General features: G+C 44.1%; 1 protein-coding gene and 2 long non-coding RNA genes across 5 annotated transcripts; 1 reads left to right on the top strand and 2 right to left on the bottom strand.

Moving 5' to 3' along the window:
• Positions 1-38,306: 38,306 nt before the first annotated feature.
• Positions 38,307-50,845, bottom strand: MED30 (mediator complex subunit 30). Of its 3 annotated transcripts, none has more exons than XM_079984551.1 (5): positions 50,674-50,842; positions 49,886-50,064; positions 48,465-48,623; positions 47,599-47,709; positions 38,307-38,869 (listed from the first exon to the last, which is right to left on the bottom strand). In XM_079984551.1, exons 2-5 carry the CDS (start codon positions 50,057-50,059, stop codon positions 38,774-38,776), a joined length of 540 nt encoding a protein of 179 aa, XP_079840677.1. In that variant the 5' UTR covers positions 50,060-50,064; positions 50,674-50,842; the 3' UTR covers positions 38,307-38,773. The 3 variants fall into 3 exon arrangements, with proteins under 3 accessions (XP_079840677.1, XP_079840676.1, XP_079840678.1); XM_079984550.1 differs by having other exon boundaries at positions 49,886-50,067; positions 50,674-50,841; XM_079984552.1 differs by lacking the exon at positions 38,307-38,869 and adding an exon at positions 39,002-39,357 and having other exon boundaries at positions 49,886-50,067; positions 50,674-50,845.
• LOC307220599 lies at positions 45,425-47,592 on the bottom strand. The gene is made up of 2 exons (XR_013840970.1): positions 47,471-47,592; positions 45,425-47,163 (listed from the first exon to the last, which is right to left on the bottom strand). It is a non-coding gene; the product is annotated as an uncharacterized lncRNA (long non-coding RNA).
• Positions 50,846-60,074: 9,229 nt separating the features above from the next.
• Positions 60,075-61,893, top strand: LOC307220610. The gene is made up of 3 exons (XR_013840986.1): positions 60,075-60,457; positions 61,130-61,256; positions 61,368-61,893. It is a non-coding gene; the product is annotated as an uncharacterized lncRNA (long non-coding RNA).
• The last annotated feature ends 9,889 nt before the right edge of the window (positions 61,894-71,782 follow it).

The raw sequence follows: 71,782 nt of genomic DNA, 5'->3' as shown, positions 1-71,782 counted from the left end.
ATGAAAAGTAGGGGGGCCTTAATGAAACCTGCAAGCTCCCCATTAGACCTCCCCCCAATCTTAGCCAAAAAACACCCCCCCCATCGCATCATATCATTCAAAGTCTTCTGAAAATGACAGTGGGAAAGGGGAGCAGTACAAAAGGTTGGGGTCCCACTGAACCCTGTACAGTGGTACCTCGGGTTACAGATGCTTCAGGTTACAGACTCCGCTAACCCAGAAATAGTACCTCGGGTTAAGAACTTTGATTCAGGATGAGAACAGAAATCGCACAGCCGCGGCGTGGCTGCAGCAGGAGGCCCCATTAGCTAAACTGGTAGCTCAGGTTAAGAACAGTTTCAGGTTAAGAACGGACCCCCGGAACAAATTAAGTTCTTAACCCGAGGTACCACTGTACTTAAAGTTCTGCTGTTAAGATGGTGTAGGAATCCTCAGGCCTGCGGGCCCAGTGCTCCCCTCCAGCCAGAAACCAGAAGTCATACTGCAGTATGACCCCAACCAAGGGTCTGGGTAAACTGGAATGTCTGAGCCTGGAAGCTGCCTTCTCCTAACTAAAACAACAACAAACAGAAAAACATCCATACACATAGGAAACTAGACGCTGAGAAGAATTCTAGCCTAACCTTCTTTCTGATAGTTTTAAAATATGCAATTCCTACCCCTTCCCAACCATGATGAAATATTCAGAAATGTATCTTTTCATCTACAGCCTAAACTCATCCAGTCCAGTAACAGGTTTACCATCTTTGCTGTGCAGTATTTTGAAGACTGGGATACAAATCAGCACTATCAATAAGGCTACAAACTTTGGCTTGGTCAGTAGATTAACTAAAACCTACATTGGTTAATCAACTAAAACTTAGGCAAGTTTGTGCAATGACAGTTAAGGGCACATTTATTTGTGAAACTATTTTCTCTGTGTGTGCTACTAACCAAGGATGTAAAATAAAATATTAAAGATGCCCTTTTCATCCATCAACAAGTCACAGACTTTGCTTATTAAATTGTAAATTATCCCATACTTCCTTCCATACTTCAAAAAGGCACCAATGTATACCTAGCATATTTCAATTCAATCTATGAATTGTTTTTTTAAAAAGAGATGATTAATCAAGTAAAATGTTTTCATCAGTGGACATCCCTAGTCAGCAATCAAGGTTTTGTTCAGAGTGTATTAGTGCCGTGACTTTATTAGTGGCTAGTAAGGAAAATTTCCTCTCCACTAAATATGCTATAATATAATATTCCTAATGCAATATTCCTATGCTAAATATTCAGCCGTGATCTTGCATAGAACTGCTGATGTGGATAACTTCAGCAGAACTCAAAACAAATTTATCCTGGCATCATAAAATAAATGGCTCTCACAGCCTGCAGGCACATGCAAGGTTCACCCCCAAAATGGTCCAAAATTAGAATAAAAAGCACACACCATAAAATTCACCATAACTTTAAACCATGGAGGGCGGTGTCTAATCTGTGGCCCTCCAATGTTGCTGGACCACAACTCCCATCCCCCCTCACCCTGGACCATGATGGCTGGGGTTGATGGGAGTTGGAGTTCTGATCCTCGCGAAGGCAGCTTCCTGTCATGTTCCTGTCATGGACCCCCTGATGTCACATGCAAGTTGGCCATCAGCGTCTCGTCTTCAGGAAGGAAATGCGCAGAAAGAACTGCTTTCCTAAAAACGTAATACAAAAAGAAAAGTCCAATGTATTCTCAGCAACATTATGGACCACATTGTATTTTGTTTAACTTGCTGTTAATCTACAGGTTGTATCCTCCCAACACAATTTGTGTTGTCCAAGCTTACTTTTATATATATATATATATAGAATAAATCTGTTTCTACACCTTTTAACGGATTGTTCTCACTGTGCACTCATTTAGAAAACGTCCATCCTGCTGAATTATATTTAGTCTTTGGGAGGTGCTGAAGCCCACATATTATGCATACTGAGAAAGTTAATCTCTCTCTCTCTCTCTCTCTCTCTCTCTCTCTCTCTCACACACACACACATACACACACAACACACACACACGTATGGGGGAAAGGAAGTCTCCAATGGAAGTTGCTGCATACCCCCAAGATTCCATTTAGCACTATATGATATATGGTAAAAATGCAGTAATTTAATTTAGCAGCAGGCTGTAAGAAGATTACCCATGCTAGCAAAATTGTTCCCAAACAACAATGTTAACAGGATACTGTAAATTATTTTGCATTCAGCTGTCGTGCAGAGTGTCACAGTCGTTTTTCAATATTTAATTAAAATTAAAACTTACAACAACTTAAAATGCAAAGCCTGTCAAGGAAATTAATCGGCCACAAAGACCAGATGTTGAAGATGTTTGGGTGTGGGCTTCATAAACCAACATGACATGGTTCAGTCTATCTCTCAAAGGAACTGATCCCGAAGCGGATTATTCAAACGCTGCTACAAACTTGGGAGGGAGGATGTTCGTGAAGGATCCGCGTTTGCTTCAGAAGATGCCTGTGGGTGGAATTGAATGTTGCATTCAGCTTGCTAGATAGAATGATTCCTGCTCTCTCCATGTGCTGGCCTGGGGGTTCTCCCAATCCCCTGAGTCAATTTCAGGGGACATGCAAAGCTGGGGGAAGTCCCATTGTACAAGCAGAAGTCCTTGCACACGAATCTCACCCCATGTTTTGTGGCATTTTCAAATGTACTGCCCCTGTTTAGTTTCAGAGAGGCAGTGGCACAAAAAACAGACTAATCAGTTGTGGCAGCACCAACTAATTGATTTACTGTGGCTCAATGTTTAGTTCTCTAGGATCCATTTCAATCTGAATACTGTATTTTTCACTCTATAAGACGCAATTTTTCCCTCCTAAAAAGTAAGGGGAAATGTATGTGCGTCTAATGGAGCAAATGCAGGCTGCACAGCTATCCCAGAAGCCAGAACAGCAAGAGGGATCACTGCGCAGTGCTCCGTCTTGCTGTTCTAGCTTCTGGCTTAGCCCCTCAGTCCCTTCCCCCACCTCCCGGAAAAGCCCCCAAGAGCCATGCTCCCTTTAAAAAGCTGCGCGGAGCGTGTGTGCAGCTCTTGGGGGCTTTTCCCTGAGGAGGGAGAAGGGCAACCCGTCAGTGATGGGGAACAGCCTGCAAGTGTCGCACACACGCTCCGCGCGGCTTGTGAAAGGGAGTGCTGAGCAGAGCCTGGGATGCATACAGGCTCGGCTCAGCGCTCCCTTTAAAGAATATTTTTTTTCTTGCATCCCCCCTCTAAGAAATAGGTGCATCTTATGGAGCGAAAAATATGGTAATCATATTGTCAGAGAGAGAGAGAGAACATACTGAGTTCAGAATTCCATGAAATGCAAGGGGAAGAATAGACTCCAAAATTTTAGGCTGGCGACATTCCCAGCCCTTCTTGAAGATCCCAAGAATCAACCCTGGGACCTTCAGCACGCAAAGTAGATGCTCTACAACTTTCTTCACATGCTCTATCACCACCCCACCAATCATCATTTGCCCTTTTCTGGACTCCCCCGCCCCCCCGGCTGCACTCTGGTATTGCTGCTTTGCAATGTGCAGGAATAATATTTCGCAAATGACTGAATGTGCCAAAACAGAACGCCTGAAAAGAAAGCCAAGGCTTGAGAACGTCTAACATTTATTTTCTGAAGGGTTGGCCTATTCCCCCACCACCCCTTGATTTTGTAGCCCAAAAAGTAAAGGGACGCTGTTTCTCAAATTATCTTAAGTGAAAAGGTTTGCAGGATGCAAATCATTGGATAATGTCAAATTACAACTGGTGGAGTAGGTTGCTGAGTTACGCTGGTATTCGAAACTGTTGCCCTTCAAACGTAAAGGTCATGAGTAGTAAGGGACGGTAGAGGGTGGACTACCTGGTAGTTTTTACAGGCTAGCCAGGATGCATGCAAAATTCAATTCAGAGCTGAGCTGAAGTTTTGTTACTTTATTTTTTTAAAAAAAAAATGAATTGTGAATATTCAACAATAGAAAACTCTTACTCAAACAGCTAAGGCTATATGCACATTAGTGGCCTAAAACGCAGCAAGGTAGCTTTCCCCCAGTGTGTGTCATTTTACATTTCCATGCTGTTATACACAACAGAGAGGGGGATGGAATGTCGTCACTCGATTCACATGACCTGTCTAGTTTCTCTGCTCCTGCAACATCCTCGATACCCGCAAACACCTATTCATGAAGCTGTCATCTGCACATATGCTGTCATCTGTGCACGCACAATGTCTTCCTCAATGTACACACCTCAGCTTAACTGTGAAGAGAACGTGGCTTGAGTTTTCCTTCTGGGCTGAAGCTGTCTTTAGCGGAATACACATAACACAGCAGTGTTGCTCAGGGAACTACAGAACAGCTCTGCATTCTGGGTAATGTTGTGTGTACGTGGATTCAAACACCAGCAGTGGAAGCACACTGCAGCCAGAGTAAATGCCATTATGCACACAGCCTAAGCAAGTCCTTTGAAAATCTGAAGCGCCTCTCTGCTTTGCCTTCATGTCCCGTCCAATAAATGTGCCTCAGACAGAGCTGTGCAAAAGCCCTCAGTGGATGAGTTTCAAGGCACAGTGCAATAAAGTTTCCCGAGCCTTGAAATCAACGGAGCTGTGGAATCTCTGAGTTTTTCTAAGGCCACATTATGTGTTCAATGCAGTCTCATATCACTTTAAACCTGCTGGGACCAGGGGCGGACTTTTGTAATCTTTGATAATATGAGGCCAAAATTTGGTGCCCTCAAATGGATCTTCTCAATTATGGATCTTCTCGATTCTGTGCCTTCCCAGCTTTGCACCCTATACAGGGGAACCGCCTGCACCACCCTAAATCCGGTGCTGCTGGGACCGTAGCTTCTTAAGCAGAACTAAAATTCCCAGAGTTCCATGGGAAGAAGGACCAACTATTAAACTGCTTGGAGAAGTGTAGCTGTGCCTTGGAGAAGATGATGGGCAATGCTAGGCTGGATGGTCTAATGTAGTACAAGACAGCTTCCTCATGATGCTTGATCACTGACAGTGCGAGACAACTGTTCAGTACTGGCCCGAGGATCTCCAAGGGACCTCCCCAGCTGTACACTTCTCCGAAACCCCCCTGGAACGACATGGTAAAGCCACCAGAGCAGAAACAGGTTCAGGGCTTGGCATGAGGACTGTTAAATCGCTTCCTCCTGCACATCTGGCTCCTCTGCTAGATAGCATCACTGCTGAGTAACGCATCTCCCTCCATGTACCTTCTGCTAAATTTAATGATTTATTTAGCAGCTCTCTGCTCGTGAGCTCATGCCAGAACTGTAATAGATTTCTGCATCAGACGGCGTGTACAGCCAGATGTTCACAATTTTCGCTCCTTCGGCAGAGATTTCATGCAAATGAGAGGAAGGAGAATTAGCATAACTGAGTCCACGTTTTTCCCAAAACCAAGAGAAGGAAGAAACGTGCCAATGTCTGCTTTGCTGGGACCAGGTCTCAGGAGAAACGCTTCCTAGTCTGTCCCATGCTGGTTGTAGGGTCTCGGGCAAGGATCTTATGGCAGATTCTAAAAAATGAAGTGGCCGGGGGGCGGGGAGACACTTCTTGGTGTGAGCTGGTGCAGAATCAAGAACTGGTACAGCTACAGACATTAAATCAAGGATGGGGAACCTCCTACGTTGTTGGACAACTCCCATCATCCTTGACCATTGACTATTCTTGCTAGGGATGACGAGAGTTGGGAGTCTAACCATGGCCTGGTTCACCCATCCTGCTAAACCAAACCTAGATAGAGTCATTTCAACCTCTCTTGTTAGCCTGAGATCATTCTGAGCCTTAGGTGCCTAACGTTCACCCTGCAACTGCTGGCTACTCATGTATACTCCTCCTTGGTGATTTCCCCTTCTTCCCTTTTTTTAAATACATACCCTCCTTACCGTATTTTTCACTCCATAAGACACACTTTTTTCTTCCTAAAAAGTGAGGGGAAATGTCTGTGCGTCTTATGGAGCGAATGCGTGGTCCCTGGAGCCGAATTGCCCAGGGGCAAAAAGCAGATTATGCTTTTTAAAAAAAAAAAAAAAAAAGAGGGCAGTGAGTGTGGAAACAAAGCCACTAATCAGCAAGCGATTGAGGAGGGAGATAAGGGATGCTAGCAATAAAGGAGGCTGCCTGGGAGGGAAGAGGTAAAGACAGCAGACTTGCAAAGGGGGGAAAAGAGGAAGACTAAATCAATGAGGAGAGAAATTAGAAGAAAAGGAGGAGCAAAAAACTGCTCCAGCTAAGGAAAAGACACTAAGGCAAACAAGAGGGAAGGGAGTGTTGAAAGGAAGCAACTGATCGGTGGGATCGGGAGAGAGATAAGAGACGCTAGCGGAGGCTGCCTGGGAGGGGGGCCCATGAATCCTCAGGATTTTTACATTGGGTCACCCCAAATTCACCATCAGATCACATAGCATGTCCATGGCTACAGCCTGCACCCAAAAAAATCATACATCCACTGTTTCGTTCAGAATATTTTTTCTTGTTTTCCTCCTCTAAAAGCTAGGTGCATCTTATGGTCAGGTGCGTCTTATGGAGCGAGAAATACGGTAATTCTAAGCTCATGTATAAGCTCCTTATGCAGACACACTAGTTTCCTTAAATGCCTCCCGCTTTTTTATTTTGTTGGAATTGTCTGCATTTGGGGCTTCTTCAGTTTTTCACCTTTTAGAAGCTCCCATCCATTTTGGATTCCCTTCTCTTTGAGTATTTCTGACCATGGGATCTCACTCAGTAGCTCCTTAAGCTCTTTGAAATTGGCCTTATTAAAGTCCAGAGTGCATGTCTGACTACACTCAGCTTTTCCTTGCCTCTGTATCATGAAATCCAGGAGCACACGGTCACTTCTTCCCAAGTTTCTCAGTACTTTCATTTCATTAATCAGTTCCTCCCTGTTGGTGAGGACCAGGTCCAGATGCACCAGTGCTTTTTCTGGAAGAAACAGCTCCTGCCCAGTAAGACCATTCTGTACATCTCAAGTCCTTGGAGTTGTACAGTAGTAAAAGAAAACACTTTCTACATTCATAAGGCAGCTCTCTCCAGCATTCATAGGTTCTGGGTTGCAAAAATGGTCTAATGAGGGGGGGCACTGCAACCCACTTGGCTGAAGCCCTACAAAACTGTGGAGTCTGCTGCCTTTCCTACTTTATTCTAGACCATTTGACCTCTCCACACTCTTTTCTTCCAGGGGTTCAATATCTGGCAGATTTTTTGCTTTTGAAGAACAGTAAAATCTAATGAAGTCTGAAGGCTCATTTTGGCAGCGATGGTGGGAAGAACCTTAAAGAAGTGGATTTGCCCAACATATAAAATGCCTTTCAGATGAGATAATGTGTTTGCACAACATTTTGCTTTTCCTAAATGATGGATCAGAGGTGGGCAGGGGGGGCAGGCAGCCTTCGCAGGGCTAAGCAGGGTGGGTGGGTGGAGAGGTCAAGTCTTTGCTCCTTTATGATGGGAAAATAAACAGTAATTGGTTAAATTCCTTTCTGCTTCTACTGAGTGACCGGACAAAAATCCCCCAAGTGTCTTGCAAGCACAGACTGATTAATAATAAACAGAATCTGTCACATTAGCAAAAATATATAAACCCCAGCTGCATAGTTTACTCAGCACACGGAAGATGTTGTCAGCATATTAGTAATCATATTTTACAGCTTAAATAACTAAAGGAGAGAGAGAGAGAGATTTCCACCCTTTTAGAAAGCTTAGAAACTAGAAGTTAGGTCTTAAGAGGAAACAAAGCAGCCATCTTTCAAGTCCTTCAGTAATACAGTCTATATAAGTAAAAATTATGGGCTGGTTCATGTCTCCTATTCACTACCAACTTCCAGCACGATTGGGCTTCCATTGGGCAGGGAAGAATCAGAAGTGGGACAAAATAGCACCTGGTTATTCCTTTCTATTGTATTTATTGTTATAGGCTTGGTGGGGGATCAGTCTAGGTGATACCTGCAGGTCTCTTCCAAACCTGTGGTCCTGTGTATGTAAAGCAACAAATCTTTAAAAAGAAACCTGCTGAACTGGTCAAATTTGTTTCTTTGTAAGAAGCTGGCCAGTTAAGTATTGCCATTTATATGTCTAAAGAAGTTGGCCACTTGCCATAGAGACAAATCGGTGGCCCTTTTCCCACCTCACCTGGCCGGATGCATCATCATCCAAGGAAGGAGACAAATAGGCCAAGAGGAATATGTATACGTGAGCTTGGCTGATGCTGGAGACACAAAGGCTTGTCTTGCTCTGTGCTAGAATCAAAGCAATGGCTTGGAGATCTCCCTGGGAACCTAATGGGGAGACAAGATTGGTTGGCGTGAGCTCCTCCGTCCTATCCTCAGGTTTAAATATGCATAAATAAAATCATATGTGCTAAAGACACCACAGTCTCCATTGACCTTCATTTGAAAGGAAACCAAACCCTGAGGTAGCTCAGTTGGTTAGAGCATGGTGGTGATAACGCCAAGGTCACAAGTTTGATCCCCGTTTGGGACACTTGCATATTCCTGCACTGCTGTTTTGGGACTACAACTCCCATCATCCCTAGCTAACAGGACCAGTGATCAGGGATGATGGGAACTGTAGTCTCAAAACAGCTGGAGGGCCAAGTTTGGCCATGCCTGGACTAGATGATCCTCAGGGTCCCTTCCAACTCTACAGTTCTATGATTTGAAATTTGGAACCCCTGGAGTCTCTCGCCGCTCGGGAGATTGGGATGCATGTAGCATTATTTTTATAAGTCTTTCCTTCCACTAACCTTTACCATGTCGCAGGGAGAAGTTCCTGCCACTGTGGAAAGTAGGGAGGGAGCAGCAGATTGAGGAGAGGGAAGGAAAACAGCAAGACACTTAACACTCTCTGTGAGAAGAGTGAGCTCACGTATTAGGGCATGAACACACTAAAACCCTCTGCAGGCAAAGCAGATGCTCTAACCCTCATCCACAACCTTTCTCCCAAACATGGAGGGCAACACCTTGCCTTCTTGGGGAATGACCATTCCAAAATAGACACGTAATGCATATTTTCATAAAGATTACGCTCCACCACTGCCAGGCCTTCAGGGCTGCGATAGCGTAGGAGGGACATTTTGCTCGCAAGCTGCCTATCTCTTTATCTTCCCTCCTGCCCCCTTTGTGGAGTAAATAATGTGTTCGTTGACATCATAGGGTCCGATTGTCAGATGAGAAGGCAGGGCTGGCAGCCCGAGGGAAACGAACAAGCTGGCAGCCATCACTCGTGCCTCCTCCTGACACACACGCTGGCCAGCTATTATTGCATGCAGCAGCCAATGCTGATTTAAATGCTGCCTCTTGCAGCTAATAATTAGCAGCCTCCACTCAAAGGCCACCCACCCTCTCCCCCTCTGGTGTGTGGTCAATGCATCTCTGACTCATCGAGAGATGTTCCATGCTTTAGGGGGGGAATTATGTGAAAGATGAAAACAAAACAGAGAGAGAGATTGAAATGTGCCAGATGTCAATACCTACAGACAGCAACGGAGCAGCCCTCTTCTCTTTGCTTACATATTAGGGCAAACATCTCAAATATGTGTGACATGCCAGGAAGCCCCACATTCCCTTCGCATTAGCATTCTTCCAGGGGTGGAAACGTGAGATCATCGTCCCTCCCGTACCACCAAATCTGGACACAGTAATAGCAAGGAGGGAGGCAGAAGACTGCATACCTACAAGGCCCCAGAAGCTGACATTGCAATCTTTTTTTCAGTGCCGGGGCAAGACTTCCATAAGAACATAAGCAGAAGCATTTACTGTGGAATGGAGAGAAAGGCCCAGAGGCTGTGTTTGGTCTACAGACCCCAGGTTCCCCACCTCTGGTCTAATAATAAAAACGTGGGAGATATTTATCATTATTTTATTTATTAAATTTGTATACCGCCCTTTACCCGCTGGTATAGACAGGGCCAGATTTAGGTTTGATGAGGCCCTAAGCTACTGAAGGTAATGGGGCCCTTTATGGCGCTGTGGGTTAAACCACAAAGCCTAGGACTTGCCAATCGGAAGGTCGGCGGTTCGAATCCCAGCGACGGGGTGAGCTCCTGTTACTCGGTCCCTGGTCCTGCCAACCTAGCAGTTCGAAAGCACACCAAGTGCAAGTAGATAAATAGGTACCGCTCCAGTGGGAAGGTAAACGGTGTTTCCGTGTGCTGCTCTGGTTCGCCAGAAGCGGCTTAGTCATGCTGGCCACATGACCCGGAAGCTGTACGTCGGCTCCCTTGGCCAGTAAAGTGAGATGAGTGCCGCAACCCCAGAGTTGGTCACAACTGGACCTAATGGTCAGGGGTCCCTTTACCTATATGTCCAGCTGTCCTTTGTCAACAACAAATTGTCACTGTTTTTTGTGTTGAATATATGGTAATTTATGGACCTAATAGGTATCTAAAGCCATTTGCGCATGTTGCCATGCAACCAGTCCATGCAGAATGTAGGCACCCTATATATAGAAATGAGCAAAGCAGTGATATTTTAGGGAGCAGGCTAGCAGGCGGGGCCCATTACTTACATCATAAAAGGTAAAGGTACCCCTGCCCGTACGGGCCAGTCTTGACAGACTCTGGGGTTGTGCGCCCATCTCACTCAAGAGGCTGGGGGCCAGCGCTGTCCGGAGACACTTCCGGGTCACGTGGCCAGCATGACATTGCTGCTCTGGCGAGCCAGAGCCACACACGGAAACGCCGTTTACCTTCCCGCTGGTAAGCGGTCCCTATTTATCTACTTGCACCCGGGGGTGCTTTCGAACTGCTAGGTTGGCAGGCGCTGGGACCGAGCAGCGGGAGCGCACCCCGCCGCGGGGATTCGAACCGCCGACCTTTCGATCGGCAAGCCCTAGGCGCTGAGGCTTTTACCCACAGCACCACCCGCGTCCCTTACTTACATCATAGGAGCCTACATAACACAAAACACTGTTGCTGTAAGTAGGTTTTATTTTATTTGTTTTTTATCTTATATTTTGGAAATGTACATTCAGGTTTTTTTTCCTTTATTTTTTTTTTGGGGGGGGCGCCAAGAGAGTGGGGCCCTAAGCTATAGCTTGTTTAGCTTATACGTAAATCAGGTGCTGGGTATGGATGATAATCCTGGACGTAAGAGAGTCCAAAATTCCTGTCTTTGGTTTTCACCTCATCACCATCACTGCAACCACTTTTGCCCTGAGCCCCAATTCTCCTTTTCAATGAGGTTCCCTAAAGCTTGCAACCAGGGGAAGAAAGAAGCGGAGGAGGAAATACCTGTGAACATATCTCCTTCCAATATCAGATGCAGCACTTGGATTGTTACGAAATACACACTTTTAAAACTGTGTCCATGTACATAAACAGCAGCTACTGGTTTAAGATGAGATGATGTAGCGACGGCCATAAATCAGCATAAGGAACCCCCAGCGAGGGTACTTCTCCTTGCCCTTTCCCTGCTTGCACAAAAACATCACAGCGCTATGTCGGCGCAGTTCGGAATGAAAACACCCGCGTCTGACATTTTCTTAACAGCAGGCTGTGAGCCCAACAATGCAAAATGTTAATTGAAATTACTGATTCACGTGGCTTTATAACAAGCCTCGTCATTTGAGTGAGGCCCACATGGGGAGGGCATGGGGAACCTCCGGGGTGTGAGTCACATTAGGCCCATCAAGGGTCCTAGTTTAGACCACTTTCCCCAGCCCGTGCCCACCTGCCCCCTCTGATGCCATGGCAGAGAAAGTGCATTGAAAGGCACTTCCAATCGTTCCTCAGCAAGCAGAGCTCGCTGTCTGCACCATCAGCAATCCCAGCTGGGACTGGATGCACCAAGGAGCTTTTGATAGCAGTCAAGTCCTTCCATAAGCAGGACTTGCCGTCAGGTAGAGACAAGAGCCCCCTGTACATGTACTGGTTTTAACATAGGTAATGCTTGAATGGGTGTGTGGGGGGAGTGAATATTATTATTATTATTATTATTATTATTATTATTATTATTATGAACCAGGCAGAGGGCCTTCTCGGTATTCTCGGTATTGGCACCCTCCCTGTGGAACGCTCTCCCAGCACATGTCAAGGAAATAAATAACTATCTGACTTTTAGAAGACGTCTGAAGGCAGCCCTGTTTAGGGAAGTTTTTAATGTTTGATGTTTTATCCTGTTCTTACTATTCTACTGGGAGCTGCTCAGAGTGGCTGGGGAAACCCAGCCAGATGGGCGAGGTATAAATATACTACTACTACTACTACTACTACTACTACTAATAATAATAATAATAATAATAATAATAATTTTATAGCAGGGATGAGGAACCTTTTTTCTCTTGAGAGATTCCCTTGGCTGGTGATATGTCAGGGGCCCAATGAACCATCTTGGTTGTGAGTCCTGGAAGACCTGCACCCTGCCTTGCAGGCCTTTCCCCACCTGGCCTGGGAATGTGGGTCCTGGACTGACTCCAGCTACAAAAGCTGAGGCTGACTCTTGGCTTGGTGTATTGTTTAGGGGTTTGGGGGAGGGGGTTGCTGCTGTTACTGATATAAATTTTTTGTATTGCTATTTTTAAATCCTCTTATGATTTAAGTAGAAATTGTCCCACTTGCTTGTGTACTTTTCGATGTGTTTTATTTATTGTTTATGACTGCTTTTGCTATATTTGTAATTCTATTATTTTTCCGAAGTTGCATGGCGCCTTGAGCATGACTTTTACTATGGAAAGGCGACATACAAACAAAATGATGTATGTAATTGTGTATGAAAGTGGGGGGCGGGGGGGGGGCTTTGTCAACGGTGGGCAGTGCTAAAGCCAAAAATGGGTGGGGCACCTTGTTTCTCTCTCCCTGCCACATCCTTTCACATTTCCAACTGCTTCCATACCTCTACATGAAATTAGACCAAGATCATATTCAGCCGTAGGTTGCCCACTCTGGTTTTCTAGAAACATAGAAGACTGCCTTATATTTGTTTCATCGAGAAGGAGAAGAAGAAGAGGAGGAGGAGGAGGAGGAGAAAGAGGAGGAGGAGGAGGAGGAGTTTGGATTTGATATCCCGCTTTATCATTACCCGAAGGAGTCTCAAAGCGGCTAACATTCTCCTTTCCCTTCCTCCCCCACAACAAACACTCTGTGAGGTGAGTGAGGCTGAGAGACTTCAGGGAAGTGTGACTAGCCCAAGGTCACCCAGCAGCTGCATGTGGAGGAGCAGGGAAGCGAACCCGGTTCACCAGATTACGAGTCCACCGCTCTTAACCACTACACCACACTGGCTCTCCATTAAGCCCCCGCAATTGCCTGATCAGATTCATGTAGGCTGTGGAGGGTCTCAAGCAGAGGTCTTTTCCATTGCTCACTGCCCTTCATTTCAGGTTCTGTATGGTTCCTCCCTGCAAAGATGGTCACTGTATTTACAACAACCCCTTAAGGCAGGGATATTGCCACAATATATTGTTGGATTCCAAGTGCCATCATCCCAGACCATTGGGCATGCTGGATGTGACTGATAGGAGTTAAGAGCCCACCACCAACATCTAGGGGGGTCTAGCCTTCAGGTGAGGGCCAAGGTCACTTACAAAGCCCTCTGGTTGGCCAGAAATCTGAGTCTAAATCACTGCAGTGCATTCAACCTTTTGTTCATTATTTTGCCACGCTGGCATTGTTAATTTTTAAGAAGACTCAAATTTAGGGCAGCTGCTTATATAAGCATGCCAACCGAGTGACGTCCTTTGCAGAAATAATTTGAGCATCTCAAGGGTATCCCCCACCCCTCAATTTTTTGCGAAGAACTGGGTGTGTGTTTTGTACTGCATAGTATGAACAGTTCTGGAAATTACACTGTAGTCATAATGACCCCAGAGGCCTCTTCCAGCCACATGATTCTAAACAGAACCATTGATTGATGGTTCTTTCCAGAACACAGCTAAGACAGAAATGAACATGTCAGCAGTGCTGACCTCCTTACCAGCGTGCAGCATTCACTGCAGATGGCTATCAGTGTCAAAGAAAAAATTCCTGCAACAACTCTTAACCCTAGCAAATAAAAAGCAATTTTAATCAGAGTACTCCCAACACACTGCTCTTTTGAAAGGCATTCTCTCTCTCTCCCGCTCTGTGTCAAATTTATTTTTCCTCCCCAGCAATGTTGGGGGAAGAGACCAGCTAAACCTATGCACAGGTTGTGCTGCTTGCTCCTATGGCTGAGAATAAAGCAATTTAGTGGTAGGGGGAAGCATGGAAGTTAAGCCTAGCTCTGCAAACACACTAACCCATTTGTAATAGAAAAAATGTACTGTAGTCTTTCGCATTCAAGAATTGTTTGCGCTCCTCCTAAGCATGCCACTTTCAATCCAGAGTGAATCTAGATCCTCCCATCCCAAAGGATGGGTGTGGTTACTCCACACCCATTTGAAAACTCTTCCCTTGATTAAGTTATTCCTTTTCCTCCCTGCACATGTACCAGGTGAAGAAGGAAACTCTGGTTGCAATTTGGGTACACATCCACCAACAATGTCCTTGGGCACACTGCAGGGGTAACGCAGAATCAATCTGTTTATTTTCAGAATTAAATCAGTTTCCATACCCTCCAACATTTCTCCGATGAAAATAGGGACGTCCCATTCCATAATGATAATTTTACTATTTATACCCCACACATCTTACTGGGTTGCCCCAACCACTCTGGCCACTTTCTAAGATATGTTGTTGTTGTTGTTTAGTCGTTTAGTCGTGTCCGACTCTTCGTGACCCCATGGACCAGAGCATGCCAGGCACTTCTGTCCTCCACTGCCTCCCGCAGTTTGGTCAAACTCATGTTTGTAGCTTCGAGAACACTGTCCAACCATCTCGCCCTCTGTCGTCCCCTTCTCCTTGTGCCGTCCATCTTTCCCAACATCAGGGTCTTTTCCAGGGAGTCTTCTCTTCTCATGAGGTGGCCAAAGTACTGGAGCCTCAGCTTCACGATCTGTCCTTCCAGTGAGCATTCAGGGCTTATTTCCTTAAGAATGGAAAGGTTTGATCTTCTTGCAGTCCATAGGACTCTCAAGAGTCTCCTCCAGCACCATAATTCAAAACATCAATTCTTTGGCGATTAGCCTTCTTTTATGGTCCAGCTCTCACTTCCATACATCACTACTGGGAAAACCATAGCTTTAACTATATGGACCTTTGTTGGCAAGGTGATGTCTCTGCTTTTTAAGATGCTGTCTAGATTTGTCATTGCTTTTCTCCCAAGAAGCAGGCGTCTTTTAATTTCGTGACTGCTGTCAGCATCTGCAGTTTTCATGGAGCCCAAGAAAGTAAAATCTCTCACTGCCTCTATTTCTTCCCCTTCTATTTGCCAGGAGGTGATGGGACCAGTGGCCATGATCTTCGTTTTTTTGATGTTGAGCATCAGACCATATTTGGCGCTCTCCTCTTTCACCCTCATTAAAAGGTTCTTTAATTCCTCCTCACTTTCTGCCATCAAGGTTGTGTCATCTGCATATCTGAGGTTGTTGATATTTCTTCCGGGAATCTTAATTCCGGCTTGGGATTCATCCAGCCCAGCCTTTCGCTTGATGAATTCTGCATATAAGTTAAATAAGCAGGGAGACAATATACAGCCTTGTCATACAGAAAACCATAATAAAACATGAAATGTTTAAAAAAAAACACACTTCTCTATACAGGTTTGCCTTCAGATGGCTCAGGGGTTGGATAACTCCATACCCTCCAATATTTCTCCAATGAAAATAGGGACATTCTAAAGGACATTCTGGGATCAAATCAGAAACTGGGAAGGCTTCTCTAAATCAGGGGTGTCGCTGGAAAATAGGGACACTTGGAGGGTCTGAGTTTCTCAAAAAGCACATTTCGGGGGCAAAAGGTATGCAATACATCGAGACTGTGCATGGACTGCATAGAAAAAACAAGTACTCTCCAATATTTCTAGAATAAAATGTTGTGTGTGTGTATATATATAAAAATGACACGGAGCCATGACTTCTCCAGTTCATCATTTAGCATAATATTACACCTATCTAGGGTGTGCGCATCACAATTCCAAAGGAATTCAAGAAGTCTGGAATGGGAGTTGTGAAACTGGCAGGCTCTTGATAATCTCAGCTTTCTTTTCATTTATTTAAAAAACCACCATCATGTTTCTAGGCCTTATCGTTGTGAAGATACGTTGTGAAAGCAGGTGCAACGAATATTGAAGTTCCAGAAAGCCAGAGAGGTGGCTGAATAAAATTTTCATTGGCTCAGGAGGAAGCATCCTTGCCTCTCCCTTGATAAGGGAAAAAAACCAAGTGATGCAAATGCACTGTGTGTGTCTGTGTGCAGAATTCAACATTTCTCAGTCCAATTTTTTTAAAAGCACACACTGGTCTGACTATGCCTAATTCATTTGTAGATAGCAATCAACATGTGTCCCATTCATGGTTTTCATATAGACCCATAAAGGGAATAAAGTAGTCTTTCCTGGATGAAAATCCCAAAGAGTTGGGGCTGCCAGCTTCAAATTAAAAGCGAAGCTCACGCGCAAGGAAATCCCCAAACTGTTATGTCTGAAATAAAAGCTCTTCGTTCTGTTTAGGGAATGATAATGCTTGAAGTGCAAGTCAGTCCCGCAACATAAGGGAAATCCCTCAACCTGGCATCCTATTAGAAAGACCTGGACTGAAAGCAGTGGGTTTTATGGCAGTTCGCGACCAGCCTTTTTTTCACAGGCAAAACCACAGATCGCTCTGCTTCCCTTCTTCGGCTCCTAAAGAACGCTGGTACATCTGTTGGCTTGATGCTCATATAAACATACTGCAAAAAACTGCAGCTAAACTAAAATGAACCCCCGAGGTCTGATCAGCAGCAGATTTACTTCTTGCAGGCACTGCTGTGTTTTTGAAATTGGCGCAGGGGGCTCAGCGTGGCCGTTTTATTGATTGGATTTGGAGGGGGGAACAAGTGGGCTGATTCGAGAGACGCCATCATTGAGTTGTGTTTGCAGCTTTGACAGGAGCCAAAAATATCTCCGCCCCCCTCCACAATTGGGTTATTGGGGAAGAGGAGGCAACGCAGAGGTGAGCTGCTCATCTGTGGGTTTGTGTTTGGAACTGGCAGCCTGAGGAACAAATGACCCGACCCTCAGTGCTGTGCACATGTTGAAAACAGCAATGCTAAACACACATTAAAATAATTAAATTCAAATGAAGATGGCAGCAACTGCTAACAAACCTAAACGGCAGCAGAAAGGTCCTTAACATATACTTGACGGCTGTTTCAAATGAAATGACATGCTTGCCGCATGAATGGCATGAGGTAGCTTAGGTGCCACCACCAACCAGGCCCTGCTGCTGATAGCCATCCGATAATAATACAGTGGTACCTCAGGTTACAGACGCTTCAGGTTACAGACTCTGCTAACCCAGAAATAGTACCTCGGGTTAAGAACTTTACCTCAGGATGAGAACAGAAATTGCTGGCACGGCAGCAGCGGGAGGCCCCATTAGCTAAAGTGGTACCTCAGGTTAAGAACAGTTTCAGGTTAAGAACGGACCTCCGGAACGAGGTCTTAACCCGAGATACCACTGTAATCATCATCATCATCATCATCATCATCATCATCTATACCCCACATATCTGGCTGGGTTTCCACACACCCCAACATTTCTCTGATGAAAATAAGGACATCCTATTTCATAATGTTGTTGTTGTTGTTGTTGTTGTTGTTGTTGTTGTTGTTGTTACCCACCCATCTGACTGGGTTGCCTCAGCCACTCTGGGTGGCTTCCAACATTCATAAAAACATGATAAAACATTAAACATTTTTTAAAAAACTTCCCTATACAGGGCTGCCTTCAGATGTCTTCTAAAGGTTGCATAGTTACTTATCTCCTTGGCTCATGGGTCGCACAACTCCACAGCCTCCAACATTTCTCCAATGAAATTAGAGAGGTCCTATGAAAAAGAGGGATGTTCCAGGATCAAATCAGAAACTGGGATGGCTTCTGTAAATCCGGGACTGTCCCTGGAAAAAAGGGACACTCAGAGGGTTTGCCATCCATCAACCTCTATGGGGAGGGGAATCCTAAGCAGGGCTTCAGATAAAGGTCTTGGTTAGTGCTCCACCTCAGATACAGGAGAAGGAAGAGGAGGAGGAGGAGGAGAAGAAGAAGAAGAAGAGGGGGAGGAGGAGGAGGAGGAGGAGGAGGAGGAGGAGGAGGAGGAGTTTGGATTTGATATCCCGCTTTATCACTACCCAAAGGAGTCTCAAAGCGGCTAACATTCTCCTTTCCCTTCCTCCGCCACAACAAACACTCTGTGAGGTGAGTGGGGCTGAGAGACTTCAGAGAAGTGTGACTGGCCCAAGGTCACCCAGCAGCTGCATGTGGAGGAGCGGGGAAGCGAACCCAGTTCACCAGATTACGAGTCTACCGCTCTTAACTACTACACCACACTGGCTCTCAGAGAAGTGGGTGGCAGGCTCTCAGAGAGGCGAATTCTTGGTTACATTTATATCCCACTGCTTCTCCAAGTAGCTCATGACGGTGTACATCAGGTGTTGGGGAACTTTGGCCCTACAGATGTTGCTGAGCTACAGCTCCCCCAGCCAATGGCCAGGGATGATAGGAGTGGTAGTTCACTCGCATCAGGAGAGCCCAAGGTTCCCCACCCCCCAGGTGTATATGGTTTCTCCCCCCCCCCTTGGTTCTCACAACAACCCTATAAGGTAGGTTAGGCTAAGACAGAGCAACAGGTCCAGGTGAGGCTTCTTGGCCAAGTAAAGATGTGAATGGGGGTCTTCCCACTGCTAGTCACCCCGGGGCTCTGTTGGGAGGAAAGGGAATATATAAATTTAATAAAGGATACAATCGTTATCCGGTTCTAAACCAGGTGGCCTTTGGTCACCTCTACAGTGATGCTCACCTTTTAGTGGAGAAAGATAGAACTTCTCCTTATTGTGCTATTGGATGAATATTTTAGATGTTCTGTATTACGCATTGATTTAATATTTTCCAGCTCTTGTTTGCATTTCGTCTTGATACTTTATTGTCTAAAGCAATAACTGCAAATCATCATCCTGATACTCTAACCACACTAATCATATAACTGACTGACTAGTGATAGACTTTATTTATTTATTTTTTACTGCAGCTTCTGGTAGGGTATTTAATTTACTTTGGGTCATATATGTGTGTGTGTGTATATATATATGCCCTGTTATTTTATTTTGCAGCTCTTTCCCTATTGGCAGCCTCCTTAGACAGGAGCATCATCTGGAATTTTGCATGTCATGAACCAATGTGCTTTGAGTAATGATGTGCAAAATTCCAGAGTCTGTTAACAGGGAGTGACTCAGATGACCTGCTCGCCTGCCAGGAATAGGAAACAGGAGTGAGCACTTTGCATTATATAAGAATAGGAAAAAGCAGCTGCTGCACGCAATGTTAACATACAGTGGCCTTCACTGTTAAAAGAATCTCTTATAAAGCACCCAAATTCCTGCCAGTTGTGGAATAATGTGTCAGGCCCTCAGCACCACCAGGAAGACACCAACAAATTCCTCAAGGACCTCCCTACACATGAATCTGCCTGAGCCCTACACTCAGCACCAGAGATCCATCCCCATGTTTCTCTTCCAAAGGAGGTGCAAAAGGTGGCAATGACAGAACAGGCCTTTTCAGTGGTGCCTCCCTCATTATGGAACTTCCTCCTCAATGTGACGCGGCAGCTAAAAAAGCCAATGCAATTCTGGGCTGCATCAATAGGAGTATAGCATCTAGATCAAGGGAAGTAATAGTGCCACTGTATTCTGCTCTGGTCAGACCTCACCTGGAGTACTGTGTCCAGTTCTGGGCACCACAGTTCAAGAAGGACACTGACAAACTGGAATGTGTCCAGAGGAGGGCAACCAAAATGGATAGCCATGTTCAAATATATAAAAGGATGTCACATAGAGGAGGGAGAAAGGTTGTTTTCTGCTGCTCCAGAGAAGCGGACACGGAGCAATGGCTCCAAACTACAAGAAAGAAGATTCCACCTAAACATTAGGAAGAACTTCCTGACAGTAAGAGATGTTCGACAGTGGAATTTGCTGCCAAGGAGTGTGGTGGAGTCTCCTTCTTTGGAGGTCTTTAAGCAGAGGCTCTGATGATGTTTCCTGCTTGGCAGGGGGTTGGACTCGATGGCCCTTGTGGTCTCTTCCAACTCTATGATTCTATGATTCTATGATTCTATGAAACTCACTTGGCACCAACACTCCCAGCTTTTAGGCACTGGGCAAGTTTTATGCAGGTTTTAGGATCTTAATTTGATCATAAAGGCGTGTGATTCTCACCTGGAACTCAGTAAGAAACAACGATTTGAATGTGCTATAAACATGCAACACCAGATGGCACCAGAGAGCAGGAAATTTTTATACAAGTTTTTCCATAGGGTTTTGTTGTTGCTATAACAATCTAATTTCTGACTTATTTATAGTGTGGTTTTTCCCCCTCTGTGTGTAGATCCATCCCTGGTTTGGGTGTTCACCTTTTACTGGGGCAGGATTAGCTCCTTTTCTTCTTGATGATGGAAAGTGCATTATTCCGTGTTATGGTTTTAAAACGTTCTGCATTTTAATATTGTGAATTTTAACATTCTGCAAGTCGCTTTGAGAAAAGAGGTGAACAGATATAACATGCAACAGCAAAATAGAGTAAGTAAATAATAAATTGGAGCATGTCTGGAAGAGGGAAACCATGATGGTAAGGAGTCTGGAAATCAAATCTTATAGGGAATCGTTGAAAGGGCTGGGTCTGTTAGCATGGAGATTAAGGGGAGACATGATAGTGGTGAGGCAATATCTGAAAGGATCACATGCAGAAGAAGGTAAAGCAGACTTGTTTTCAAGCTCCCCCCCTCCTTCCCCCACTCCCCCTAAAACTGCTGTGGAGTTTTCCCTGTTCTTCTGAAGCAGATCTCTGGGATGTGTTGAGTGCACATGCAGGAAGAAGAAGAAGAAGATTTTGGACTTGATATCCTGCCTTTCACTCCCTTTTTAAGGAATCTCGAAGTGGCTAACATTCCCCTTTCCCTTCCTCCCCCACAACAAACACTCTGTGACGTGAGTGGGGCTGAGAGACTTCAGAGAAGTGTGACTGGCCCAAGGTCACCCAGAAACTGCATGTGGAAGAGTGGGGAATCGAACCCAGTTCACCAGATCACGAGTCCACCGCTCTTAACCACTACACCACAACATGGGGGGGGGGGGGGAGTCGTACTATGCAAACAGGAACCCTTGCACTGCTTACCACTGCATGGGACACATGCCACTTGTCTTGCCTCTGAAGCAACTGAAACCGAGTGCTCTCCATCTTCTTCTGTACGACAGCCTTTCAGATATTTGATTACCAATCTCCTGTCTCTCCTTACTTTCCGTAATGGGTGGAAAGTTGCAGGGAGGAAGGTTTCGGCAACATGTTGTTGGCATCCGTTTGTCTGGGGAGACAATGGAGGAATGCGCCATTGGGGACAAGTCAAGCCATTGGAGGGTTACTGAGCCTGCTGTAGCTCTAGAGACCGATACGGGAGAGACATGTTTTGTTGCAGCTGGGGCAGATCAAGGCGTCCAGTTGTGCTGATGCAGATGCGTGATGGCGTTTCTTCTCTCTGCGCTCCTCCCAGCCATCATTCCACCTCTGGCCACTGCTGTGGATGCACAAGCTGACTGTCTGTCCCCAGGCACTGAGGTCATCTGCAAGGGATTCCCACATGGCAGGGGTGATGTTGCCAGCCTTTATGTTTCGTCTGCAGACCTCTTTGTAACACACAGTTGGTCTGCCAACGGGCCTGGTGCCTGAAGCCAGTTCCCCACAGAGCACGCCCTTGGGGATCCTGCCCCCTTCCATTCTGTGGACATGACCAACCCAGCATAGACATCGCTGAGACAGAAGTGCAAACATGCTGAGAAGGTGGGCTTGAGAGAGCACATCCATCTTTCTTTCTTTCTTTCTTTCTTTCTTTCTTTCTTTCTTTCTTTCTTTCATAACTTTTTATTCAAAATTAAAACAAAACATATTATCCAGAAACATATCATCCTTATTTTCCCCCATTTTCCTCCCTCCCCCTCCCTCCCCCCACAGAACCCACCCACCCCCTGACTTCCCTCAGTTCCAGTCTATGATTTTTCTAAAAATGCTGTTTTCTGCATGTTACACAGTTGTATAAATCCTCAAACTATTTAGCTGATTATTATCAATAAAAAATTTGTGAATGTTTATTCAAAACCAGCCAAGGAGTCCAGTTCGCTTTGTTGTGTCTTCAAATACTCTGTATAGGGTTCCCATTCATCTTTAAAGTCACAGTTATCCTTGTCCTGTAGCTTATATGTCAGTTTTGCCAGTTCTACATAGTCCGTCAATTTTTCTTGCCATGATTCTTTAGTTGGGGTTTCTTCAGTCTTCCATCCTTGTGCTACCAGAACTCTCGCGGCCGTTGTCGCATACATGAAGATGTTTTTCAGCTTTTTTGGCAGATCTTTCCCTACAATCCCTAATAAAAATGCTTCAGGTTTTTTAACAAATGTTAAATGGAACATTTTCTTCAATTCGTTGCATATCATTTCCCAAAATTTTTAAATTACCTTACAACCCCATCACATATGATAAAATGTCCCCTCCTTTTCCTTACACTTCCAACATATATTTGAACTGGTTTTGTACATGTTCCCTAACTGCACTGGTGTTGTGTACCATCTGTACATCATCTTCATGTAATTCTCCTTCAATAGGGAACAATCTGTAAACTGCACATCTTTCTTTGAGACTCTGCCCTGCCATGGGATGCCCAAAATTGTCCTCCTGACGCAGCACATATGGAAGGCATTGAGGCATTGTTCCTGGAGGGTGCAAGTTGCCCACTATAGGAATAACAGAGATGACGGGAGGTTGAATGAGGGTGAGCTGTGCAGAAGCACGCTGGCAAGCATGCTCCAAAGAGGCCGCTGGCTAGCTCTGCCGAGGCTCCTTTTATTAGCAGAAGTCAACAATTAGAAACAGTAGTGAAACCACCCTGAACATGACGTATTTCCATCTAAGCACATTTCCAGCATTGGCAAATACACGTGTCAGCAGGTGTTTCCCTAAAATGTTCCCCGATACTTGATTACGTCTGCATCCCCGGTCATGCTCAAGCCAAGCGTTATATCTAGTAAACATATCTGTGAGAGGACAAATGGTCAGGGGGGAAGCCCTGTTTTCTAGTCAAGAAGGCAAGAGGTCAGGGAGAGAAGGTGCAACGCTCCTTGACACAGTTGCATGTCTGGTGCGAGGTTTGCCTTCGCAAAGCGGAGCGTTACCTCAGCCCATGGCTCACTTCCATAAGGCAGCGTGCTCAACATGCAAGCCTGGAGACACTCCCTAACAGGAACACTGTCTGTCATTTAGCTACTGGGCCAGGCTCAAGATGTTGGTAAGTAAAGGTAAAGGGACCCCTGACCATTAGGTCCAGTCATGACTGACTCTGGGGTTGCAGCGCTCATCTCACTTTATTGGCCAAGGGAGCTGGCGTACAGCTTCCGGGTCATGTGGCCAGCATGACTAAGCCGCTTCTGGCGAACCAGAGCAGCACAGGGAAACGCCGTTTACCTTCCCGCTGGAGTGGTACCTATTTATCTACTTGCACTTTAACGTGCTTTTGAATTGCTAGGTTGGCAGGAGCAGGGACTGAGCAACGGGAGCTCACCCCGTCGAGGGGATTCGAACTGCCGACCTTCTGATCAGCAAGTCCTAGGCTCTGTGGTTTAACCCACAGCGCCACCTGCGTCCCCAAGATGTTGGTATCAGTGTACAAAGCCCAGTATACAGCTTGGGAGCAGGATATTTAAAATATTGTCTCACTGCCCTAGATACCCAACTAGTCACTGCAGAAGAGAGCATCCAGCAGATAGCATCCTATCAGGAGGCCCATTCTTCACAATGTTGGAATCAGTCCTTTAGTGCATCAACACCAGCCCTTTAGAACTGCATCCCATTTTTCATCAGACAGATGCCCTTCCTATTTTCCTTTCATAGAATCATAAAATTGTAGAGATGGAAGGGACCCTGAGGGTCATCTAATCCAACCCTCCGCAATGCAGAAATCTCAACTAAAGCACCCATGACAGAAGGTCGTCCAACCTCTGCTTAAAAACCTATATAAAAAAAAAACTGATTGCAAACTGTATCAATCAAAAACTGATTAATTTTTTCCCTCTGGGCCAGAGGTTTATGCACCATTTTCCATGGTGCCAAATGCTGTGGTTGCTAGGCATGCAAATAGGGCTGAGAGGAGGGTGGGGATTGGTATAATGGGTGCTGCTATTGCAAAGACCTTGCTGGCTCACTAAAGAAGAAGAAAAGTGTGATATCGGGTATTGGCATTTGGGGTCTCTCTCCGACGTGAAAGGTTGAAAGCTTCCCCCAGACACAGTCTATTAGTTTTATTTTCCTCTCCGCTTCCCAGCAGTTCCTCTCCCACTCCCACACTGGCAAAGAAGTTTGGGAGTGTAAAGCAGACTCAGAAAGGTTTTGAAACATTATTAGAATACATTTGAATATACATCGGAGTTAATATAACATTTGCGTTCTTCATTGACAGATGGGCCCTTTACGCCCCCTTCCTTTTTCCAAACACCACGTTTGTGCCCCTAAGAAAAATCATTAGAGGATCAATGTTGCTATTTGAAGGATATTTTCCATTCCAGCGGAGAACAAGGAAAATTGGTGTTAGGTGACATCTACTGACTGACGGAAGGTACCATAGCTCTGCTTTCCACAGAAACCCAAAAGCCAGTCTTGTTTTTTTAGAATGCTTTCCCCTTTTCACAGGAATAAACGGATAGCCACCAGCTTGCAGATGAGGAACTATGAGTAAGTGATGATAAGCTGGGTTTTCTTTTTGTGTGCTGGGCTCTAAGACCACACGGTTCCAAACACTTTTGATTTCTTTTTGCTTGTGGTTTCAGGCAGGATGCTATCAGTAACTTCCTAGCAGCAGCATCGTTTCCTAAAGGTTACTCATCTAAAGCAGAAATGGGCAGTCTTTTTTCCACTGAGGGCCACTTTCCTGTGGAAGTAATCTGTCAGGGGCCACGTGTCAGCAATGGGCAAGATCAGAGCCAAAAACAAAGATGTCTGTGTTTTTAAAAATGTGCATGCTAAAAAATGCAAAAGCAAATTCAATGTGATGTTTAGTGTTGGTCCTTGGAGGGAATGCCTGTTCTAAGCTGGTACTTGCCATATGCGGTTTTCATTAAAAAAATATTTTTGCATGAATTTTTTTTTGGCAAGAAATTAAAGCGATTTCCCCCCAAAAATGATAAATCTGGTGCCCAATCCAATGTGGGCATATTCTTAGTCAATCAAAACATTGGAAGCAATTGATTGGCTCAATTGCCTAAGCCATGGGTAGGCAAACTAAGGCCCAGGGGCCAGATCCAGCCCAATTACCTTCTAAATCCGGCCCGCGGATGGTCTGGGAATCAGCATGTTTTTACATCAGTAGAATGTGCCCTTTTATTTAAAATGCATCTCTGGGTTATTTGTGGGGCATAGGAATTCGTTCATTTTTTTCCCTTCAAAATATAGTCCGGCCCCCCACAAGGTCTGAGGGACAGTGTACCGGTCCCCTGCTGAAAAAGTTTGCTGACCCCTGGCATTGCAGCCCACTTTTTATTTAATAACATAGTCTAATGGATTTTCTGGGGGGGAAATTTGAGCAGTTGTAATGGCTTAAGCACCCAGCTACGCCAACCCCAATGCCCTGGATTTTGTGGCTGAGGTGAGCATAGAAGCCTGTGCGCCATTGTGCACTTGAAGGGAGCTTAAAAGCCTGAAACGGAACTCCATACAGTGCTGCCCGACTGCCAAACATTACACCCACAGTATGTTAAGCGAAAAGAAGTGACTAAACACAGCTTTCTCTCTGTTTGGAGGGGTTTGGCAGACTGGCACAAATTGGAAGGCTGTGGTGGGCAGATTTGTTCCAGCTATTTTTTGATTTTATGCAAATAGCAGAATGCAGAATGCCAAACTATCTCCGGCTGTGACTGACAGCGCTGACAGTCCCACATTGCAATGACATCTGGGGAAGTGCGAGGAGAGGGGGGGAGGAGGAAAACCATTCCGTTTCCTTTAATAGAAAATATAAAGGACAATCATGGAAGACGAGATAGTGCTGTCGGGTGCTGAACATGAATAATCTCAACCTATCTGTGCAGTGTCTGCCAAATCAAAAAGACACACACCATGATGTTTCCTACTAATGAGACATTTAGGAACATAGTTTAACTTCTTCAGTTCATGAGCCTCCAGATTGTTGGGTGAGAATTCTGGGTATTGTAGTCAACCCAAGATTCCCTGTTTTAGAATTTAGGAGGCTGCCTTACACGAAGTCAGACCCATTGGTCCATCTAGCTCAATATTGTCGGCACTGACCGGCAGGTGCTCCCTAAGGTTTCAGAAAGTAGTCTATCTCCCTACCTGGATTGAACTTTGGTCCTTCTCCATGGATAGCAGATGCTCTGAACTACAACCCTTTTCTCAGTCTCACCCGCATCTCTGTGTGAACCTCTGCTTTTGGCTTGGTGTGTTAGCATCAGATTGGCAACAGTCAGTCAACCAACCAACCAACCAACCAAACTGTTGCTACTTAGGCAAAGGCCATGTCATGGACTGGTTGGACTGGAAACCATCTGGTGGGGGGAACCATCTGGAGGACCGTCAAGGGAAGAAGGATACGTCTCCCAAACTGGGCCGGATTTAGGCTTGATGAGGCCCTAAGCTAGTGAAGGTAATGGGAACCTTTATATGTCCAGCTGTTCTTTGTCAACAACAAATTGCTGCTGTTTTTTGTTGTTGTTGAATATATGCTATATGGCAATTTATGGATCTAATAGGTCCATACACAACACAAAACACTGTTGCTGTGTGTAGGTTTTATTTTATTTGTTTTTATTTTATATTTTGGAAATGTACATTCAGGTGTGTGTTTTTTTTAATGGGGAGGGGGCAAGAGAGTGGGACCCTAAGCTGTAGCTTGTTTAAAAGGTAAAGGTACCCCTGCCCGTACGGGCCAGTCTTGACAGACTCTGGGGTTGTGCGCCCATCTCACTTAAGAGGCCAGGGGCCAGCGCTGTCCGGAGACACTTCCGGGTCACGTGGCCAGCGTGACATCGCTGCTCTGGCGAGCCAGAGCCGCACACGGAAATGCCGTTTACCTTCCCGCTGGTAAGCGGTCCCTATTTATCTACTTGCACCCGGAGGTGCTTTCGAGCTGCTAGGTTGGCAGGCGCTGGGACCGAGCAGCGGGAGCGCACCCCGCCGCAGGGATTCGAACCGCCGACCTTTCGATCGGCAAGCCCTAGGCGCTGAGGCTTTAACCCACAGCGCCACCTGCGTCCCATGTTTAGCTTGTTTAGCTTACATGTAAATCCGGCACTGCTCCCAAAGACAACTCTGCTATAAATCCCAAATTGGCACGGGAGAAATTGTCCAGGGTTGAGGAGTTGGGCAGAGATGATGATGATGATGATGATGATGATGATGATGATTTCAATTTATACACTGCCCTATACCCGGAGGTCTCAGGGCAGTTCACAAACAAGACCACAACATATAAAATCAAGCCAAAAACAATAACCCAATAGAAAACACTCCGAAAAGAGCCACATTCTAAAAGGGTGTTAGATGTCAATAAGATCAACCAAAGGCCTAAAGGTGTACAGTGGTACTTCTGGTTAAGAACTTAATTCATTCTGGAGTTCCGTTCTTAACCTGAAACTGTTCTTAACCTGAGGTACCACTTTAGCTAATGGGGCCCCCCCACTGCCGCTGCGCGATTTCTGTTCTCATCCTGAAGCAAAGTTCTTAACCCGAGGTACTATTTCTGGGTTAGCGGAGTCTGTAACCTGAAGCGTCTGTAACCTGAGGTACCGCTGTATAATGAGGACGCCAGGCAAACTTCCCTGGGGAAAGCATTCCATAGATGGGGAACCACTGCCGAGAAGGCAGTGTTGCTACCCTCGGGACCTCTCGAGGAGGCAGCACATGAAGAAGAGCCTTGGAAGATGATCTCAGGGTTTGGGTAGGTCCTTGAGGTATTGCGGTCTTGAGTCGTTTGATAAGTAAGGAACTTAGAAGGAAATGCTTAGGGATGAACGTACATATTTTGGGGACAACTAAAGCCGTCCAAAAGCAAAACACAAACATAACCCTGGTGCTGGAATGTGATGAAGTGATAACAGAGGCATCTGCTTGTTCGATTTATGCCTGAGCAGCTTAGGAGGGATTTGATGTGCATTTATTATTTTTGAAATCCGTAATGTTCTTATCTCTTCCAACTCATGAACGTATGTGTGTATGTGCTGCTGCAGGAACATGTGAGAATGTGCGACAGCAATCAGTTTAAGAGCCATATACATTTGCGAAAGAGTCCAGACTTTCCAGACAGGGAAAGGCAAAGATCTCCGTCTTCTAGCAGAAGAACGCTACAAGGCATTATTAGAATCAAGTTTCGGGACCAGATCTCTAGAGGTTCACAGTTGACGTCACTGCCTTGACTTCAGGTCCTCGTGCCTTAATTAAAGCATTGCACTTCCACCATTTTCCTGCTAGGCAAGGCCCTCGATGTCACAGAGTCAATGGGCTCAGTGCCAGGAGCATGCCCTGTGCCTGCCAGCAGTGGCAAGGTCAAGACAATTCTTTAGCGCACAAGTGAAAGGCTTTGCAAGCATGGGAGAAGGCATTTCAGGTCTTTTAACATGATCATCATGTATACACTGCAAATGGCCACACATGAACAAAACACTTGCTTGTCCTTGGACACATATATTACACAAGGGACAAAAGTTCTGGCACTGGTCCAGCACAGCTCAACACAAAAAGTAGCTCTGTTCACGTGCCACCATTTGTAAATCGGAACCCCTGTTTGGTTTCCTAGTGATCTGGGCTGCTTTTTGCTCTCTCACCCCCCCGTATTCAGCATGCACATGCCTCAGAGGTATTGAGGCAGCTGACACTTCTTCAGTATAACTTTCTAGCTCTTGTGAAATGCACAGTTGTAATATCTCAACGTAGCATGGCTTTGGAAAGTCCGTACAGAGCAGCATAGCTGAGCTCCTGCTGCTTCAGGTCACGCCACCGTTCACTTCTGCTACAGCCTCCACGGGCCAACCGTCTGGATGGAATGCAAGTCAACAGAGATCCACTGATTGAATGAATGATTTGCCAACACTGGCTCGGAGATATACATTCCTGAGCAAAAGCTCAGAATATCCCCAGTGTACCAGTAAAATGCATGGCTCTGCACCTACTAAGGATGTATAGAGAGCTGGTACCAGAATTTGGGTGATGTGGAAAGGGTTCCAGAAATGACAGGGCCCAGGGAGATTAGATAGATAGATAGATAGATAGATAGATAGATAGATAGATAGATAGATATAAATAGATACCCTCCAAGTGTTCCTGTTTTCCAGGGACAGTTCTGCATTTACAAAACCTGTCCTGGTTTCTGATTTGATCCCGGAATGTCCGCTTTTCCTTAGAACGTCCCTATTTTTGTCAGAGAAATGTTGTAGGATATGGTAGGACATTCCTATTTTCATCAGAGAAATGTTGGAGGGTATGGAATAGGACATCCCTATTGTCATTGGAGAAATTTTGAAGCGGACGTCTCTATTTTCATGGGAGAAATGTTGAAGGGTATGTAGATAGAAAGATACAGATATGGATAGATTGATCGATCACCCAACTTACTTTCCCCTTCATTCTCTGTTCAGCTCCCCAATATATTTGTTTTTAATATTTTATTTTCAAATTTTATAATCAGAATAATGCATAAATTCAATACTTTCCCAAAAATACAATATAGACTCCCCCACGCCCCTCTCCTGGATTCCAATTTTCTCCCCCATAATTTCTTGCATCTCATTTTATTTCTCCAAACTCTGTTTTCTGTCTTATTTATCTTGATTTCTGATTGTATAATTACATAAACGTTGTATCAAACCTGCTAACGTTTTAATATATCTACAGTGGTATTTTAGTCTATAATTTTTTTCCATTCCTGCTCAAACTTTTTCTCATCTTGATCTCTGATCTTCACAGTCATCTTTGCCATTTCAGCATAGTCCATCATCTTAGTTATACATTCTTCTTTTGTTGGTGGTACCTTCTCCTCTTTCCAGTTCTGGGCAAGCTGCATTCTTGCGGCTGTTGTCGCATACGTAAATAGTCTTTTTAAAGTCCCTTGGAATTCTATCAATGCACCAATTTCTGGTAAACCCACCCAAGTTCCAAATGAGTTAGAAAACACACACACACACAGTGAAAACCAAAATCAAGGCAAACAAAAAGGGGTTAAATCAGTTTGACCCAACCTGAAGGCCTTTAGATGATGTGGACTGCAACTCCCATCAGCGAACGTGACTTGTGGAGTCGAGTTCCAGTCCAAAACATATGGAGGACACCAGTTTGGGGAAGACAGGGTTAAATGTTCTCCCTGCTCCTTCTCTCATTATACTTCCTTCCTTTTGTTATACTTGGTGGGTGGGTGGGGATTCCCAAGTAGAACAGCTCTTGTGAGGGAGCTATAGACTGTAACTAATTGCAATCATCTGCTCTCAAGCACCACCCCACATAACCCAAAGAAACCCTCTAGGCCCTAAAGGCCAGCAGTGTTTAAGGGAGTTCTCAAGTTATTTATTAAAATATTCTCTACCATTTATTTATATAAAATACTTGTATACTGCCATTTCATTATTAAACCCCCCCTCCATTTGCAACAATAGCAAATCCACTATAAAATCTGCATGTGTGTGTGTGTGTATATATATATATCACCAGCTGACATAAAGTATTTTTAATTGCCTGCATAAGCCTGGCAGCACAAGAAAGTTTTTCAGCCAATTCTTAAAAAGATTAATATAGAAGATGTCTGCTATTGTTATGTTATCACCATGTTTTTAAAACCTCAAACCCTTTTGCAGGGCAGGGCAATGTTTTCTTCCTTGATATTAAAATGCACCAAAGTCATTGTTAGGCAAATAATATGTAGGCGTGCCGTGAAAACGAAAAGTGGCAAGAAGCCGTCGTATGAAAGGCAGCCTACTGTCTGTCGAGTCTTCTGCCGTACCATTATTTAGTCCAAAAAGAAAGTAATTTCAAAATCTAGATGCACTAAGTGCTAAAGGCTGGCTGTATGGGGAGGGAAGGGGGAATGAATGGGGACATATTGAGACTGATGGCTTTGTTGTGATGACAGTAAAGTTAATAACACAAGAGACAAGCAGCAAAATCCATTTTAGATTTCAAAATTAAACTGCGCTGCGCTGACAGCATCCTAGTGACCATTACTGGAGCTAATTTTTATCTTGTAATGACTTTGTAGATCTGACTAGACAATGAGGCACGCTACAAAACGCTCCGGAAATGCTGTTAATTACTTTGATTTGTTATTCAATTCTCATCTCATATTATCTTCAAAGCCAATGATTCAAGGCAGCAGTGTTCAACTTTTTGAGACCCAGGGCTGCCTTTGAATCCATACCCACTTTTTATTACCGTATTTTTCGCTCTATAAGACGCACCAGACCATGAGACGCACCTACTTTTCGGAAAAGGAAAACAAGAAAAAAAATATTCTGAATCTCAGAATCCAGAACAACAATAGGGATTGCTGTGCAGCGAAAGCAGCGATCCCTCTTGCTGTTCTGGCTTCTGGGATAGCTGTGCAGCCTGCATTCGCTCCATAAGACGCACACACATTTTCTCTTACTTTTTAGGAGGGAAAAAGTGAGTCTTATAGAGCAAAAAATACGGTACATATTTGTCCTGTCGATCTGCTTCTTTTTTCCTCTCCAGGTGGGAACAGCCACAGCCCGTGCTGGAGAACATACAAGGTGGTGCCAAATCTAATCCTATGCATTTCCAGCTGAAAGGATCATGTATCAAATGCGATGGAAGACCCTCTTCCTAAGACCCTAGACAGCGGATGCCTGTTGGAATAGACAGCAGCAGCGGATGGGCCAGTGATAGGATTCCATCCCAATCTTTCTCCTTTGCACCTACCATTATCTCTTCTCTGTAAAAACAACATTGAAAACAGCCTGTTTCTGCATTGGGGGAGTCTGTAGTAGGGCTGGGAGATCTATCATCCAAAATAGGTTTGAAGTCATGGTATCAGTATGGGTGTGTGTGCGTGCACTATGCACCAATCACAATGCAGGAAAAACCATGAAGCCAGCCAGCGCCTCTACAGTGGTACCTTGGTTCCCAAACGGCTTGGCTCCCAAATCGGCTTCTGAACGCCGCAAACCTACAAGTGTTCCGGTTTGTGAACATTTTTCGGAAGCCGAATGTCCAACACTGCTTCCAATTGAGTGCAGGAAGCTCCTGCAGCCAATCAGAAGCCGCACCTTGGTTTTTGAACGGTTTCGGGAGTCAAATGGACTCCCGGAACGGATTACGTTTGACAGCCAAGGTACAACTGTAGATACCTCTATCCTTATTTCAGACACTGTGACATATCAGTATATTGCACTGTTTAGCTGGTGATACCTTGTGATGTTGAAGACCAGTTATCGAGCAGCCCTAGTCTGTACTTCAGTTGCAGAATATCTGCTTTGCTTGCAGAAGATCCCAGGATTCAGTCCCTGGCATCTCAAGGAAAGTCTGGGGAAAATTCCCTCTCTTGTAACCCTGGAGAGCTGCTGCCAGCCAGTGTAATTAATGCTGAGCTAAATGGACCAGTGGTGTCCCCATAGCTTCATACATTCCTAAAAGGCAAAATTTGATGGCGATTGTACGCATGCTGAGTGGCTGGGGGTGGAAAGCTTGTAAGTGTGGACCTGTCCTTCCATCATTTGGCCCCTGAAGCTTCAGGGAAGTGCCAGAAGACACCCGTATGGCTGGGTCCTCAACAGTCTGCTTTAAGGCTCTGTGAGAATTTGAGTCCAGGCCTTCCCACCTCCAATGCTCAGTCCACAAGTCTACATGTATCCCAAAAGCAAAGCAGGAGATTAATGCAGCTGGCATACGCAAACGGCACATTCAGAGCAGGAGATCGCTCTGAAGATTATCTCGCACAGCTCTGCACAACTTTATATTTCCCATTCTTCAGCTTCCATGTGTCTGCTTTATAATGTAGAATCACAGCAGTAAAGGAAATTGTTGTTGCCTGCGCAATTTAATGGTCTGAAATTCTTTCCATAAAGAGGCACTTTTAGGATCGGTTATAAAAATACAGAAAGGCTTATACCGTATATTGATATAGATGCCGATTCAGAATATACTGCTGAGATTTTTTACTTTGACTTGAGAATACAAACAAGCCAGAAAAATGTCTGGAACCAAGGGATTTCCCAAAAGCAGAAGAAAAGCACTTTTTAGTTGTTGTTTCACCCCCTGCCCTGAAGTAGCTTAACGAAAATAAAAAATCAAAAAATCGTGAATTTATACATTCATCCCTAATCTAATACACCAATGCATCCAAGTCAATAAATCATGCTAAATATATCAGTACACTGACTTTGCTCACGAGATCTAGAATCCTGCACTAAAGTTATGAAAACTGCTCATCAGCATGCAGGTAGGCCATACGTTATTTCTTCTGCGATTCAAGGAGGTACATATATAGGGCTCTCTGTGCACATTTATTGTGCTAACATTTAAAACACAACTTTGTGAAAATTCACTGTCCTTTGCCTGGCAAGATCTGTGCCTTATGAATAAACAAATGGATCAAATTCTGCTCTCGGTTACGTTACCATAAATCCAAAAAATTGCAGTTGACTGCAGTGGCGCTACTGTTTTATTAAAGTCCAGAATTATGCCCTAGGAGATTCTCTTTTTCACATCCCATTATTAAGCAAATGAAACACATAAGAAGTTGCTATCCGGCGTACACTTCCTTGGGAGTAAATCTCACTGAACTCAGTGAGACTTATTTCTGAGTAGGCATGCATGGGAACAAGAAATAAGTGTTATCTAATGGTAATTTTAAAAAGAGCCATCTATTTTCCTCTGCTATTTCACGACTTCCCGGGATGCTTGGGATTGCACAGAATTAACTGTCATTGGGTTTGTTTACAAATTCCCAGAGCGCTCAAAGGCAAGGCATACTAGTTAGACAGCTTGATTTGTATATACTTTAGTTGCAAATAGAAAAGGAGGGAATTTTCTAACACATTTTCTTTTTTTAAAACCTTGGCTGCTAGCTTTCCCCAGTTATGAGGAGGTGTGCCTCAATCCATTAACTGTTTTCTTACGTTTGTGACTGCACCGGCGCAAATCCATGGTTTTCCTGTGTAAGTAGACAAGACCCATCTACAAATGTGTCTAATCCGAGACCCAGTTTATCAGACATGATGCCCTAATGAAATCTCTCTTTTTTTTTTTTTATTAATTTTTTAGAAAAATTTTCTTTTACAGATTTAAATAACACATTCACATCCACTATAATGCCAAATTCTTTTGGACTTCCCCCCGCTCCCTCCACAATCCTCACAATTTTATATTTATTTCACATTTCCTTTATAATTGTATTGCCAGTTAATTAATCTTTACAGCTCTTATCCCTCCCACAATACCCTTTCTCATCACAAAGCCTCTTTGAATCCAACTAGTGTTGTCTGTTCATCACAAATATTTTCCAGATAAATCGTAAACTTTCTCCAGTCCTGTGTGAACTTGTGATCTTTCTGGTATCTAATTTTTCCTGTCAGTTTGTCTAGTTCAGCAAAGTCCATCAATTTCCGTCTCCATTCTTCCAATGTTGGTAATTCTTCTTGTTTCCATTTTTGAGCCATTAAAATTCTTGCCGCAGTCACCGCATATTGAAAAAGTTTATAATCACTTCTATTAATTTCTCTTCCTGTAATTCCTAACAAGAAAGCTTCTGGTTTCTTCACAAACGTGTATTTAAACATCTTTTTCAACTCGTTATATATCATTTCCCAGAAGCCTTTTACTTTCTTACACTCCCACCACATATGGTAAAATGTCCCTTCCCTCTCTTTGCACTTCCAACATTTGTTACATGTCTTATACATTTTTGCTAATTTTACGGGAGTGATATACCATCTGTATACCATTTTCATAATATTTTCCTTTATCGTCATGCATGCAGTGAATTTCATATTTTCCTTCCACACCTTTTCCCAGTCTGCTAACTGTATATTATAACCAAAATCCCTGGCCCAGTGTATCATAACTGATTTAACTTCTTCGTCCTTTGTTTGCCATTCCAGTAACATTTTGTACATTTTTGACAATACCTTATAGTCATTATTAATTATTTCCTTCTGAAATCTAGACTCTCCTTCAATATATTTCCTCTCTTTACAATCCTTCTTAAACATATCATTTGTTTGGAAGTAGTGCAACCAATCATATACATATTTTTTAACTTGTTCATATGGCTTCAATTTCCATTTCCCCCCTTCTTTAATTACAATATCTCCATAAGTCATCCAATCCTCTCTCATGTTTATCTTTTTAACACTCATGACCTCTAGTGGGGATAACCAATGTGGTACATTTGGTTCCAAAATGTTTTGGTACCTGTCCCATATTTCTATAAGGGCACCTCTGAAAATATGGTTGGCAAAACTTTTATGAGCTTTCTTCTTTCCTAACCATAAATAGGCATGCCAGCCAAACCTATTATCAAACCCTTCCAAGTCCAGTAGCTTATTGTCTTTTAGTGTTATCCAGTCCTTTATCCACCAGAGACAAGATGCTTCATAATAAAGTTTCAGGTCCGGCAGGGCGAAGCCACCTCTTTCTTTCGCATCAGTTAGTAGTTTAAATTGTATTCGTGGCTTTTTGCCCTGCCAGATATATTTTGAGATCGTTCTTTGCCAATCTCTGAAGATCTTTGTCCCCTTGATTATTGGGATCATTTGAAATAAAAACAACATCCTTGGAAGCACACTCATCTTGATTGAAGAAATTCTGCCCCAAAAAGATAACTTCATCCTACTCCACACTTCGAGGTCTCTCTTAATATTGTTCCAAGTTGTCACATAGTTGTTTTGGAATAAGTCAATGTTTTTTTGGGTTAACCATATTCCTAAATATTTTACCTTCTTCGCCACTTCCATCTCTGTTTCTTTTTGCACTTCTTCAATCGCGCTTTGATCCAAATTCTTCACCATAAGTTTAGTTTTCCTTTTATTTAATACAAATCCGGCCACTCTTCCAAATTGATCAATTTCTTTTATGACTTCTTTTAAACTATTTGTCGGATCTTCCATCGTAATTACCAGATCATCGGCAAAGGCTTTAACTTTATATTGGTTTTGACCTACTGTTACCCCCTTTATTAATTCATTTTGTCTAATAGAACTCAATAGGACCTCCAGAACCATGATGAATAACAGTGGTGAGAGAGGGCATCCCTGTCTTGTACCCTTCTTTATTTTCACTTCCTCTGTAATTACATTATTTACTATCAATTTAGCTCTTTGTTCTGAATATATTGCCTTTATACCATTATAAAAGTCTTCTCCCACTTCCATCATTTCCAAATTTTTCAGCATAAATTCCCATGAAACATTATCAAACGCTTTCTCTGCATCCACAAACATTAAAACAGCTTGTCTCTCATTGCTGGCAGTCAAATATTCCAAAATGTTTATTATATTTCTTACATTATCCTTCATATGTCTGCCAGGTAAGAAACCTGCTTGATCTTTATGGATATGCTGTTGCAATATCTTCTTAAATCTTGATGCTAAAATACCCGAAAAAATCTTATAATCTGTGTTTAGCAGAGATATCGGTCTATAATTCTTCACTTGTGTGAGATCAGAGTCTTGTTTAGGTATGAGTGTTATAAAGGCTTCTTTCCATGTTCCTGGTATGTCCTGTTGTTTCAAAATGTTGTTCATGACTTCTTTAAGTGGTACCGTCAAGGAGTCCCTCATTTCTTTATAATACGTTGCTGTAAATCCATCTGGTCCTGGTGCCTTTCCTTTTTTCATCTGTTTTATAATTTCTACTATCTCCTCATTCTCTATTGGGGCATTCAGTCTGTCTTTCATTTCTGTCGGGATCTTTTGCACCTTTTTTCCTTTCAAAAAATTCTCTATTTTCTTTATATTGTTTTTCTCTCGCTTTGCATATAGATGCTTGTAGAAATCCAAAAATCCTTTTCTGATACCTTTTGGGTTCTCTATTTCCTCGCCATCCACAATAATTCTGTTAATTGTACCTTGCTCTTTCCTTTTTTTTTATTTGCCATGCCAGCCATTTTCCAGGTTTATTTGCGAATTCAAAGTTCCTTTGTCTCAGCCTTTTAATGTTCCATTCAACTTCTTTATTTATAATCATGGCGAACTGTGTCTGCCCTAATGAAATCTCTGTGTTCAAAGGATGCGTGCCACTAAGCCAGCCTTCCCCAGCCTTGTGTGGTTTTCCTGGACCTCCACCCCCATCATCTCCAGCCAACATGGCCAATGGTCATGGATGGTGGGGGTTGTAGTCCAGCAATTTGCAGTGGGTCTTAGCAGATTCCCACCTGTATTGATTTAACTATCTTTAAAAAGGAATCCTTCACACAGTCAATGGAAATATAGGAATGGATGGGGAAAGTATTAGGAATTCAGAAAAAGTATTTTACTGTGAGCAGCAAAGAAGGGATGGGAAAGAAGCACCATGAAAGGAAAGTGGAAAGTCAGCTTTGAAATTAGTGGTAAATTAGAATTTGTTAAAAATTTGGAAAACTAATAAAAATTAACTGGCAAAAATAATTAAATAAAAAAGGAAGCCTTCTGTCAAGAATCCAAAAACAAAGACAGACCTGCATCAATCTACGACCCTCGCAAGAACAGAAATGGCAAGAGGTATGTAGACTGTGTATTTTCTTGATGAAGTCTCAGTTATTTTTAAATAATAGAGCCTTTTTCTCAAAGTACATTCAGAAACCAAGAGCCTGATACCATCTCAAAACTTACAGATTTATGACGGTATGTGATTTTGAGTGTGCGTCATGCATCTGATAGCATAGACTCCAGCCCATAAAAGATTAAGCAGCAATAAATCTTGTTTAAATTTAACATGTGACAGCTCCTGGTGTTTTTGTTGCAGTAGACCAACTTGACCACCCATGTGGAATTTGGTACATTCAGAAATCATGAGGGGGAGCCTTTTTCAAGAAAAAAATCTATTGAGCCATGAAAATAAAACTGGTCTCCTAAAGCAGCTTTTGATATTTTTGTCCAGCTTCTCTTAAGAGTTTTGGATCTTTTCAGTCATTAGCATTGCGTTTGTACTACAGATGAACAGGTTGCAGCTGCCTTGGGTTTAATTGCTAAGAAAAGGGAGCAATGAAAAAGGTGTGGTTGCAGTATTTTATTACATTTTTGTGCAACAAAACCTAAACTGTGTGGATGGTTTCAGCCGAGAACAAAGATCTATTCTCTTTCTACACGGCTGTTCTTTGGGTTTTACCTTGAAAAAGAGCCCCAGCCATTCAGGGTAAAATAGTGGGTTGCCAAATAATCCACACAAGCTGTCCACCCTGGCCTGAAAAATAAAGCTTAATTTTATACAGAATTCATTCATTTAGTAAAAACTCTTTCAGCATTCATAATAAAAATATTAACACACAGGTTGCAAATATTGTATAGAACACTCATTTTTATACACATTGGCTGTACAGAAGTTTGGGTATTTTGGAAATACTGTGTACTACTGGAGGGGAAAATAGCAGAGGAATAAAGGATTATGTTTTCAGAAAATACTTATTTCCCTGCCCAACAAATAGTATCAGCTGCCATAATGAGAAAGAGAGAAAGCATATTTCAGTTTCTCATTGCCAACATGGCATTTATGTCCCAAATGAGATTCCGTAATTGATCCATAATTTGCTTCAGCTGTTGATTCTTCTGTTTCAGTTTCTGCAGAAAGAAAAAGTTTGTCAACACTGGCGTCTAGTCAGGTTGCGTATTCTGAATTTAAATTGGGGGTGGGGGTGGTGGCAAGGTGTAGGGCAGCACAGAGGTCTACTACAGGAAACCCCCAATTTGCCCAATTTGGGAGGGGGGGTGGCTAATGAATGATCTGCACACAGCCAGCTGGGCAAGCCACACAGGCTAGCTATCTATAAATTGGATGGTTGTGGGCAGAGTGTTGGAGAAGCTCATGCACGGACTGATCGGCCGCGGGGCCGTGCAAACTGAGGCTACCTGGGGGAGTCACTTCGGCGCTTCTTGAGGGTTTCCAAGTGGCAGATTGAAGTGCTTGCTTGGTATGTATCTATTGCTTGCTGTCTGGAATAAAACCTTTAATCTAATCACTCACTTGTGTTTTGTATTACTTCTGAATCTCATTTTAAAAGAACCACCTTGCATTTGGCAAGACAAGAAGCACATCAAGGTGGAAGGCCCTAGATTAATGACAGATGTTGACAGAAAATAGCAGTCAGTCAGGGCACACTGCAGCGGATTCTCCCAACCTGCTGTCATCCGGATGTTTTGGATTACAACACAGTTGGCTATACTGAATGGGGCCGATGGGTGTTCTAGTCCAAGACATGTGGAGAACACCAGGTTGGGGGAGATTTCATGATAGGAACATTCTCTTTTGGCGCATCCTTCCCCATCTTCCTTCTGCGGACAAGGCCATTTCCATGAAAAGCCATTGGAAAAGGGCAACACGCACCTCATTCTTCTTGCAATATTGTATTTCCATATTAGCAAGCAGACCTGGGTCCAGATTCCAGAGGAGCAGGTCTTTCGATATGAAGCTAATGTACACTGCGTAGGAATAATGTTCAGGCATTGGGAAGATTGCTAGTGGTGGGTGGAGCCATGGAGAAAGAGCCAGCTTGCCGAATAGCTTTACCAATACACTTCAAGCTTGATTTACAGCTGAAACGAATCCCCTTGAGCGAAAACGTCTAATAGTGCTGAATTCTATTAAGCTCCGAGAGGTCCACAAATAAATCCTAGCCTTGTACTTCTATGATAATGCACTCCCAATTCTGCCCACCAGTGCCTTCACTGATAACACAAGGAACTTGCACCTGCACTTGCCTATTGTTTTAGCTGATAGCCACCAGTTTGTGCAAACCTAGCATATAACTTGGTGTTGCCATGAATTTAAAAAGTTGCTACAAAGCTGTATTTTACATGGCTGTGAAAGGCTTATCAAAGAGCTTTCAGTGTTGCCAAGAGGAGGAATTATTGCTCTGCCTATACATTCATGGTGACTGAACACCAAGTATGTACAGAGGCGTTTGCAATTTCTGTTTCACAGTGTGATGTCACTTAGGCCTTTTGACATAAAGAATTTAATCGTCACTTAGGCCTTTTGACATAAAGAATTTAATCCTCATTTTTCCCCCTCCTGGAGCCATTTTTTTTTTATTCAGCCAGAATCTAATAAAGTTCAACTTGGTTTGGCTGAATAGCATTTTGCCTCCTATGTTAGCAAGCGCAATGTGGATTTGCTGTAGAAGATAGGAGCCATGCCAACCCAGGGACATTGCGGATGATGAATGTGCTTCCCGGGGTGCAACTCTTCAGATCTGAGTGCTACATACTGCACGGCTTTGCCTCCAAAATACCTCTCTGGGATTTTCTCTGGACTGTAAAAAAGAACTCTCCACCATGCTGTGACTTTTAAACTTCCAATGCTTTTTAATTTTTTTGGAACACTCAACACAGTTCACACAGTGTGGAGAAAACACTTTTGAGCACGGCAGTGCACTCCATAGCTGCTACTGATGCTGCCAAGGCCACACTGGACGCATTTCAAGCATATTCCATATTACAAGTTACATCCAATACCACATGCTTTAAAAAGAAAAAGGAAGCTTCAAGCCCTTTGTGCAAAACTGGCTGGTTCATTATATATATGTATCTCACAGCTGCTTCTGATTTGCCAAATATACAGAATGTACCCAAAGGAAAATGGCACCTAGCTGAGTTATCATTCTCAAACCGAGCATCAGGGAAGTGGATTAGAAGACACCCCGTTGCTTGAGGATCCAAGGACAGGGGATTCTCTGCCTAGGAGGAAAGAGGCGAGCGGTTTCATCCCCCAAAGGGAGGACTATATTTAGGTGATTGGGCTAAACAGCTTTGAAGAGCCACAGTTGAATGGCAGAGCATCTGCCTTGCATGTCGAAGGTCACAGGCTCAATCCCTGTCATCTCCAGGTAGGGCTCGGAATGTCCCATGTCTGGAACCCTGGAGCGTCGCTGCCAGTCACTGTAGATAATAATGAGCTATATGGACCAACTGGTCTAAGGCAGCTTCCTATGGTCCTATGGCGCTCTGAAGTGTTCCATCAGTGATACAAAACACACGCAACACTGATGTGGCTTCTTAGAAGAGCAAAGCTGTGAGGTGAAGTTGGGGTGGGGCTGTCTAGCAAGGCTAAAGTTAGCAAGACAGACAGTCCAGTCCCTGGCATCTCTAGCTGAAAGGTTGCTGGTAAAACAGGCCTGGGAGAAACCTCTGCCTTAGTCCATGGACTACAAGTCAATAACAGAAAACACTGGGCTAGGTGACCAAAAAGTCTGATTCAGTATTATCACTATTCCACTGCACGAGAAAGCACAAAACTGCCCTTATTCACAGCACTGGAAGAAGTTCTTTACACTCATACAACGCTAAATTCTGCAAACCACACATACCAAACGCCTGGCATGGACTAGAGTCTGGATGGGCATACAAGTTGTCCCACACAAACCGCTGAACACAGTAACCTGATCAGGTACTGCCACAGAACTCAACTCACTTGCACATCCTGAAAGTACAAAAGAAAAGGGAGCAGAGAAAGGGCAAAAAGGAGGGAAACCGTTTGAAAAAGAGATCTACCATAGCACATGCCCCATCGTTACAGACCAGAGGACTGAAGGAAACCAGCTGCTTTGCACAGTTCGTCTATTTGCTTGTAGCGGTACAAGCGCTGCTATAGCAGCAAATTCTTGACAAGGCAGCACTTGCATCTGGGAAGCATGCCTCCCTTTGTAAACTGCAAGGGAATGGTGATTGATCACAGGGCAGAATGCTCCCAGCTTCTCATCCAGGCTCTTAACTAAATCATTTTAGTTGGGGATCCTGACCGTTAGTACTTGAAGATTCAGTGGGTATAGTCAATGCCTTGATGAATTAGCAAGTCCTCAAGAACTCCCCCTCAAACACAGCTGAAGCGCCTTAAGAGGATGCCATCACGGCCAACACAGGGAAGCAGATGCTGGATCACGCCTTTAGCCTGTCCTCAAACAGTTGGCATTCAAGTCCTTATGCCTTTCCTGCAGCTCTGCTTTGAATCCTTTTTCTGTTTGTCAGCAGTGACCTTTTGCGCCACTGTCATTCTGTTGACTCGTGAGCAGTCTGTTCTTCACCATCACCCTCCAGTGTTGTTGCTGCTGAGCCAGCCAGCCATCCCTGAGCCCTTGCACCCCACTTGTACATCAGTGATAGCATTAAATATAAGTTGTTTTTACTGAGCTTTTAATCTCTGGTTCCTATTTCCAACAGTGTATTAAAGTACTAACTCCCCATCTCACATGAAAGCCTACATCCAGCATTCTACAAATTTCTTTCTCTCTCTCCAACATTATCATTTTCAAACTGCAGCTGTATAAGACAAGGCACTGGATGGAACATCTACTTACAGAAAGGATGCCTTCACAGCTATGCACCCAAGTTCGTCCTGACTTGGCATCAAATGTTCAAAGGAGTTCTGTGCCTTGATATCTGTTGGAAAGGCTTTTTCTAATCACTAGGATTAGTTACAATTCAGATATTGCAACTTGGAATAAAGCCCCTGCAGCAAATTTTTAGAGCAAATGGGTGAAGGAATTATGTGTGCTGTGGGAGGCAATAAATCTGAGTTGTCTTGACAATTTTCCTCCCGCCCTCCCTTTTTAAGGTGTCCTTGAGAGTAGAACCCTATAAAGGGTTCCATCTTTTCTTCTCCCAACCTTTTGCCAAAAAGGACAAGTGAATCGTTTTGCGCTTGCTGCTTTCATTTTTTCAGCCATAGGTACAGTAAACACTGAAGGTTTCTATGAAATCACTTGGCTTCTTCATATAACCCATCCTTTTATTAAAGTTGCTGTTAATACCAGCTGTGTCAAATGCCCAACAAGAGCGCATGCAGAATGAACAACTGCAATTATTACTAGATTTCATAGAAGAAGAATAGAATTGTAGAGTTGGAAGGGACCCTGAGGAATATCGAGTCCAAACCCCTGCAGTGCAGGAATATGCAGCTGTCCCACATGGGGATTGAACCTGCAACCTTGGCGTTATCAGCTAACCAACTGAGCTATCCACTGGATTCATAGTGTAGTTACAGCCTGTGCATTTTCTGAAAGCTGGTCTTAACCTGTAAGGCCTTACAAGTCTTGGGGCCCCACGACCTGAAGGAACAACTCTTTCCATGCCTCTTCCTATATGTGCCCCACCAAACAGTAAGGTAATCTAAAAAGGTAAATGAAAAGGACCCCTGACAATTAAGTCCAGTCGCGAATGACTCCGGGGCTGCAGCACTCATCTCGCTTTACTGGCCAAGGGAGCAGACATTTGCAGACAGTTTTCCAGGTCATGTGGCCAGCATGACTAAGCTGCTTCTGGCGAAACCAGAGCAGTGCACGGAAACGCCGTTTACCTTCCCGCTGGAGTGGTACCTATTTATCTACTTGCACTTTGATGTGCTTTCTAACTGCTAGGTTGGCAGGAGCTGGGACCCAGCAACAGGAGCTCACCCCGTCGCAGGGATTCAATCGGCAAGCCCTAGGCTCTCTGGTTTAGACCACAGTGCCACCCGCGTCCCTTTTAAAGTAATCTATAGAGACCCTTTTCTAGGGGCCTCCTCCTGCTGAAATTCGGAGAGTAGCAACAAAAGAAGTATTCTCAGTGGTGGCCTCCCACCAGCCTTTGAAACGAGCCCCAGGGAAACTCACCTGGCACCCACATTACAATTTTTTTTTGCCACGATGCAAAGGCTTCCCCTACTCCCAGGTTCTTCAGCTGTTTCCAGATGTTTAGTATCCATAGTAGTTGTTTTAGTGTTTTGGGGGTTTTAACATATTCTCCTAGCCAGTGTTGAATATGGCTTATTGGGACTGCTGCTTCCTTAAGGAAAATTCTGTGTGTCTTATTACAGACTTTGTTTAAACTGAGATTTTGTTATTGATGTTTGTTTTATTATTTACTTATTAATTTAAATGCTATTTAATGCCCAGATAGGCTTCTAAGCAGTTTACAAGCATAAAAACCAATTGTGAAAGCATTAAAATATAAACACCCATAATTAAAATATGCAAGAAAGCAGTCTCATTAAAACAAAGGAGTCTCAGGTCAACGGATCATGGGAACGACTGGTAGGATGCTTTCTTATGCATGCAATTTTAAAATTCTATTTATGGTATTGCAATTTTTTTTTTAACTGTACGCTGCCTAGAAGCATTTTGCATTAGGCAACACTTAAAATGCTGTTAACAACTACTTACTAATATAAGCATGGAGCAATTGTCATTGGTGAACAAATGCCACTGATCTTGTGTTGTTCTTCCTTATGGGAGGAAGGCTGTCCCCCAACAGGGATGCCAATTGCCCGCCCAGAGGTTGTGCATGTAATTTTAAATGCTCCACACCATTGAGAGAGGCTAGCTGCTCTGATTCCATTCCTATACTGCCCTCCTTGCTCATCCTTCTTTCCCTCCTGCTTTTGTCTGAAAAAAAACCTTTATTCCATCCCTACTCGCTTGTGGGGATGGAATAAAGGTTTTTTCAGACAAAAGCGGGAGGGAAAGAAGGATGAGCAAGGAGGGCAGTATAGGAAGGGAATTTAAAGCTAAAAGGACAGTCCTAGGCAAGGACCTAGCAGCCCTATGCAACCGCCAATACTTCTGACTATCACTGTTTACCTCCCAATGGTAGAACCAGGCTGTAAAGAATGTTCCAGCAGACTCCCAAGCTCATAGAAGGACCATCTCAAAAAACACCCTTTTGCACACCATCTGCCTGTGTGATTGCCAAGTCCCTGGATTGGTCTGGCCTTTGCTTGGCTAACACAGTATGTGTTTGAGGCTCATGCTTCCAGTTTCAGCAGCTAACTTTGAGGAACCTGTGATAAAGACTGCACCCTCCCAGCCAAAAGCTTGAATATGGTTGCCTGCAGCCTGGACATAAGTCTTTGGATTGCAAGAAGTGGCCCAGTGTTCCAGGAACACAGAATCATAAAGTTGGAAGGGATCCTTCGGGTGATCTGGTCCAACCCCCTGAAATGCAGGAATCTCAACTAAAGCATCATTGACAAACACAGATCTTCTGTATGTCCAACTACAGATATTGTTATTCGCCATTTTTAAGAAGCATATGTGCCCTTCCTAAAGTAGCTGCTTCTCAGCCTCTAGATATTAAATGAAATAACTATATATGGGAATGAGAATGTGTCCTTCAGAAAACTAACATGACAGGTTAGGCAAGGGACACCATTAGAGTTGCTGGTGACAGCTCAGCTTTTGTCCCACAGGCAAACATTCAACTACAACGTTCCTATCAAATAGGCTACAATGCCAGAAAATAAGGACTGATGCAATTTTTTCTACACAAGACAAAATCACAGCTATCTGGAGCAAGGAGACAGTGATGAGCAACAGATTGGTTAAAACAAAAACAACAACAACAGAGTCATTTGTTAAGATTATGGGCGGCATTCAATTAAGTTTTACTGTGAGTAGACCCACTGAAAATTAGCAGGCCTAAGTTGGTCATGTTTATTAGCTTATTAATAAATTAAACTTATTAACTGAGACCTCCAGGTATAGGGCAGTATATAAATTCAATAAACAACAACAACTTCAATGGGCCTATATTCTGTAGGACTAGCAAATACCACCCCATGGGTTGTATCCAGTGTAAGACTTGCTCAGAGTAGATCCACTGGAGTTAATGAGCATAGCTACATTATGTTCATCAATTCCAATGGGCCTACTCTGAGTAGGACGACCCTATGGATAGAATTCAATGTTGCATTAAGCTAACTGTTCTGTCTGGCAAGCAGAAATGCTTGTACTGATGGAGCAATCTTCCCTCTTCTCCCTCCCTACTCCCCACATGCTGTTCTGGGGGTTCTTCTGACCACAAGCCAATTTGGGGTGTTCAGGGGGAGGAGAGCGGGGAAGCTCCAATGCACTAGCTGGGCTTGTTGCTGTCAGTTTGCATTTCTTAGCACAGAAAGTATTGATCTGATGTGTAGAGATCTTTCCTATTCTGATTAGTTCAAGAGGGTTCTAGAAGGTTTCTTCCCTTTGTGAAAGAAGTTTTATTACTATGTGAGGCTTTGCGCCTGCCCATTGGGGGAAATAGGAAGCCCAGAGCATTTATTTTTTAGATGTCCCTTTTATGACGAGATACGCAGAGATACCACTGACCCTCAGCTGGAGAGGCTTGCTAACCTTTCGGATAAGTCTAAACTCAATTCTCTCCTCTTAGGCAAAGACCACAAGACGACCTGGATGGTCGCCAGATTCTGTGCGCAGATTTGCAGGCACAGACCACACCCTGAAACAAATTAGTTCACTAGGAAAACAGTTGAAGTTGGCCTCCATGGTGGCAGGGCCAATTTGTATGGTAGCCCAAATTTTAGGCCTTTATGTGTATATGCGTTTATCTCAGATTTTAATCTTTAAGCTGTTGTTGTACAAATGTTTTAAATGTATTTTTTATTCTGGTGAAAGCTGTCCCAGTTGTGCTGTTCAAGCTGGTCTTTGACCATAATAAAATTATGTACGTATGTACTATGTGAGAGAGACAGGAAGAAGGTTTCTGATGTTTGGGTTATTTCTCTGGGGAGCTGAGTACAGATGGTTTAAACTGTTACTGTTATCTTTCTGCCAAGGTTGCATTGACTATAATAGTGCCAGGAGCCTGGGTTTCACTCACTTTCTCTTCTATCTCTCTTTGTTCTTATGTTCTGTTTCTGTATGCTATAGTGTTACGGTTTAGTCTTATTATAAGTTTGTAAGTTTTATTGCAAGTGCTGCAACTGGATTTTTATGGACTGTGCCAATCCTAAATGTTTTAGATTTGTGACCATTTATGTTCATTTGCCTTCAGTACCAGTAAAGCTCTGCTGGATGAAGCACAATTGCCTCTGGTCTATTTTTTGGAAACTCTGCTACGTGTTTTAAGTTTTTTCCTCCTCCGGTGCTGGCACGACAGTTGCACTGGCTTTCACTACCACAGGTACAGTGGTGCCTCGCAAGACGAAAAGAATCCGTTCCGCGATTCTCTTCGTCTAGCGGTTTTTTCGTCTTGCGAAGCAAGCCCATTGACGGCTTAGCGGATTAGCGCTATTAGCGGCTTAGAAAAAGGGGGGAAAAAAGAAAAAAAAACCGCAGGAACTTGCAAGACATTTTCGTCTTGCGAAGCAAGCCCATAGGAAATTCATTTTACGAAGCACCTCCAAAACGGAAAACTCTTTCATCTAGCGAGTTTTCCATCTTGCGAGGCATTCGTCTTGCGGGGCACCACTGTATTTAATTGAATCTGGGGCTATTTCTTTTCCGTGACTCTGAAGTATGTTTAAGGCTGTACAGGCAAACTAGTAAAGAAAGCTTCTGCTAGGAACTCTGCTGCATGCAAATCGTATCAACTATTACCTTGTTCACTTCCATGATTTCCCTTCTCTCTTCACTAGCAAAGAGAAGCTGGCTGGCTGCTCCTCGATCATCATGCTTAGAGCCATCCTCCTCGACATAAGGAATGAGTTGCTGCAAATGTTAACAAAGCTGCTGTATAAAACATGCTCTATAAAATATCCTGAGAGCTTTTTGTAGAACCACAAATGAAAAACCATGCCCTAAAACTTGTCAGCCAAGATAAATATGAAATTACAGAAACACTAGCTTTTTAAAATCACATTTCTATTATATTTATTTGTCTTTGGACATCTTAAAAGCTGAAGACAGCTATTCTTGTGCAAATGCTTAATACTGATTATTATTTATTAAATTTATATCCCACCCTTCTTTCCAAAGAAGCATTGGGCAGATAAAAAGAAGAAATCAAACAGCTTTAAAGCACTTTAAAAACAATTCCAATACAGACGCAGACTGGGAAAGATCACAAAAGGGTTAAAAATATGCTCCATGAAACATTTCCCCTCACATCCAAGGGGCATAAGCAGAAAAGGGAATTCAAAAATGCACTGGTTCAAGCATGAAACCAGAGAAAGTGGTCCACAGAATGGGAAGGATCCAGTGACACACAAGTAGGCATCCACTTTGTTACACAACTTCCTCTTGCCCCCTGCAGCGTCTCCTGCTCTGGAGATTGGAGGACCCCCCTGGAACAGGTTTTGGGGGACATACTATGGGGTGGGAGTGGGGAAGGTGGGAGAAGAGAAACCAGATGCCCTGTTGCACAACTGTCAAACAAGCGGTTACAATTGGATCTCTCACCATGTTTCTGACTTACTGAAATATATATAGCATGATCTAAATATCTGTGCCTCTCCTCCACTTACCTCTATTGGAACAGTTTCAAGTCCTGCACAGTTTTCATTGCATTTGTCATAAACCAATCTGAGTTTCCTAAAAAGTATTGCAAGCTGACGCAGATGTTCTTGAAGCTTCCCTAATCTGTCTTGATATGTGCCTGTATGATAGGTGACGCCGTTTGGAAGCTGGAGGGGGAATGAATGAAATCCATGGTTACATTTCATCTACACTGAAAAATCAAAACAATAACAGAAATGCATATTTCTTGCAAATGCCTCCCCCCCGACCATTATGCTAACTGCAGTACTTGTTCCAACTAGTTCAATATTGTTTTCATTTATTTAATTTTATCCTCTATGTGAATCAGCTATTGTGTACATAAATTTCATGAGATTTCTGGAACACACAAAGTGCAGAACAGAGTTAGCCAGGTACTTCATCCCAGCACATATTCTCCATAAAACTGTAGAAGTTTTGGTTCTAAACTTGTTACAGTGAAGTGAGCCCCACCGAAATGAGTGGAATTTACGTCTGTTTTAGTACGCTAAGGATTGAAGGCTTTTGCAAGTCCACTTTTAATCAATTATGAGGAAAGAATATTATTGTGCAAGTAAAGAATCTGGTGACAGAAACCTTTCCTAGGATGGTATATAAACATCAGGGAGCAATACATTCCAGGGAATATATTCTGCATTTCTGAATGATTTTTTTAAAAATGTACTTTCCCAGTATTAGGTATAAATTGGCGTATCCAGTAAAAATATTGAACTGTTTAAAAAAATTCAGAGTAACCTAAGTAGAACAGTACCTGCTATCCCCAAGGTGTACAGAGCTAAAGAAGTGTTGAGTTTATTTAGTAAGCAACACAGGACATTTATTCCATACTAGAATAAAAAAAGTATCCTGCGAAGAATTTGCAGAGAGCTACTGTCGTCATTGCTGCAGGCCAGTTAGTGCCAACTATAACTTTTATCTGCTTGTCTTGTTCTTGCATCTGTATAATATTTTAATGTTCCATTATTTTAATGTTGTATTTTATTTTTGTTTTTAAGTTGTAATCATTCATTTTGTTTTTATTATTGCTTGTAAGCCGCTCTGAGCCCGGCCTTGGCTGGGGAGGGCGGGGTATAAATAAAAAATTATTATTATTATTATATTATCAATTTGAACCATTCTTTGGATGCTTTAAATATTAAAGTGTTTCTGTCTTTATATTACAAGTACTTGGCCAGCACAGTGCCTCAGAGCCAACTCCTCGCTTTCTGGTGCCCAAACTCTTTCCATACCACCTTGCAATTGGCTTGCATTTCCTCCTCTATATTTGACCCCATTCCGAGAGCTGAGAACAGAGAATGCATTCAAGTGGGTGGGGGAAGACACTGGATGTGTATGTGTTTGTTGTTTGTGAGGAAGACAGAGACGGGTTTCTTTGCCTACTGCTGCCCACCTGCATGTTCCTCAACAGCTGGAAGATCTCCATGGTGCGAAAGACAATGTCCTGCACCGTCTCTTGCCCGATACGGCACAGCGAAGCCGTGTTCACTTCCCGAGCGGCCTGGGATTGGGGTCCCGAAAACGGCCCGGGGGCCATCCCTGCTCCGGCCAGGGGAGGGGTGGACATGTTTGCTGCTGTGTGGAGGAAGGAGAGGTTAAAAAAAACAAAACGGCCTCGGTCCAGTATATCTGAAGGAGCATCCCCACCCCCATTGTTCAGCCCAGACACTGAGGTCCAGCTCCGAGGGCCTTCTGGCGGTTCCCTCATTGCGAGAAGTGAGGTTACAGGGAACCAGACAGAGGGCTTTCTTGGTATTGGCACCCACCCTGTGGAACGCCCTCCCTTCAGATCCTTCAGATGTGAAGGAAATAAGCAGCTATCCTATCTTTAAAAGACATCTGAAAGCAGGGAAGTTTTAAATATTTAATGCTGTACTGTTTTTAACACTCGATTGGAAGCTGCCCAGAGTGGCTGTGGAAACTCACCCAGATGCGCGGGGTATAAATAATAAATTATGATTCTATTATTATTAAAAACCCACAAAAAACGGAACGTCAAGACATGCATACACGTGTGTGTGCCACAGCCAGCAGGGTTATATTTCTCTGCGCTTTCTCTACGGTTCTGGACCTGATTAACGGATTCGGGACCCTTGGCCCTGAGCAGCAGCAGCAGCAGCAGCAGCCACCAACCCACATTCAGGGGCACCCAGAGGCGCCTAGACGAGCCTCCTTCCGTACCGGCCAGCCCGGCGTACTCCAGCGCTTTCCGGGCCTGGAGAACCGAGAGAGGCCGCCGCCGCCGCCGCGAGAGGGGAGGAGACGCTTCCTTCCGCTTCAGGTACAAAGCAGCCGGGCAGAGAGCGCGCAGCTCAGATTAAAAGCGACGGAAGGGAAAGGAGGGGGAGACGCCTCGGGACGGCGACGGCGCCGTGACGCTACTTCCGCTTCCGGGAGGGACGACGTATCCTCCCCTTGGCCGTCCAGTGTCCTTCCCGGAAACGGAAGCGGAGGGTCTCCCCGCAGAGGGTTGTGTTGGTGGGTCTGGGAGCATAAAGCAGATGACGTATTATCCTGGGTGGTAATAAAAGCAGCGGGGTATATGAGTATTTACAATAGTATATTAATGGGCAGCCCGGGTGGGGAATAGAAGATAATTTAGTTATTATTAATTAATTTATTAATTAATAATTATTAATAATAAAGTAGCAGGGTATTTTAATTAGTATATAAGTATAGAGAATAGTATATTAATGGGCAGTGTGGGTGGGGAATAGAGGAGAATTTAGTTATTATTAATTAATAATTATTAATAATAATAAAGCAGCGGGGTATATTACTTAGTATATTAGTATAGACAAGCAGTGTGGGTGGGGAATAGAAGAGAATTTAGTTATTATGATTCATTATTTAGAGGTGGGGTGTTTTTATTGCATTTCTTTATTTTTTAAAAAAATAATATTTAAGTTTTTAACAAAAAGAAAAGAATTACAAAACAGTAGACAGTAAACAAAAAACACACACAGAAAAATACAAAAATCAAAATTTCACGTAAAAATAAAAAATAAAAATAAAAATCCCTCTTTCTGATATCTTACCACTCATTTACTTATTTTCATGACTTCCTCACACCTTCCTTTTTTGTATTCCATTTAAAAAATTGTTCAGCAAATTCATACCTTTATTGCATTTCTTTAACACACACCCAAAATTTTAGTATTAATGTATTTATGTGTTGGCTGGCTATAACTCGGTTTGGCATGACGAAGCAGCTAACACGTTTAGTAGATCGCTGAACGTCACGGTGATGGAAGCGGTTCAGGTGGGTCGAGGGATATAAGAAAGAATATATCCATAAAGAAGCAGGATAGGATGGGAAGTTGTAAGAAATATCAGCATTCCTAATAAAGAGGCAGGACAGGGGAATGTAAGAAATGTTATTTCTTGCTCATTATTTAGAAGTGGGTGGAATGTTTTTAATGCCTTTCGCCCCCGCCCCCAACTTGGTTTTAATGTATCTGTGGACGGGGGGAGGGGCTTGGCGGGTCGGCTTGGATGTCAGTTGCTTTGGCGAAACAAAGGGGGTAAGCAGATAAATGAAATAACGAGGCAGCCAGTGCCGGTGGGTAGAGGAATGTGAGGAAGATTATTAGTTAAACTGATGTTAATGAAATAGTCAGTGTAGGTGAGTCTGGAAATTAAGGAATATTGTATTAATAAAGAGGCAGACAGTGCGGGTGGGATGGGGAGTATAAGAGAGATCGTTATTAGTGTTAATAATGAGGCAGGTAGGGGAGTATAAAAAAAAAATCATCATCATTAAAGATGCCAGCAACAAGATTATAATAATATCTGTAAGTAGGTTCTACCTTTCCTACTATACTGAAAGCTATGCTGTGTCACCTGGAAACCTTTAGTTTAATTTCAGCCAGCAAAGGAGGGAGATTTGCTCTGTAATGCTCAAAGGCATGTTTGTTTATTATTACATTGTTAATAGACTTCCTAGATTTTGGCCCAGCAGGCAGGCTCTCTTTTAATTTTACTCTGTACGGCACCACAGGTTATTAAGAAAGAATCAAGTGTTATTAAATCCACTGCTTGCCCTTGCCCATCATCTTTCTTCTCACCCCCAGTTGTGTCACCAGTGTCAAGTTTTATCATGTAACATCCTTGGGGCAAGATGGTCCTATGTTAAACAAATGTCACTGATAATACTTCTTCCCTCACTGGTTTTCATGCCCACGTCCAGCAGTGCCCAATGCCCAATGACTAGGTTTAGTCTCCATTGGGCTGTTTTGGTTTTATTTGTGGGAGGGCTGACACAGTACCCAACTCCAATAATGTTCAGTGTTATAATTCGGCTGTTGATAGCTATAAGCAGCTTTCTCTTCCTTAAAGGTAAAGGGACCCCTGACCGTTAAGTCCAGTCATGGACAACTCTGGGGTTGCGGCGCTCATCTTGTTTTACTGGCCGAGGGAGCCGGCGTACAGCTTCCAGGTCATGTGGCCAGCATGACTAAACTGCTTCTGGCAAACCAGAGCAGGGCATGGAAACGCCGTTTACCTTCCTGCCGGAGCTGTACCTATTTATCAACTTTCACTTTGACATGCTTTTGAACTGGTAGGTTGGCAGGAGCAGGGACCAGGCAACGGGAACTCACCCTGTTGCGGGGATTCGAACTGCCAACCTTCTGATTGGCAAGCCCTAGGCTCTGTGGTTTAACCCACGTCCCATTCTCTTCCTTAAAAGGTAAAGGTAAAGGTACCCCTGCCCGTACGGGCCAGTCTTGACAGACACTGGGGTTGTGCGCCCATCTCACTTAAGAGGCCGGGGGCCAGCGCTGTCCGGAGACACTTCCGGGTCACGTAGCCAGCGTGACAAAGCTGCATCTGGCGAGCCAGAGCCGCACACGGAAACGCTGTTTACCTTCCCGCTGGTAAGCAGTCCCTATTTATCTACTTGCACCCGGAGGTGCTTTCGAACTGCTAGGTTGGCACGCGCTGGGACCGAGCAGTGGGAGCGCACCCCGCCGCAGGGATTCGAACCGCCGACCTTTCAATCGGCAAGCCCTAGGCGCTGAGGCTTTAACCCACAGCGCCACCTGCGTCCCTTATTCTCTTCCTTAGCACACTTAAAAACAGCTTCTCATTGTGAAGCTGCCCAAACAATGGTTCTTATTTACCCTTCATATCCCTATAAACGTTTCTATATGAATCTTTCCAGCCACTCCATAATTCTCTTTTCCCCTCCCACCTGTTTGTTTCATTTTTATTTGCTTAGGGTTTCCATTTTTCGAAAATATTTTGGGATTTCTGCTAGCCTTGGGATCATCCTGAGTCTCTCAGTACCTCTGGCTTGTGCATGGGTGGAACACTTTCAGCTACATAAGCATGGCTCAAATCTATGAGTATATACAACTGGAGTCTTGAAAGAAAGAAAGAAAGAAAGAAAGAAAGAAAGAAAGAAAAATGTGCTTTCCCAAGCCCACCTTCCCAGAAAAAAAGAAAAGCTTGTGTTCTTGAACATCATTCAGTGGTCCCTTCTTCCTCCCCCATGCACACATACCTATATCGATCAGTCTGCATGCCCACTGCTGTTTGGTGTCTGTTTTTGTTTGGCTATTTTGAGTGGGTGGGATGGACACACTTGTGCCCAGTCCCAGTTACATTAAATTAATTCATTTCTCAATTGAAGCCTTTGGGTATCTCTCCTGTCCCTGGGAGCATTTAAAAATAACTTTTCAGTGTGAACCAGGAAGAAAGGCATGGTACACACACATGCATCCAAAGTGAGGCTGGGTTAGCTAGCCATGCCATTTCCAGTATCAATTATGTATCCATTAATTGCTTTGTGTACAGGCTAGCTTGTTTGTCCCAGTAGTCTGGAGAAGGGCATTGTTGGCATATGATGGCCACCAACGTGGATAAAGTTAAAAGGGGATTAGACAAATTCATGGAAGATCAGGCTAGTACAGTGGTACCTCGGTTTAAGAACAATTTGGTTTACAAACTCCACATAACTGGAAATACAGTGGTACCTTAGGTTAAGAACTTAATTCGTTCTGGAGGTCCGTTCTTAACCTGAAACTGTTCTCAACTTGAAGCACCACTTTAGCTAATGGGGCCTCCCGCTGCTGCCGCGCCACCAGAGCACAATTTCTGTTCTCATCCTGAAGCAAAGTTCTTAACCCGAGGTACTATTTCTGGGTTAGCGGAGTCTGTAACCTGAAGCGTCTGTAACCCAAGGTACCACTGTAGTGTCTGGGTTTGAGAACTTTACCTCAGTCTAAGAACAGAATCTGAACGGTGGAAGGGTACCAGCGGCAGGAAGCTTCTTTAGGGAAAGCACGCCTCAGTTTAAGAACGGTTTTGGTTTAAGAACAAACTTCCAGAACGGATTAAGCTCGTAAACCGAGGTACCACTGTAGCCATTGTGGTTATATACTATCAACACTGCTGGAGGCTGTTGGAGGCAGTATGGTTGTGAGTTTCAGTTGTTGGGAAATACAGGAGTGGAGAGTGCAGTTGTATTCTTATCCGGCTTGCAGGCTTCCCAAGGGCAAGTATAGCCACCCTGAGAACAAGGTGGGCCATTGGCCTGATGTAGCAGGGCTATTCTGGTTGGCCTGCTGCTGAATTAGATGGACCTTGGGAAGGATTAAGCAGAGCTCCTCCTGCGTTTTTGCATTCTAGGGCAGGCAGGAAAAACGATGGTTCTACAGCCCTCAGCTGACAACCATACATCCACAGGGGGACTTTTGGATGAAAAGAGCAACCAGTTCAAAGAAACTGTGTCAAGGTATTCTGTATACTGATGGGACTCTCTTGAATGACAGTCAAAACAACTGCATCCATATGGTGGAAGGGATGAAATCAGCGTCTGCTTCCTTTCTTGTGCTGAGGCTGATAAGAATCAAAGTTCCTGTTTTTTGCAATTGTTATCACACTTAGGACAGTTGTTGTAATGATTCTGGCGCTGACCGCATGAGACGGCAGATGGGGGCATTTATACACCAGTGATTTTCTATTTTATTTTTTGTATATAAAAAACGACAGCAACTATGCAGCATTTCAAGATCAAAGAACGGCTAGAGTGGTGTTGCTGTGTTAAAACTGACGGCACGTACATTCTTCTGTATGCAGTGTGTAGTGCTTGTAACTGGTTACGAATCAAAAAGTGCAGCTTGGTACACAGCCTTACTTAAAAGGGGGGAAAAGATGAAAGCAGTCAAGGAGCATTTAGGGATGAGAGCTGTATAAATTTTTGATAGGATTTAGCTTCCACAGTAGAGAGCTTTACTAGACTTGCCATACGTCCGGAAAATTCCGGACACGTACAGAAATAGGATGCCTAAAATGGCGTCCGGGGGGGACTTTTTGAATTTTAAGAGATGTCAGGAATTTCCAGGACATATGGCAACCCAATTCTCACCCCCCCCCGGTTTTCTGTCCCCCCCCGAATTTTTTGTTTTTGTTAAAAAAAAATTATGGGGAAGGCTGTGCCCTGGTGGCAGTGGAAGTGATGAGAGATCACTTCCTTGGCGGGGGGGGGGGGAGGGAGGGGGCGCTGCTGCCACGAGCCTGGCCATTTCTCTTTTTTTCCTGAGTTTTCTTCTGGGGTTTTCCTGAATTTTTTATTTTATGCAATTTCCCTGACAGAACTGGGGAGAGTGGCCATCCATATGTGCTGGGCAACAGTCACCCTGTGGTGTCATGGTCCCATGATGGGACAGCCGGTGGGTCTCCTCCACCAGGGGTGGCAGTTATTCATAAAATTCTGCTAAGGGTCAGGGACTGGGCAGAGGAGGAATGGTGGAGACTGTGTCCACATCCTGACCCGTCCAGGGAGGAGGAAGAGGAAGACAGTACAGTGGTACCTCGGGTTACAGACTCTTCAGGTTACAGATTCTGCTAACCCAGAAATAGTACCTCAGGTTAAGAACTTTGCTTCAGGATGAGAACAGAAATCACGCGGCGGCAGTGGGAGGCCCCATTAACTAAAGTGGTACCTCAGGTTAAGAACAGTTTCAGGTTAAGAACGGACCTCCGGAACGAATTAAGTTCATAACCAGAGGTACCACTGTATAGATATACAACAGTGGTTTGTTGAGGTCACAACTCAGAGTCAGATGAGGGGAAAAGCTGGGAAATAATGGGAGAGAAGGAGGAGGCAGAGTTGGAGCAGCTGGCTAACATGTTATCACTAGAAAGCATTCCAAGAACCCGGCGAGCCTTAAAAGTAGGAGAGCAAAGGGCTCAGAAGCAAAGGGCCCTCAGCGTCACCGATAGAAGAGATGACAAATGAAGAAGGGGAGTGGAGATTTACTCAGGAGAATGCCATTATTCCAAGAGGCTGCATTCCCAAGCCCCTCTCTGTAAATATTGAATAAAAGCAGATGGTAAGGACTTTTCCTTGTCTTATCTGTTCCTGGCAACCTACCGTGAGGGTTGTTTCCTTAGCCGCCTGACAATAAGTGTCCCTCATCTGCAGTTCAGGGCAGAAAAAGCTTCCACATTTTCTGTCTTCCTCCTTGAAATCCACAGCCAATGGGGAGGGACCAGAGATGCTTCTGCTGCTGGCAGTTGCCTTCCTGGCCGAAGGGAGATGGTGCCTTTGAGGGTTGAGCGCAGCCAGAGGATTGAGGATTGAGCGCAGCCAGACAGCCGGAGATATACATGCAGCAGAATAGGGTGCTCGAGGGGCTAAGGGTGGGAGGCTGCCCCACATTCTTCCTCCTCCACCTCCTTAAGCAAGTAGCATAAAGGAGCATTAAGTTTAAAATTAATTAAGAAACCAAGGCAGGTAAAAGCAACGCCTCTTCCCATCCCATCTGTGGTGAAGCTCAACAACTTTGGGGGTGTCAGCAGTTTGACTTTTGGAAATACGGCAAGCCTAGCTTTACCCTCCTCTCTAACCAAATCTAAAACACAGTAACAAAGAATCGAATCAAATATCCTTTATTAGGCATAGCAAACCACACATTATCAAACAAACACCGTATACAAATTGTGCAAAATATGAGCTCAACATAACAAGGTTTGTCCCAGTCAAACAAAGAAACATATTGTTTTTACTTAGTGGTCATATATTACCCTAGCAAAACCTCCATTATCTAAACTTTCCGTTGTCCTTCTAAGACCTGCACTGTGTTGGGAGCTATCTAGTTCTGTTATGTAGAGGGAAGAAACTGCTCACACTCTCTAGGGCTGCAACCCTAGGAAGGCTTGGACACAGCTGACCTTATTGATTTCAGTTGAGTTTCAGCATAGTTAAGGACCACACTCTGATGACTGCCCTACAGCTAAATATCTTTCCCCCCCTCCATAGACAACTACAGGCAAGGGGACTCTCATTCTTACTGGGGAAGCAGGGTGTTATTTTCATTAGTCATTAGACGACAACTTTCAAAACAAAACCTAGACTTGGAAATTGATACCTGTGTGTAACCACAACCCAAGGGGGAAAGGAAGCAACAGAGTTGCGCCGTAGGGCTCAGTGCTCTGATATTCCACAGAAGACCAGTTACAGCAAAGCTGGGCAATCTGGTGGACTTCAGCTCTCATCATTCTTGACCATTGGCCATGGTGACTGGACTGATGGGAACAACCTCTGGAGCGTACCACATTAACTGCTCCTGTCCTGCAGGATGTGGAAAGGGTAGCACAAAATCATTGTTATTTAGCAGTTGTTGCTGATGGAGGAGCATTTCAAAGTCTGGGAGTGAAGATGCACCCACCTCCTTGACAGAGGACCACAAGATAGTGTGCAGGATAGTGCGCACCCCGGAAATGATCTCTTTTAGCTTCTGCCTTCTGGAAGAAGGTACAGGGTTATAAAGACTAGGACTAGCTGCCTGAGAAACAGTTTCTATCCAAATGCGATTTTGGTTTTAAACGCAGTGTAAGGAGTCTCTAAGGGACCTCAGAAGGTCGGCGGTTCGAATCCCCGCGACAGGGTAAGCTCCCGTTGCTCGGTCCCTGCTCCTGCCAACCTAGCAGTTCGAAAGCACGTCAAAGTGCAAGTAGATAAATAGATACCGCTCCAGCAGAAGGTAAACGGTGTTTCCGTGCACTGCTCTGGTTCACCAGAAGTGGCTTAGTCATGCTGGCCACATGACCTGGAAGCTGTATGCTGGATCCCTCGGCCAGTATAGCTGAGATGAGCGCCGCAACCCCAGAGTCGGTCACGACTGGACCTAATGGTCAGGGGTCCCTTTACCCTTTACCTTTATGGGAGTATATTGTATTTAAAAATGGGGTGTCAGAGTTTTTAGGGGACTAACCAGGTTGTGATAGCTGGGATAGCAGGCTTGTTGGTTTTTGAATGTCTTACGTAGATTTTTCAATTTCGTTGTTTTGTATGGGACAATGACAATAAAGATTATTGTATTGTAAGCAGCACTTTTGTTTGCCTAGGACTCCTCCCCACAGAACTGTCCCAACCCAGTTGCAAAATGCCATGTCCTTTGGATGGATTTTTGGCTTTCATTCTGCGGTGATATGGAATGCCTGTCTGCTGCACTCTGCATGAGGAGGAAGAAAGGAAGCTGTCTAGCTACAAGCTGTCAATCCTGCCAGCCGTTGCCATTTGCGGAATAGCTGACAGGAGACCAGATAAAAGTTTTATATATATTTCAAATGTAACATGAGCAAGAGCTTAAAATCTGTCAGCTCAAGCTGGCTGATGTGGCTGGGGAATCTGGCATTGCTGCAGTTTCACATGCTCATCAGCTTCAGGAACAGAAGTTCTATTCCCCCCCCACCCCCCAGAATGGAGATGGTAATTAGAGATTTGAGATTTTTTAAAAAAAAAAACACCGAAGAAGCAAAAATGCTTATTAGCAAAGCAGGGAGAGTATCAGATGCTGAATAGCAGCATTGCGTGGAATAGGCATGCTAATACTTGCAGATGCTGTGGAGTTCAGATTTTGGCTAACGGGGAACATTTAAGCTTCACCCAAGTGAGATCTGATGGAATGGCAGAACCCAACCCCCTCCAGCCACTTTTAAAAACAGATAATGTTGCCTTTCTGCAATCCTACTTGTACCTGTATTCATAAATTTGGTATCACTTTCTGACTCAATTCAAAGGATAAGGTTTGTTGTTGTTGTTGTTTAGTCGTTTAGTCATGTCCGACTCTGCGTGACCCCATGGACCAGAGCACGCCAGGCACTCCTGTCTTCCATTGCCTCCCACAGTTTGGTCAAACTCATGCTGGTGGCTTCAAGAACACTGTCCAACCATCTCGTCCTCTGCTGTCCCCTTCTCCTTGTGCCCTCCATCTTTCCCAACATCAGGGTCTTTTCCAGGGAGTCTTCTCTTCTCATGAGGGGGCCAAAGTCTTGGAGCCTCAGCTTCAGGATCTGTCCTTCCAGTGAGCACTCAGGGCTGATTTCCTTAAGAATGGATAGGTTTGATTTTGCAGTCCATGGGACTCTCAAGAGTCTCCTCCAGCACCATAATTCAAAAGCATCAATTCTTCGGAGATCAGCCTTCTTTATGGTCCAGCTCTCACTTCCATACATCATTACTGGGAAAACCATGGCTTTAACTAAACGGACCTTTGTTGGTCAGGTGATGCCTCTGCTTTTTAAGATGCTGTCTAGGTTTGTCATTGCTTTTCTCCCAAGAAGCAGGCATCTTTTAATTTCATTTCGATAAGATTTACGCTTCATATGTTAGCGCCAAAGGTCCAGAGGGCTCACATTTTCTCTCCAAATGAAGCGCTCTGGATGCGTTGCAATACGGAAGTCATGTCGGAACCAGCCCACCATCATCCTGCCTGCTTTCAGGGTCTTGCACAGAAGCAATCGATTTAAAACAAAAACAAAAAAAGCAAGACAATTGGAGCAAGTCAATTTTATTCTACATCTGCCCCATCTGTCCTTTGTGTGTTTGTTAAGAAACATGCTGGGCAAAAGGCTGCGAGTTCAAGGTTTGATCTGGGAGACACAGGAGCCAGGTGTGTTGCGTGGACCGTGGATTGTTGAACCCAGAGCAGAGATTCTTTGGCTCGAGTTCTTGGTGAGCCATGAAACTCATTTGACGCCTCAGCTTACCCTCACAGGGTATTGCAGATTAAATAAATGAGATATCCCCATCTACATCACCCTGAACTCCCTGGAAGAAGCACAGTAGTCACAAGCTGGATGTTGTATGGTCGTCTTTGAAATTTGGATTCCAGGGCTTTCTGAAATGCTAAAATGCAATTTGGGAACACTCGTCTGGATAAGCATCTCTGTGAGGTGTGCGTGATGCACTCACAACAAATGTTCACATGCTCTTGCTAGTGTCCAAATGTGGCTTCATGCCAGAGCAAAAAGGGGATAAGGAACCATTTCCCATTAATTAATTCATTGAAAACATTTATATCCTACTCAGCTAGAAAAGTTCCCACAGTGAATAACTGAGCAATAAAAATAGCACAATCCCTGACATCAGGCATACAGTCTAAAAAAGCCACAACACAAAAAGGAAGGGGCGGGGAAGAGGGAACTGTTGGTGTATCCTGAATTCAGGATCTCAACAGAAATAACATATTCCAGTTCACACCTAGCAGAGGGAGATTGGCTTGATAGGACCGGCTGTTTTATCCATAACATTCAATGTGGTTTATCTTCTAGAGAAACTTTAGTTGTTCATGTGTGATCTCTAGAAATACAGAGCCTTCATCTTTACCTTTCTTGTATTTTACAGATGCAGATACCAAATTACTGTAACATGAAAAGCATATATAAATATCAAATTTAAAGGATATATGCAGAAAAATTCTTTTTACAGCCTTTAGAGAATCAAAGTCTTGGTCTTGAAAGCAAGCTTAAAGGTAAAAAGTCTGCGTCCTGTTGTTACGTCTATAGTTGAGATGAAAGAGTTTTTAATTTTATCTGGAATGTTTAAAGTTCACTGATACGGTATGTGTCTCGCATCCCTGCAGATTGATTCTTCCTTCAAAGCCGAAAACACATTTTATTCATGCATCGCTTCGTGTTTCAGCTGGAGGGGGAAATAACCAGGCAATGCCTTCTCATCAGAGAAGTCACTCATCTTTCTACAAGGCTGGTGGCCAATGGTCAGGCCGTCAACTTACTTGAAGGGGTGTGCGTGCAAGGAGTCTCAAGCCAGGAGTTCTGGCAACTGGGATCAAGCCCCTCTCCCCCACTTCCTCAACCACCACTGGAGCAAACAGGAGCACCCCTCCCCACAGTGCAAAATGCATAACTGATTCAAGACTACAACGGAGGGTTGTAGCTCCCTACCAGTTAAAGTCCCCAACCTCACCTTAGGATCCCAATGTGCCTTGGAGCCTCAGAAGCTACAATTGGTGCCTTTTTTTAGTTTGATTATTAGGATGCAGGACACCAGAGATTGCTCCACTCTTGGAAGAGGGACTGTGAATGACACTGGGTGGTGTGTGTTTCCAGGACAAAGACAAAACTGGAAAGTTGCCTTGTTATTTTTGCTGTTGGACGCTGGATGTTGTTTACATAATGTACAGTGGTACCTCTGGTTACAGATGCTTCAGGGTTACAGACGCTTCAGGTTACAGACTCCACTAGCCCAGAAATAGTACCTCGGGTTAAGAACTTTGCTTCAGGATGAGAACAGAAATCGCGCGGCGGGAGGCCCCATTAGCTAAAGTGGTACCTCAGGTTAAGAACAATTTCAGGTTAAGAACGGACGTCCAGAAGGAATTAAGTTCTTAACCTGAGGTACCACTGTACTGAAATGTTTTTGTATGTTATTAGATTTGCTGTGTTGTTCTAAAATGGTTTTTGCAGTGTTTGGTTTTGAAACGCATTCCTGTTTTCTTTGAACATTCCCCCCCCCCTCCTGTGTGGTAAGGTAAAGGTAAAGGGACCCCTGGCCATTAGGTCCAGTCGTGTGTGGCTGACTCTGGGGTTGTGGCGCTCATCTCGCTTTATTGGCTGAGGGAGCTGGCGTACAGCTTCCAGGTCATGTGTCCAACATGACTAAGCCGCTTCTGGCGAACCAGAGCAGTACACGGAAACGCCATTTACCTTCCTGCCGGAGCGGTACCTATTTATCTTCTTGAACTTTGATATGCTTTCGAACTGCTAGGTTGGCAGGAGCAGGGACCGAGCAATGGGAGCTCACCCCGTTGCGGGGATTCAAACTGCCAACCTTCTGATCAGCAATTCCTAGACTCTGTGGTTTAACCCACAGCGCCACCCGCGTCCCGCTGTGTGGCATGCAAATAAAAGGAATGGATAAGCTCTGCCTGATACCACAGGATATAGAATCAAGGAAACATGGCCTGGCATAGAGACTGAGAAAAGGGGATGCAGAGGCGGGAAGCCAGTCCCATTCAGCGTTGCTTTTAGTTCCCTCTTACAAAATGAGGAACAGATCTCAAAATATCTGGCCGTGGGCCTGACCTCCGCGCCAACCCCTCTTCAGATTCCTCTCAGAATTCCTAAAGTACTGAATCGTTTAAAAAAATGTTCACAGTGATGCTGTTTCCATCACTGGGAGAAGCATATTTCTTAGCTAATGCACAGTAATAAAGAAGGGCATGGGAAGGGGTCCTTCTGCAGCTTTTGTCTGATGACTAATAACTCCAGGCCTGGGAGAGAATTAACGGCTTAGCCAAAGCCACTCAAGGAAGACAACCTCAGTCTAGGGGTCAAGGCGTTTATTTTTTTAAAGAAACATCACATGATGGCTACCGTGGGGTTACATTTCCAAGCCAAATCTCTCAATTGCATGAAAGACGAGGAGGATTTTGTCTTTTGATTTCTCCCAGGATTATCTGGTGGTTCTGTGCTGCAAAGGAATCCTGATGTCTCAGTGGCTTCAAACCAGTCTCTGCCCAAAGCTGAGGGGGGCAGGAGGGGTCTTCCTATCCACGTCAGGTGGATGACCTCTACCTCAAATACAGTATCTCAGGACGCAGCTGGGTGTGACCATGATGTCAAGAGGTCTGTCATAGATCTCCAGCAGTTATGATCAAAAGTGAATAGCTGGGATGGGTGTGTGTGTGAGAGAGAATAAGATCTGTGATATTGAACTGGGCAACGGAGTTAACCATCCCCCAGTGCCATTTTCTCAATTAGCACCCCCAGAATGATTGAATAATGCTATGGGTTTTGGTGAACAGAGGTCTATCACTGTGGGTTGCCTGGCCGAAATCCTGAACTTGGCAAATGAATGTCAATAGCCCAGGGTGTGCCAGTGATGTGCTTCCATGGGTACAAATAGTTACGATGATCTTGTTAGGATATTTCCGTTCCACCTTAAAAGGGAGCAGGCTTTGTGAGTCACAGAGTCTGCGTATTTCCTGTTCACAGGATGTTTCTGTTGTGTCTATGTTTTCGTTTCTCTCTCTGTGCCTGAACACGCAAGCAGGCAGTCATGTTTTTTCCTTTGTTCTGACCAACGCTGAATAAACTTCTAAGTAATGCTCTTCTGCGTGCATCTTTCGCTGTACGAATTCTGCTGATAGAGCATGCATCAGCTCTGGAATGTGGCAAGCTATTTTCTGGAGCTCGTGTCGCTAATTGCTGATACTGTATCTACGGGAGATCGATGGATCGTCTGGAGGCGACATGGGGGCCATGATGGGCTTTATCTCCCTGGCAGTATCCCAACAGATCTTCCTTAGGCAGATGGTGCCTGCAAACAAGGGGAATATCTTTCTCTCCACCACACATTGCTAGGAATAAGCTAGCAATCTAGGGGTCTCTGCAAACAGAACAATATCTGTGGATTCCGAGGGAGATGAAAGCCCTAGGCAGAGTTCCCAGACACAGGGAGAATTCTGAGCATGCTCAGTTAACCATGTTTGCAAGACAAACACCCCTCCAGACCTTCCCTTTCAAGACAGGGATATCTAAAGCAGATCAAAGACATGTCAGGATATTGAGAGTGGAGCTTTAAACTCCCCAAGACAGAGGACTGAGCTTGGACCCTGTAAGCCAACAGCATTTTGGGTGTCAGGTCGACACACACTCTCTCTGAAGGGCAAGTGGGTTTGGCTGTCTGTGGCCAAGTCCGTTCTTAAACCAACATCGTTCTTAAACTGAGGCGCGCTTTCCCTAATGAAGCCTCCCGCCGCCGGTGCCCTTCCACCATTCAGATTCCATTCTTAGACGAGGTAAAGTTCTCAAACCGGGACACTATTTCCAGTTTTGCGGAGTTTGTAAACCGAATTGTTCTTAAACTGGACTGTTCTTAAACCGAGGTACCACTGTATTGTCAAAAACAACAACAAAACAATGGTAAGGCTCCAGTAGCCTCCTTCAAAGGGAACCAAACCTTGGTAACCACTGCACTCCTAAAACACCTCACCACTTCAAAAAGTGGGATGAGCAGTAAAAAAAAATTACTTGTTGCTAGGTAGGCAGAACATAATAATCAATCTTGCTTGCTTGCTTTCTCTTTCCTTGCCCATCTGGCTGGGCTTCCCCAGCCACTCTGGGCAGCTTTCAACAGAATATTAAAAACACGATAAAACATCAAATATTAAAAACTTCCCCAAACAGGGCTGCCTTCAGATGTCTCCTAAAAGTCAGGTAGTTATTTATTTCCTTGCCATCTGATGGGAGGGTGTTCCACAGACTGTGTGCCACTACCAAGAAGGCCCTCTGCCTGGTTCCCTGTAACGTAACATCACTTCTCGCAGGGAGGGAACCGCCAGAAGGCCCTCAGAGGTGGATCTCAGGGTCCAGTCAGAACGATGGGGGTGGAGATGCTCTTTCAGGTATACTGGGCCGAGGCCATTTAAGGCTTTAAAGGTCAGCACCAACACTTTGAATTGTGCTCGGAAACGCACACAGCAGCAGCATCCACTGCTCAAATTACAGGAAGAGGGGACACAACCCCCTCTCCCTCTGTGACTCAGTGCTGGAAGCCACAGAATGGGAGGAATGCTGTTGTGATTGTGTCCTGCTTGCTGATTTCCCACAGGAATATCGTTGGCCACTGTGAGAATGGGATGCTGGACTAGGTGACCCATGGGCCTGATCCAGCAGCCTCATCCTGTGTGCTTTTGACCCCTGCCCCGTGCTTTAAGAAATGCTTTGGGGAAGCCATGATTTGATTCCGTTTTTGAAAGGGCAGAGGGTAGAGCTTGTAGATTTCATTAAGGGCTCTCTAACCCACCCACGAGGGACGCAGGTGGCGCTGTGGGTTAAACCACAGAGCCTAGGACTTGCCTATCAGAAGGTCGGTGGTTCGAATCCCCGCGACGGGGTGAGCTCCCGTTGCTCAGTCCCTGCTCCTGCCAGCCTAGCAGTTCGAAAGCACATCAAAGTGCAAGTAGATAAATAGGTACCGCTGTGGCGGGAAGGTAAACAGCGTTTCCGTGCGCTGCTCTGGTTTGCCAGAAGCGGCTTAGTCATGCTGGCCACATGACCCAGAAGCTGTACACCAGCTCCCTCGGCCAATAAAGTGAGATTTGCGCCGCAACCCCAGAGTCGGTCACGACTGGACCTAATGGTCAGGGGTCCCTTTAACTTTACCTTTAACCCACCCAACCACCTACCCAAAAATAACTCAGAGCTGCTGTCATCTAGCAGAAAATCAGTTGCAATCACACCTACCACAGCTGCAAAGAGAATATTTAAGTCTATGTACTGATCTTTGGGGTTGGTTTCATTGTTGCCTAGCAGTGAACTTAGACTGGAGAGGTTCAGCCATGGAGTTCATCAGCTCAATTGGTTAGAGTATGGTGCTGATAATGCCAATATTGCGGGTTCAATCCCCTACATAGTCCTGCACTGAAGGGGGTTGGACTAGATGATCCTCAGGGCCCCTTCCAACTCTAAGATAAGATTTCTCTCATCTTAAAGTACTGCACAGAGTCCTGATGTGGGGAGCTCCAGAAATGGGAGCGAGGGAGCCATCATACATCAGCTCAACTCCCTTGGGAAGAGGACAGGATAAAAATGCAATAAATGCAATAAGCAAGGAGGGCCGCTGTAAAGAACCGTAGCTATGAGAGTTATGATTTGACAGCTTTGTTGACCAGTTCTTGTGAGAAAGAATTTATTTTCCTCTTTCCCACTGGAACCTTAGAAGCGGCGCAGAATACTTAGGCCAAGTAGGAGACGGAAGACTGAAATATGCAGTTCTTTCAGAGCAGCCACAGAGCTATGCGTCCACAGCATAATAAACTCTCTCTCTTTCTATATATATATATATGTTATTGAAAATTTTCAGTGAGAAAAGAAAGCAACAGAAATGAAGAAAAAGAAAAAGAAATACATAAAACAGTGATACAATACGAAATATAGGCATATAAGTAATACAGTTTTTCCAACTTCAGGTAGGAAGCCGTGTTGGTCTGATGCTGTCAAAATATTTTTTAAAAAATTAAAAATTGTCCATCAGCACCTTAGAGACCAACTAAGTTTGTTCTTGGTATAAGCTTTCGTCTGCATGCACACTTCTTCAAATACTTCTTCAGATTATCTGAAGAAGTGTGCATGCACACGAAAGCTTATACCAAGAACAAACTTAGTCGATCTCTAAGGTGCTACTGGACAATTTTTAATTTTTTATATATATTTTGACAGTTATTCCAACTAATGTAAAATCACTAACAAGACGCTGAGATTTTTTATAAATGCATTTTTATGAATGCATCCCAAATGCATCCCAAATATCATTGTATTTATCTATACATAATCAGTGTCTGAAACAGGCATAGGCAAACTCGGCCCTCCAGATGTTTTGGGACTACAACTCCCATCATCCCTGACCACTGGTCCTGTTAGCTAGGGATGATGGGCATTGCAGTCCCAAAACATCTGGAGGGCTGAGTTTGCCTATGCCTGGTCTAAAAGCAGTCCGTTCATATCTTGTGAGAGTTTTCATATCTTCCATCCATTGCTCAAAGAGGGACATAGTATTATTTTTCCAATGAATCAGTATCAGTCTTTTGGTGGAAGTTAGGGTGTGGAGAGTCCATCTACACTGACCTGCTGTCATACCCCATGTCATTGGTATATGGTTTAAAATGATATTAGTCATCAGCACAATCAACTTAAGGGGTGAGGAAACCATTCTCTGGTGCAGATGCCTCATTTCCTATTTTATTTCACCACATCTGTTTATTTTTAGGGCTGTTACCCAGTCAAAGAAAGTTTGGCACAAACAGCAAGCCGTGAAAAACCTCACTTGCTGTTTGTTTCAGTTCAGCATTAAAGAGCGGGTTTTCCTGGGGAAAGCAGTGGGGCTTATTCCCAGACATGGATCAGGAAATTGCAGGCCTATCCTGTGCCGAGAAAACATGGGGCTAAACATAAGTTGTTGGAGCCAGCCGTCACAAGTGGCAATTCTTTAGGGTAAAATAAAGACGCAGAAAGCCAATAATATTTCCATAATATGAGAGAGCAGCTCCTCTGTCTGCCCTTCTCCGATTTATTCTCCTTTGTTCTGTTCAGCCGCATGGCCGTTTGCCAATCTCATGTTACCTCATCCAGTCAAGTTTTTATTACCCCTTTACCATATAAGGTAATCATTGCCCAGAGGAATGTCAGGGGGCACCCTGCAGTATTTACAAGCCTCTGCCTTGGCTTTATGACTCCCACATGCCCTCTTTCTTTATTTTATTAATCAGAGTCATAAATGTCCGTTCCAATATGATTATATCGAGTGCGATAAGCGACTCTTGTCAAACCTGGAAGGCGGGCTGCGGACTGGAGAACCATGCAGTACACATAGAAATTAAAGAAGGAATACATTGAATACATCAACACAAAATAATGCAAATAACTACTATAATGATCACTAAAATTAATAAATGTCGAAGCCAACTTCCATCCGGAAGCCAAGAATATAAGAATTCTGATTCCAAGCTGCATGGTAGGCTTCCTTTCTAGTTTATAGCCATGCACTTGTGTCACTCCTACAGCACTGATAATGGTCACTGTATGTTCCTGTAAGAGAACAAGAGCTATTAAAAGTGAATTTCAATGTATATTGACAGTTTGGATTTATGCCCCATGATTCTTTCCCCTCTTTAATTTGAAACAAATGGGGGGCAGGCATACACACCCAACATTTAGAAGCATGCAATAAACTGGTAAACTTAATCATATCTTGCACAAAAATATTATCCCTCCATATTTTATGATAATTTTCTCCCCTAAAAGTCTTATTCAACAACACAGTTCTTATAGTTCGAGAGTGGCTGAGCCGTGGATGCTGCCAGCCAGAGTAGGATTCTGATGATTGTGGCTTGCCAGCCGATAAGGTGAAATATGGTGGTTTCAACTGGACTGTGTCGTCTGCTCCTCTTCCTTGTATAACGGTGCAGGGAAGGATGGCAAGGCAAATGGTGAGGAAGGCAAACACTGCCAGATGCAGTTTGTGTGTAGCACCTCTAGGTGGCGCATGTGGAAAGGTTTCGATGCTTCATCCACAAAATGCTGACAAAGTGTAGGGGAGTTCCATGCTGTGAGGCAGGACAACCCACTGATATCGCTGGGTGGGCTGCAAATTGTTATATACTGGCAATGTAAAAGCAAACCGTTCCTGTCTGCTGGGGCCAGTGGGATGGTGGTGGTTCAATGTGGCCAAAAGTCAATTGTTCAGAAATAAGCTGTTCAGAAACGAGATGGTGCCATTGCTGCGGACTTTTCTTTTGGTGGAGGCCATTTTTCTACCCACACTGAGGTATCAGTGATCTTGGTTTGCCACGCTGGAAACGTTGTATCGGTGGCTACAGGCTGGTTTTTATTTTGCGCTGCTGCCAGCAAATGAGCTGCTGTACCTACAGACTGACAAATGCGAAGCATAGCTGCTGTGTCTGTGGTAGGATTGTGTATTATCGGGTGCAACGCAACCTTACAATCCTCATTTGCATTTTCAAAGGCCAATTGTTTGATAATTATTTGTTTGGCTTCAGGATTTTCAATTTGTCTACTCACTGCTGTAATCAGCCTGTCCATGAAGGAGGAATATGATTCTCTTGGCTCTTGTCTGATTGAACCCCACCTAGACTGGATACTGGAGGGTTCAGGGATTTTTCTCATTGCTTGTTGAGCAGCAAGAGCAGTATCCCTCAATAAGATCTGCAGCAGTGTGGCTTGCACTGAAGCCTGATCAAGGGGCCCACGCCCCATCATAGCATCCATCACATCTGCGAGGGTAAGATTAGGATTATTCCCTCTTGCTTGTTGCAGTAAAGCAGGAGCATAAGCACGACAGGCGATTTCCCATTCATGGGCAAACAATACACCTGCTGATGGGGGTAACACTGTACGTGCCAAAAGCTTGATGTCATCTGGAACCAAAAGCTGGGCTAATGTGGCTCCCAAAAGAGCTTGTGTAAATGGAGCTTGCAGTCCATTTGTCCTAACTGACAATTGCAGTTCTTTCAAGATTTTAAAGTCAAAAGGTTGGTGCTGGGCTTGAGTTCCTGCTGGAGCACCAGCAGGGGGCACAATAACAGGGAATGCCATGGTATCCTGTGATAAGGAACAGGCAAGTACTGCACGTTGAAAAGGGGTAGCTTGTTCTGCTGCTGAAAGAGTAGGGTCATTTCCAGCCAGACCACTGTATTTTTGCAGGATTGGGTCCTCTGGTGAGGAACTGTAATCTGGAGGTTTGGGGTCTGGGGCTGCTGGCAAAGCAAGTGCTGGAACACATGGCAGAACAGCAGGCTGAATTAAAGAAGCTGAAGGTTGTGTTGGCAATGAAGCCATGGAGATATTTTTTGGTGATAAAGAGCCCATAGCATAACAAATCTTGCACCAAGCATTTAAAATTCGAACACCGAAACTGGGGTGTCGATGAAAATGTGCTCCAATCTTATCCCATTGTTTTAGTTCCCAAGTCCCATTTGCAGCAAGCCAGGGGCAATGCTCATCGATGGCCAGAATGAGCTGTATCAAATCACCATCAGGAACTTCCAATTTGTTGGAGGAGAGGAGAAATTTTAAGTCTCTTAAAAATTTATGTTGGGGAGTAGTCAAAGAGGTGCCCATGTTTCTAAAATCAATATAAAAAAGGGATCAAACTCACCAGGGATCTTTTTTTTAAAGATGTATAAGCGCTTTGAAATCCTTGCCGGACGTGGTGAGCCGATGATATCCACTGCTTGGATCGAAAGTCCTCTCACAGTGTCTTTTAAAATCCTCTTAGTCTGCCTCAGACTGTTTGCTTTAAGTTGCTTCTCACGGTTCTCTTTGAAGTTTGAAGTCAGTCTCACACTGCTTCCTTTAGCCCGCCTCTTTTCTTTTAAGTTTTCCTCTTCTTTTAATTGAGCCTCCTCGTCTTTTAATTGAGCCTCCTCGTCTTTTAATTGAGCCTCACACGGGGCACCACTTGTTGGAGCCAGCCGTCACAAGTGGCACTTCTTTAGGGCAAAATAAAGACGCAGAAAGCCAGTAATATTTCCATAATATGAGAGAGCAGCTCCTCTGTCTGCCCTTCTCCGATTTATTCTCCTTTGTTCTGTCCAGCCGCATGGCCGTTTGCCAATCTCATGTTACCTCATCCGGTCAAGTTTTTATTACCCCTTTACCATATAAGGTAATCATTGCCCAGAGGAATGTCAGGGGGCACCCTGCAGTATTTACAAACCTCTGCCTTGGCTTTATGACTCCCACAATAAGTGTGAATGAACCCACAGTTAAACCAGGCATTACCTCCTGTGCGAAACAGAAGGACCTATTTCAAAATGGCCCCCACAAGCTGCAATTTTTGTAACCACTTCTACTAAAAGTAATTAACAAATTTTTCTTTGGCAGAAATGCTGTTGGATTAATTGAAAGCACATTTTAATTTTTCAAACAGCTTTTCATTGATTAAACCATTAGATTATTCAACCAAACATTGCAGCCCTGTTTTTATTATTATTATTTATTTCTGTCCCTCCATTTCGGCCTCTAACAAACCCTCCGGAAGCTGCTTATGATACAATGCTGAAAAGCAAGCATGCAATAAGCAGCCATGTAATATCTAGCAATAATACTATATCTAGTAACACTACTAATATATCTTTAGCTATAGGGAGCAGGTGACTCTGTGGTCTAAACTACTGAGCCTCTTGAACTTGCCGATCGGAAGGTCGGCAGTTTAAGTCCGCGTGATGGGGTGAGCTCCCGTTGCTCTGTCCCAGCTCCAGCCAGCCTAGCAGTTCGAAAGCACACCAGCATGAGTAGATAAATAGGTACCGCTGTGGCAGGCAGGTAAATGGTGTTTCCATGTGCTCTGCCACTTGTCACGGTGTCCCGTTGCACCAGCAGCGGTTTAGTCATGTTGGCCACATGACCCAGAAAGATGTCTGAGGACCAACACTGGCTCCCTTGGCCTGAAGCGAGATGAGCACCACACCCCATAGTCAAGTTTGACGGGACTTAACCATCTGTGGGCACTTTA

The sequence above is a fragment of the Podarcis cretensis genome, assembly GCF_951804945.1.
Source record: "Podarcis cretensis genome assembly, chromosome: 7".
Lineage (NCBI taxonomy): Eukaryota > Metazoa > Chordata > Lepidosauria > Squamata > Lacertidae > Podarcis > Podarcis cretensis.
The sequence above is the reverse complement of the archived record's forward strand: the minus strand, read 5'-3'. Positions and strand labels throughout refer to the sequence as shown.

Bases quoted from the DNA above. Each gene is read 5' to 3' on its own strand.
- MED30 (XM_079984551.1), bottom strand. From the start codon at position 50,059: ATGTCCACCCCTCCCCTGGCCGGAGCAGGGATGGCCCCCGGGCCGTTT. The intron at 48,624-49,885 runs GTGGGCAGCAGT...TTCCCCCTCCAG, and splicing joins AGCTGTTGAGGAACATGCAG to CTTCCAAACGGCGTCACCTA. The intron at 38,870-47,598 runs GTAATAGTTGAT...TTCTTTCTGCAG, and splicing joins AAATCATGGAAGTGAACAAG to AAACTGAAACAGAAGAATCA.